Here is a 62,204-nt window from a genome sequence, read left to right on the forward strand (position 1 = left end):
CACAGCATTATTGGGTTGTCTCCATCTTGCACCATTACCATTTGCTTGAAACACTGTTGCATCAGAAGGCTGTCTATGCTCGGGAGGGCTGGGGTTGCTGCAGTCTTCCGGAAATATTCTTCAAAAATCCTCAGAAATAATTCATACTACTACTACTAATAGTGATAATGCAATAGTCTTCAGGGAATATCCTTCAAAGTGCTGATAGTTGGAGCTGTGCAGCGTGCCATTCCTTGGAGGGGATGGGGTAGAACAGGCAAGCCACATCTGATTGAGATGGTTGCACTACTTGCACTACTAGCATGGGCTAGTGAAGTTTCTCAGAAGCACCTGTGCTTGGCAGACAGACTAGACAGGAAAGAATGGAAGAGGCACTTTCTATGCCAAGGTCTGTGGTTCGCTTTATCACCAACTGTGGTATCTTGGAAAAACATAGCCTAACAAAGAGCTGAAGCAAATGGAGTGAACGCAGAGTAGGGCTGCCAGGCCATAGGGAGCACTCAAACTAAAGCAAAGTCACCGTCTATCAAGGGAATTGCCTATCCATAACTTTCCCCCACTTTCCTCATCAACTGGCAAATCTCCTGTCTGACCCTGGTGGCAAATGACTTAATGTTTGCAGAGCTGAAGGGCAAGTTGAGATTGGAAGGTCCTTCCCGTCAGTTGTCACTTTTCATCCCCGGCAGCAGAATCTTTTTGTGACCTCATTATTTGATAGAGAGTTTTGCAGAAATGCTGGTCCTGGCTCAGCCTTTTGGCTGCTTCCTTCAGCTCCTGAATGCCGTCAGCTTCTGCCTGGGAAAAGATGAAGGACTGGGACTGCTTCACTGAAATGAAAGCAGCACAGAAAAGTCAATGCTCTGAAGCAGACGTACGTACTCAAACTCAAGACAGAGTTTTAGAGGACCTAAGCCATGTAACCATCCCATCTGAGGCCTTGGCAAAGGATACACTGACCATTGCCCTTGAGCAGCTTCACCTGACTGTTTTCAGAGGAGGGAACAGCTGGCAGCATGGAAACACATCTTTCCTCTTTATGGATCTGTGGGATGATTTCTTGTAGAGCCTAATCTAACCTTGCAGTCTGCCTGCTTTCAGCACCACATTTGATTACGTAATGTCCAGATGTTCCTTCCAACCAAAATCAATCTAGCTACGATCATCACCAAAATCAATCATGCTACGATTAAGCATTAAAATGAAATAAACTTTTAGCATGTGTTTATGCTGGGACCCAATAGCACCACAACAGTCAATGCATGCCTTTGTACATACATGAAGAGAGAACAACTAGTTCATGTACATACATGAAGAGAGAACACTAAGTGCCTGCTCTCTGGACAGAGAAGAAACAAGACTTTCTTTCTGTGGTTCTGTGGTACTGTTAAGAAATGAAAACATGAACCATTTGGCAAACCTTACTGCTCTTTCAGCCCCATCTGCATTTCTCTGCTCCTGCTGCATATAAAGGAAGAAGCTGCCCAACACCTACAGTCATTCCACGAAGCACTAGCTCTCCGGCGGTGCAGGCGGCAGCTCTTTATGCGTCGCGTGGCGGCCTTATGGATGTACACGGAGTTCTTCATGATCACGGGCATCTTGGCCTCCAGCTCGGCATTGCGGATGCACTCTTCAAAGAACTCTGCAGAGAGGACAGTACTGTGAGTGGTAACAGGGGAGACACTTCAAGCAATAAGCAGTTGCCAGGGCATTGCACTTGCTCATACGACGAGACAGGAAGTGACATTTGACACTTCCCTACAGCTTCTTCACAAACAGCAACCCACAAAACTCCAGAATATCGCCAAGATGATCAAGTAATCTCAGAAATCTTCAGTTCACAACACACAAACGGAGACTGAAATTATGAAAAGAATGGCAGCCACCCATTCTCCCTCAGCCATTCCCACAACTGATTCAGTACACCAAGCCAAGTTACTCTCCTCTGATATTAGGATAAGTACTGTGAAACTTTCTTACGGGTGCATTCTTTCAAAGAACTCTAAATTCAATCAAGTCTGGACTTATGGAAAGCGAGGGTTAGCAGCCCTCCCTGAATATGATTTCTTCATATTCATAGCAAATACATACATAACACACTCCCATTCAAAGCCCCATGCCCAAATTCTGATAAAGATATTCTGTCCTAATCTGCCACAAGGGATCATTTTCCTGTCTCTGGCTTACTTCCATGGTCTGACCAACATATCTTCTGCTTTTCCTGTCTCGCTGTCCTCCCAGATCCCTGCCTGTAGCTTTTTCCTTGTTGTTTAGAGGACTCACACATGTCAGGCAGTATTCAGTGCCAAGAGTTACCTGCTCTAGTTCTGTACAGGTAGCTCACAGCTCCAGCAGAGCATTGAACTCAATGCTATTTTAATTCTATTTCCTTAGCTTGGCTCTAAGCCAGTGTGAAAGAGGTCAGAATCATGTATTTGACCTCAGTTTAGGAATCTGTCATAGAAACCACTGATTAGTTATTATTTTGTGTGTGCGCGTCCATTGGCACTTCAGAACCTCATAGGACTTCAATAAACCTGACTCAAGTCAGATTCTAGGGTAATTTTTATGTTAAAAAAAGCCAGAATTTCAGCAATGTGCTACATGAAGCCTTGGGTTCACGCCTCACCTGCAGGCTGCAGTTGTCTCCCATGGCAATGCAATGGCAGCTGCAGTGATTCAGCTCTGAGTCAGAGTCCAAGTTCCACCCGCTCTGTCTCCTACCAACATGGTAGGTGTGGTTGCTACAGCAACCGCAGTGCTCCTTTAACCACTGATATTCCAGGAATGACGGCTGAGAGAAAAGAGCATCTTGAGGAGAATCAGAGGATTCTCACAGCTCAGACCTATTCAGTCATCCCAGCTCTGCCACAGCTTCCCTGTTTGAATTTTTGAAAACCATTTACTCATGTGTGTATCTAGCTTTGTTTTCCATCAAACAAGCAAGGCTAAAATAATACTGACCTTTCTCAAAGGAGTGCAAACCAACAAGTCTCTACATAGCATGTTTGGACTCCTCGAAGGAAAGATGTGGTAGAGGTCCAAAGTGCTGGAGAGCAGACAGGGTGTCACCAGGACTACACTAGGGCACTTTTTGTATCTGGGACTATGAGTAGAAATGGTTCCTCTCTCAAGACTTTTTTTTTTTTTTAATCAATAGAGAAGAAGAGTGATGGACTTACTTCTCAAGTTACTGACATCTGCTTTCATTTTCTCATCTTTTTCCTGGTTGCGGTCCAGAGAATTCAAGCCTTGCTCCAAGCTTTGCAGGGCTTCCTCAGCTTCTCTCAGTCTCTTCTCCAGATCCATGCGCACTTTTACCTCAGCCTGAGGAAAAGAAAGAACATAAATATTCCTGAAAAACTTGTGCAACACAAACCTCCTTCTTCAGGTGATACTTTCAGAGTAACAAATAAAGAATCTTACTGAACAAGTAAATTAGCCATTATAATGAATTAATAGTACAACATAGGTGTGACACGGTAACCTCATGTGTTATCATGATATGAAATGTAACAGAAGACAGGTGACCACAGGATGAAAATATGAAATGAACTAAAACAAGTCTCTCCCACTTGAGATAGGATGAACTGGAAGGGAAAGAGAAAGGAGTCAGGGCCAATAGCCAGTGATTTGTGGTATATGTGGGTGGTACCTTGAGGTCTCTCTCAGTCTGTTGCTTTTCTGCAGTCAGCTCTGAGAGTGAGTTCTGCAGTGCTTGTGATTGGGAAGAGTAAAACTCCCGCTCCTGCTCCAGGGCTTGGGACCGCTCCTCATTCTCCTTCATCCTAGAGCACAGCAAAAGATCACCATTCCCACCCCAGCACAGCTCACAGGAAGGGGCAGGGGCTGTTCTTAACTACCTGGTTGGCCTCAAGGAGTCACTAAATGGACAGTTTGCTCAGCATCATCAGTGTTTCACATCGGTAATGCAGGCATTGCTGGAGAAAGACTCAGGTGGACAGTTCTTAAAAGGGATATTCTCAGCCCCTAGACCAGGTCCACACGCACCAAATGCTTCCTGTGGACAAGATGATCCTATAAAGGATCTCATCTGTGCTGGTCTCAGGTAAATGGGTGAAAAATTTGGAAGTGAGACTAGTTCTAAGACTGGAAATATCCAGCCATGCCCCTTGCGTTTCATCTGCAAGGGGGGGAAGAAAAATTCTTTTTCCCACCATATGACATCCTGTTTCATATCCCTGACACTACTCTAAGAGCCCCTGCTCTCACTCAACCTCTTCTCTGCCAGAAGTTTCTCCTCCAGAAGTTGCTGCATCTTGTCTTCGATCTGCTGCAGGCTGCAGTGCAGCCCCCAGGTGGGACTTTGCTCTTTGCTGGGGCTGGTTGGAAGTGGGAGCTGGCTCTCATTCTCTTCCAGCATCTCCAGTGTTCGCTGCTTTTCCACAGAGAGCTCCTTAAGAGGGAAAATGAAGACTGTGCATGAGTACCAGCCAGGTCCAACATTTCTGCTCCTGTTCCTGCCTAACCAGCCCCACCATCCTTAAGACTGTATTCTTCAGTCAGATTAAACCTAGCAATAATTAAGTTTAGTTTCCTCTCACTACCTGCCCCTCTGGGAGCAAAGCTCTACCACAGCCTTTGCTTATGCAGGTGAGTGAGTATGAGTTTGGAGGCTTGCTCTTTGGAGCAATCCAGGGAAAGAAAGGGTTTAATACATTGGCACTATACTTCCTTAATTCCCACAAGGTTCCTGATTTTCTGGGAACCACATTCAGTTCTGTGAAAAAAGACTGCCTTTAATTTGCACCAGGGCAGTGGTTAGCAAACTGCAGCTCAAAATTATCAGAGCGTTGACACGGCATCATATCCACGCTGATTGGAAAGGACATCTGGGAGCCTCCAGTCCAGCCTTCTGCTCTGGGAAGGTTCATCAACAAAATAAAGACAAGTCCAGCTGTGGCTTTGTATGGTCAAGTCTTGAAACCATTTAAGGATGAAGGCTCCACAACTGCTCTTACTGTCCCATTAACCTAGCGTATCTGGTGAAAATTTCTTCCTTGACATTTAGCCTAAGTTCCCAAGTTGCAACTTATGGTTTTTACCCCACATAATATCCTCTGGCACCACTGAGAAAAGTTTAGTTCTACTGAACTCCTTGACACCTCTGGCTGTTTTCTGAAGGGATTTTTGCCTTTAATATCTGCTACTGAATGAATCTGTTAACCTGCACAGGATTTAACGCCGACACTAGCAGATGTGAGATTCATTCTATACGACAGCATCTCAGCAAAACTTTCCAAAATGCTGTCACCCAGAGGGGAGATGTGGTCACTGACCTCCAGGGTTTTCTGCAAAGACTCCGTCAGGGTTCGCAACTCTTTCTTTTCTTCCTCCACCCCTTTAAGGGAGTGGGCTGTGAGCTCCAGCTCCCTAAAGAAGCAAAAACAGAGAGAGTTTTTGGAGGTGAACGAGAGCCCCGGACTGCATGGTCTATGCAGGACCTGCAAGCTGTGGTTTGTATGGGCAGCCCTCAAGAGTCAGAAATCTCAGGCAGGAGTGTGCCAGAAAACATTAGGCCATGAGCACAGGGCAAGTGTCCAGGAACTTAACTGTGCTTCCTATTAAATCCATCCCAACTGGTAAAATGTTTCTCTAGCAAGAGCAGGTGGCAACTGAAAGAGTTCAGATAGGGTAGATTTCTGCAAGCAGGTATATTCCTACCAGAACAGTGGTTGATAAATCCCACTATTTTTCTATGATGTTATTTAGGGGGAAAAAAAAAAAAAAAGAGGGAAAAAAAAAAAGAAAAGAAAGAGCAATGTCAGAACATGCCCTTTCAACATTTATGGCGAGAAATTTGTGCCTTTCCCTTTCTAAATACATTTGTTGTTTGTATTTTGGATACAACCTTTGCCTTTAGAAAGGCAAAGGGATTCTCAGTGAGGCAACTTGCATGTTTGCCCAGTGTCATTCAGCTGATTCCCAAGCAATTGTGGAACACCATATTCAGATGCCTGGAGCCCTCATGGCTCGGAGCCAGAGGAGGAAGGAAGCTGCCCCTCTTTAAGGATTCCCTTCTTCCACACCTGATTGCTGCCATATTGCCCTGACAATTCTGGGGTCTGCTCACGTCCCAGTCCCCTCAAAAGGGAGATTGCTGGAGCCTTAAATACAAAGTGAAACTAAGCTCTGTTCTATTGGCCACACAATTGATTGCAAATGCAAGTAAACAGTTCTCAGCCGCTTCTGTTTTCACCAGTATTGCATTTATCGCTTCCCTGCTACACAAAACGTGTGTTTTACCCACTCTTGTTCACGACCACAGCACCATTCAGTGTGGGAGCTCCTGTCCTCTTCCAGCCCAGCCCCATTTCCTCCCTTACCGTCTGATTTGCTCCTGTTCCAGCCGCAGCTCCCGCACCACCTCTTCAAACTGGTGCTTCTCGGCTTCCAGTACCTGGTTTAGACGCTCAAGTTCCTGGAGACAAGGAGGAGAGGAGCATACCCTGCCCATGTGTTTAAAATCAGAGTGACTTCCTGCTTGGTAATGCTCATTACTTAATTTGTACTACGAAGTCCACCGTGTCCAATTTCTCCATACTTTTGTCCAGGGGCTATTAAAAGGACTTTTGTCCAGGGACCATTAAAAGGAATCCCAGACATGATCTCTGCACAGGTCATCTGTGCAGCACATGTACCAAATGCCAAAAGTCTCCAGGAAAGCTGGACTCAAGGTGCACATATCTCAGACATCCACATGTGCAGACACAGAAAGCCTGGACAGATGTGTGACAGCCCCACATGCTGCTCCTGAATGGCAGCAGCTTTACTAGTCCATCTCCCTTCTCATCCCACACCAATCTTCTTTCTCTCATCCATAGGGAGCCCATGGAGTGGCTGACAACTCTACCTGTGCTCCCCAAGCTCCTTGCTCTGAATCCCAGTTTGCCCTCAAACTACCAGCTCGTAAATCCCAGGCCTGCCGCTTGGAAGTTGAAGGGAATCGACATATTTACTCACCTCTTTTTGCTCCCTCTGCAGACACAGCTCTTCTGTTTCTTCCATCAGCTTATCTGCAAACAGACACACGCAGGCAAAATGCAAAAAAAAAAGCAATTTATCCTGGGGATGTTTATGATCATGAAGCACTGACTGTTTGGACCTTGAAGATGCAGCAATCCCTATGGCTCTGTGTTTATCTGTCTGGGAGGCTGCAAGGGCTAAAGTGACACTAATGGGATATTCTGTGATCACTCTCCTGTAAAATAACTGAATTACTGAATTGTAAAACAATTGTAGTTCTGTGTACTCTGCCCAAGGTTTCCTCTCAAGGTATTTCAAATGCATTAACAAAGTAACTTTGTCTTACTGCTGAGTTAGGAAAACATCCTTATCCGTGCTTCACACGTGAGGAAGCAAAGGCACAGGAAGGGTAAGTGGGTGCACAAGGCTGCACACTGCTTGGCGTCCAGTCAGCTGTTTCTCACAGAGCTCATTCCCCTGACCTTCCCTCCCAGCACACTCATGCTCTCCTCCAGCCCTGGGACATCACTGCCAGCTCCCCGGTGTGACATTAAGATATTCCAGACTCCTCAGCCCTCACTACCCTTAGTGATCCCATGTAATCATTCAAGGAGCACTTGATTTTTTCCACAACTGTCATTAGTTCTCTCACTGTTAGGAAAGTTAGCTCTTCTGATTTCTTTCTGGAGGCAATGGAGGCCTCCAAAGCACCTCCAAAACACACTGCAAAAAACTCTGCGAAACATGTGGGGAGCAGTTGTCCCTAAGGGTAGAGATCTCACTTTACTAAAACTCGCTAGATTTATTAGATCTTTACTAAACTGAAATCAGTAAGAGAAGAGCTTTGCCTGTAAGACAAAGGCTGGTATGGCCCTTGACGAACCATATGAAGTAGAATGACGCTTGAGTGATTTATATTTGCTAAGGGAGCTATTTGGGATTTTTATCAAGTTGTATGATAAAAGGCTTTGCAATCTATTAGAAGGAGTATGTTTTGAACCAACAGGAAAAAAAGTAGTTTTGACAAGACTAAGAGCTAAGGTGCCTTAACCACATACTGTGCAGTATTAAGTGAACACAAAATTATATTTCTGTTGTTACCACAATATAAATGTAAGGGGAGTTCTTCTAAGTCATTAGAAGACAGTACTGTCAGTTTATTATGGGGCCACAGATCCTATGAATGAACAATTACGTTATATGGTTTGGAGATTTAAAAAAGGTGTTAAATAGTAGCTCTTAGGAGCTCTTCTCCACAGTGGAATCTTGAAGGTTGTTGCTCCTGTTGTTTCCATTACACTGGTGTTATGAGTAGAGCTTGCTTATTAAAATTGACTTTGATTTTAGTGATAAAGGTGGAGAAGTTTTTTTTTTTTTCTTTTTTTTTTTTTTTTTTTTAAACTGTGCAAACACAAGTTCCTATAATAGCTTTGTGCATGGCTACAGGGGAGCACGGACCTAATATATTTAAACAAAACTGACTACAAATAGATTAGATATAGCTACAGAGCCTGAAGAAATCAACCCCCTAACCTTGCTGTCTAACTTTTAGCTGAAGTCAAGAACCGTCACCGTCAATTGCTCCTTTCCATGGGAGACAGGCCCACCGGCAGCTCCACTTAAGTGCTTACCCTGTACTCTTCCTCTGTGCTGCATACTGACTTTAAACAGTTTAAGGTCAAAAAACTCCAAACTCGTGGTGCCTACCACCAGTGTCTGAGACTGGGACAAGTTTCTCACAGTTTAGCCTGGGTTTTGGCGCTCGGCTCTGCCATCCACCCGCCAAGCAAGCACGGACAGACAGGTCACCGCAGCCCCTTACGACTCAGCCTTGCCCACGTTAGACGGGGAGGATGCTGACCTCAAAACTAACTATGGAAGGGACACAGATCACTGAATGCGAAGCTAATAATAAGACAGAAGCCTCAGTAGCTATAAAGGAATAATAGGCAATAGCTTTCCTATCAAAGGAAAGTAGTCAACTGTGACAATTCACCAGCTGTGAATATTCTTATCATGGACCAAGAACACAGTGAAATATATGTAATATATATAGCTCCTATTTGCCACAGAAGGTGCATTCCTCTATTTTTCTATCAGCTTGAATTTATCAGACAGAAGCCCTGAGCTCTGCAGTCTGTTGTCAGTTGCATAAGAAACATTTTGACAAAAGTTTCCTGTTTTTAATCTTCTCACCTATCTCTCCTGGCCCTCTACTCAACACTTGTTGTCTCCATGTAAACTCCAGAACATTCCTCCCCACCTCAAATGTGAGCCAGCACATCAGCTCACATGTACAAACACCACTGAGATGGTTAACCTAACTTAATCATGACTACTGATAAAAATGACACTGAGATCACTCTTGATCAGAGGTTGCTTTCCCTTGGCTCTTGCAATAGGCAGTGTGAGGAGAGACAGCGGGAGCTCCCAAGGCAGTCAGACTACCCAAGGTCTATCCAGAGGCTGGCTCTCACATAGACAGTTGGACTAGAAGACCTCCTGAGGTTTCTTCCAAACTATTCTACAATCATCTGGGGCAACTGTTCCTTCCCCACTGACCACAGAAAAAGTAGAGGGAAGTTAGCCAACTGCATCAGACACTTCAAATGAGACAGTATAAATGCTCCTACTTTCAATATAGTGGGCAAATGCAAAGCCCAAGCAAAGTAAGACGAAAAATCCCCCTAGGGGAGAAAAACCCGTGTATATATAGCTGTGATCAGCCTAAGAAATACCAGTCCTGGGCGATTCACAGTCACACGGGTACCAGCTGTTTGTCTGTCAGGAAGCTTCCTGGGAACTAAAAGCTGAAATATCCATATGCAAACTGCCCAAAGGCAGCAGATACACAGTTCATCCATCAGGAGGTACAGGATTATAAGCACACCAGCTGAAAAACATACTTCCTTTCATACTACACATGACATACATCCAAATCCTACCCTGTAACATTTAGCTGTGTTTTGACGCCCTTTAAGACCTGATTTTCAAATGTTGGATTTTCAAATAAATAAATGAAGGGTTTTTTTTGGCTTGACCACACTGGCAATTCCAGAAATGTAAATGGACATTTGAGTTTTGCACAGTTTGGAAATAAGATGGTTTCTTACCTAAATACTCCTGTTTCTCCTTGGCCAGCTGCAGTCCTTGGGCTTCCAGGCTCTCGATCATTGCCTCTCCCAGCTGGGCGTTCTTCCAGGTCCTAGGGAGAGCAGACACAAAGCAGACAGAGAGAGCTAAAACCCCTCAGAAAGGGAGGTGTGGGGACTCAGCCTAGAAATCTACCAAATAACTCAAACACAGACTCTCTATGGAGCCAGCGAGTCCCTAAATTCCCCCCTCCAAAACTTGTAGAAATTTGCCTGACTCAGGAAAGAGATTCCCCAGGAGTTGTACATTAACACACTACAGCCATTCAAATGTTTTTCCAGTGTTTTGGAGATTGATATACTGAGTCTTATAGTTCTGCAGGCCAACCCAGCACTTGTGCAGCCACCAGCAGCAACAGGATGTTCCTGGAATCCGTTAAATGGATCCTGACAGACTGTTAAGACCCAGATTTTAGTTTTTAACTTGGCTCCCTTGCCAGGATGCTTCACGGCTGCCAGCAGCATCTTCTTCTCCAGCCTTTCCAGTATTTTACTCCATTAAAGTCACTGTTCTCCATTAAACTTTAACCCTTTGTTGACTTGTCTCAAGATCTTGTATCTTCAGTCTTCTGATATTCATTATCCATCTACCCAACCAGAAGCAACTAGGAATCACTTCCCTGCTCAACTAGAAAGGCACTATGTTTTGGTGTCTTGCCTTCACTGTGTGACAAACACATCCCCTGCCTAAACAATGACAAAACATAGATAAAAGCCAAATGTGATGCTCGCAAGTAAGGAGAGTAAAGGGAAATGGTCATGTTAAAAGAGTATCTTGATGGTTGTAGCACCATCAGCCAATAAGGTCTCCAAGTCCCTTGCAGATATTATGAAACTAAGCTGCAGAAGAGTTCTTTGCTGCAGATGCCCATTACTGATCAAGTTGGTGGACAGGGCAAGCTTTAATATGAGATTAAATAACCAAGGACAAGGACGTACAGATCAAAAACAGAACCATAAATGAAGTTTGCTGCTCACCTCAATTCTTGATCCATTAGAAAACAGTCTCTACACTCATAAAATGCATAAAGTGCATCCCAGTCTACTTATACAAACGAATGTACAGGAACAGCAATCGCTGCCCAGAATTTTGCCACCTTTGTTAAATGATACAGACCCTAAGGGAGCTTACAAATAGTAAATGCATGTAAACCTTCCTGTAACAGGAAGATACCTCTTTGTGAGCCTCCAAGATGTAGTTTTTCAGAAAGAATAGTTTAAACCATAAGCTGGCAGCCTCCTATAATTCAAGACAGTCTGCACTTTGTCTCTTAAAAATACAGCCAAATATTAGCACAAATTACCCCAAGGACCAGACAGCTCCGAATTGCAGCAGACAAAGTGCTGCTTTGTGTTTTTTTTGCAAGCAGATGGATTTCTTTTCAGCTCACGAGGGTCTAGGATGTTTCTAAAATGCAGAGGAAATTAGAAGTAATTTAAAAGGTGATGTTTTGCCTGCAGGTAGACATCTTCAACCTGAGTGAGAGCGCGTGGGTGTGAGTGTGTACTTTTCCTGTGAAGTGCTCTGACACAGGATGAATCTGAGAAGCCAACAGTAAACACCGCAAGTGAGTGTTTTGAACATCAGCGCTGGAAATTCGGAGCAAGGTCAGTTAACCTAGGGCTTGGCTGGGCTGGTTCCCCATGCCCATGGTCCTGTTCTCAGGCTCCCATGCCAGCCCTTCATTTCTCCGTTGGCCAACCTTGCACCTAGCTGTGAGAAAAACTCATTGCCAGCCACGGTTTATCCTCACGCTCCTGCTGCAGCTGGTGCAGGCTGAGCTGACCACAGGCACAACATACCCAACCTGCCAGACAGAAAAACAGGGCTGGTGGGATCTTCTTCCCACTTGGCCAAGTTCAGGATGTGAGAGGCCAGTGAGGGAGGCAGAGAAGCCCCTGACATGGGGCTATGTGACAAAGGACCCACCATAGCACTGTATTCCCCATTAATTATAAATGAATATTTCCAGCTTCAGCTGGAGTTAATTGAGATACCTCCTTTAGCACATATACATGTCTGCCCATGATGGTGATACAAGCTAAAATTGTGGGAAGGGGTAACTTGTCTTTTCCACAGTTACAAGAGACCACATACATTGCAATGCAGCTGGGAAGAACAGGCCCAATTGCTTATTGAGTCTTACAGCTCAAGCCCTAAGGGCTCCTGGAGTTTCTACCAAGCTTGGGAAAGTCAAATTCCTTTTCCTCCTCTTACCTCTGCCTGTATCTAGAGGCTTAGTAAAAGCAGCTCCAGCTTTGCAGCTCAGCTGCTATTTTCACTGCCAGGCTCTTGAGCACTGAGAGACTGCAGGGCTGGTGACCTATGAACCTCAAACCGCTCTGATATTCCCAGCAGACGGTAATATCCAATATCCACACACACATGCACCAAGCCAGCTCTTTCACCCCTTGTCAGAAGGCTGCAAATGCTGCGCTACCAGCCCTTCCATGGAGACCCAGCCTACCTCCTCATTCCAGGATCAAAATATCTCGGGAGGCCAAATACTGCTGCTCACACACGGTCTGAAGGCCCCAGGACCTGCAGAGAAGCAGGCGCATCCCATGGGCACACAGCAACCCAGCATTTATGGACCACAGCCAGGAGTCATTAGCGGTGTGATGAAAAGTCACCCAGAGAGGACACTCTGCCAGATCTGTGATGTCCACGTTAAGTGGAAGGTCAGATCCAGGGACACAGAAGGGTCTCGGGAAGCCTATCTGCTTCCCCACAAGTCATCTTGGCATCCTCTATCTAAACATCTATACATCTAAAGAAGATATCAAAGGGAATTAAAAAAAAAAAAAAAAAAAAAAAGGCACTTACACTTTTCCTGACTCCTGTAGCATCTCCAGCCACTGAGCCTGCTCAAACTCCGATTCGGCTGCTAGAACAATGTTACCCTGAGGATGGGGAACAAAAAAAACACAGGAGATGAGAGGCTGGTGCCTGTTGATGCCTCCGAGCACGCAGGATGCAAACTGGACACAGCTGCCAAGAGAAGGAGATTCACAGAGAAGGGACCATGGCAGGTATTCCCTCCTTATTGTTTTATGAGTCCTGGCCTGCAGAGAGAGTAGAGGGGAGCTCCCAGACATCCCTCTGCCAGTCTGCAAATATCCTACGTCCTGCTGTCAGAAAGAGCTACTTTCCTTGCTGGCAGTCAAAGCAGGATCCTTGAGGGCACCTGGGATACTAACTTACCCTTTCTCTGGGTGGTTTGCCCAGAAAAGCTTGGCACATATTGGTGCGGTGGGAAAGAACTGCCAATGCAGCCCTGCTCATCAGAGATCAATACCTGCCCTCCCCCCTCTTTGTTTATTTTATTTTGAGAAGAAGAGTCTACCCACATGGAAGTCTTCATGGGAGATCTTTATGGCATAAGGCATGCTGGGTTCCTCTTTGGGTTCCACGATGCAGCCTCCCAAAGGTATGACACCCTGGGGACGAAGCAGAGCACTTTGATCAGTCAGCAAAACTTTCCCAGTGTAACCAGCAATGCCTGGTGAGGTATTACTGAGCTGTCACCCTCAGATAGTTCTGGGCTCCTGCCCTGCCACGGATGTCCTGGGAAGGCTGGGAATCGTACACGGCTCCCGCAGAGCAGAGGGGCAGTGCCCGAAGGATGCTGCTCGGTGTGCGTGGGTAAGTGGGCAGTGGCCGCACTTGCTTCTGAACTTGAGTAAGGGGTAAGGACAACTAGCAATGGTCAAAGCCGCCAGCATTGCCACTGGCTTTGCCACCAGCTGCTCTTGTAGCCACAACATTGTCCAGTTAGGCAAGCCAGGGGATGAACTGACCATCAAGTAGAAAACATGCAATAGATCCATGTGCCTGATGGGGCAGAAAGGAGCCTGGAAGAGGTACTGGCCCGATCCCACCCTTTTGGCCCTGGACATGCAAGGAGTGAGACTTACCTTTTCTTCGCTTGATAGGCCTGTGGAAAAACAGCTAGAAACAGAATAGCCCTCCCCTGCTCACCTTGGGGTGGATATTGAAGTATTTATTGCTTTCAAAACTCTTTTTCTCACTCTCAGCATAGTAGAGCAGGAAGCTTTCCTTAATGATGAAAAACCTTTAAGGAGAAAAGTAAAATCCAGCTAGGACAGAGTTCTTGGTTCATCATGGCACAAGAAAATCTCCATCTAACTAGAAAATCTCCACCTAACAACAGCTGCTTTCTGAGCAGAAGGGTTTGTTATTCCCATTTGCACCTAAGGAGAGATGCTTCACCTAGGTTCAAAGTGCCAAGTGCACTGCTTACAAGTTCACACACTTCAGGCTTCCAGTTTACCCCAGCACACATGCAGCAGTGTTGGAGATGAACCGTAGTACCATTTACTCACAGGGGAATTGCACAATGATCTGTGCCTGGGACAGGATCACAGCCCGAGCGCTTGGGCATCTTGACCTGTGGGGTGCTCTATCTGGGCTACGTGTTGAATTCAGCCTATTGGAGGAGAGCTGCCCCCTTTCTGAAGGATCTTTTTCGCACGGGCTAAAATGAGCTAAAAAATATTTCTGCAATCCACTCTCTTTCCCCTCACTCCTTGCCAGCAAGCAGTCAGAATCCGAGTGTTCCCTCTGTACTGATTCATACACAAAGAGGGTCACGGGATAGCAACTCCAAGAGACTCTCGAGGCAAAAGATTTGGCATGATAGCACTCAGGAACAGAAATAAATTTCAGAGATATTTTTAAGCTGAGCTCCTGGCAAAGTTTCCTCTCATTGACCCCTGAAAATACAAAGGAAATTGAATTCTTTTTTTGATATGCATCACATTAACAATGTACCTTGTTCTGCTCAGTTAACCCTAGATATACTCTGATGTACACTGTGTAGCAGCCACTGAATATCATAACTGCTGTAAACCAAACCTCTAACTTGCTGGAGCATATCCTTAAAATTGTGAATAATGTAGTGCATTTGGGATGTTCAAAAACGCTTGGGGGAGTCCCTTTTTTCTCAGAAAATTAAGATTGTATGTTTGCCCTGCAGTGAGACAGGGGAGAGATCTGACAACTGAAATTAGGTCTAAATATCAGCAGCACTGAATATTCTAAAGAGTAGCTGAAAGATGAGGACTACTTTAGTAGGAAGGTTTTAAAAGAATGAATGACAGAAAATAGTTTTGCACATCTTCTCTGACATGATACATATGTGCATGTCCTGGGGACGTGGGCCATGCCAGCATTGCAGGGGGATGGAAGGACACAGGACTGGGAGAGAGCTAAAGCTTCTCCAAGTGCATGTAGCAAGCTCGGGCTCTGGAGCAGCTGTGCATTCGCTGCAAAATCTTTAAGCCCTTAAACACCCGCATTTTCACACGAGGAAATACTTCAGAATGTAAAAAAAGCCAGAACTTTCACCATGTGAATTACTGCTTTCTTCTCTTGGCCCCATCACCTGTACCCATCCCTGCTGACTGCAGAGGTGGGGAGGAGAAGAGAGAAGAGGTGGGCAAGCTGGAACGAACTGGCCAGCTTCCTCCACATCATCCATTTGGTCTAGAAATATCACCGAGACACAGCAATTTTTACGTTCTTCCATTGACAGGATGCTCAATTAGGACTGAAGTTAAAAGTCTTCACTGTCTTTACCACATGAAGGCTGTGGTATGCTGTAGCATCAGGTAGGTTGGTCCTCCGTGCCATAGCCATTCTGAAGAAACCACTAAAACCACACTGGAGGGAAGTAGACTAAGGACGAACAACAACATTGACACAGACATCAAGGCAGGGATGGGATCTGCCAGGGTTAGACACAGCAGCTCCATATCAGACAAGAGGAGATACCTGCTCTCTGGGGACAGAGATATCACAGATGGCTAATGAGATTAATTAGCTAATCTTTCTGAAACTTTCTGAAGCAACCATGGCCCAGGTTAAGTATTGACACTGTAAAACCGCAATATTCACCCTCGTCCTCCGATGTATCAGTGTTTTACTGGGCACCGGTCCAGGAGCACACTCAGCAAACCTCGGTGGTTAGATCAGCGCAGCTCCCTCGCCCTAGGAACAGCTCAGGGAAAAGGAGCTTCATCAGCAGGTCTGCCCAGCGACTGTAGCACCTGCCATTTGCTCTTCCTCTGATGCCAGCACCAGGCTTCCCTGCCCGCCTCCCATCCTGGGGCCTTGCAGCTGGAGATGCGCCTAGCAAGGCCAGGACGAGGAAGAGATGTCCCTGTGCTTCTTAGGGCAGAGAACAGCCCTAAATTATTATCCATCCTACCTGTCTTGTGATAGGTTGGGGGGCTGTTGTTGGCAGCCATTCCACTGCAAAGCGAGGTTACCTACGTACCTGTGTGTTTCATCCCTAGTTTCATCCCAGTCCAATGCCATTGCTGTTGCAACATGCGCAGAAGAAAGAGGCTAAGCTGCTTGCTGTACTGGGAGGCAGAGTGGAATGTAGCTTTGGGGTGAGGACGATGGCTGGGGACAGAGAATACAACTTCCCAAAGCTGCTTCTGCAGTAACCCAGGCTCAGCCTGCCCTCGTCAGATGCACCAGCAAGCCTGGAAGATGGTTGCTTCTCTCTTTAAAGGATAATACTTTACATGAAAAGGAAAATACATTAACCAAGGAAGAGAACTTCTCTTGGAGGGAGAGAGGGTGCTGCTAATGGTTTTTCAAAACAAGGCTCCAAGCATATTCAGACATTAGCCCCGAGAAACGCGGCCACCTCGGTCCAGTGCCAGAAACATCCACCGTGCTCTGGGTCAGCATCCAGGGCAGCCCACAACAGCATGGGCGCAGGACAGATCATTTTATGGGCAAAGAGAAGGACAGAAAATGCTCTAAACACCACTGCTCGTGTCACGTTTTGTGGTCCTCACAGGTGCCGTCACCCTGGCCTGATTAAACCAAGGCTCTTCCTTTAACAACCTCTTTTCCTCCCTGGGGTCTCCAGCCACACTGTGACCGCAGCCGGTTAAACAGGACCAGGCCAGTAAGCAGGATGTGTCTCTAACGACCACAAAGACACGTCCACATGACCCGTGGCCTGGCATGACCAGTGCTCTGGTGGCTCCCGGAGCTCGGGCAGGCTTTCCTCAGGGCACGGGGTGCTTTTCTATTTCTAAGTTCTTCCTCATTCAAGATGCCACTCCTAAACACTAAACATACAAAAAGTAGTCCAAGATTTCAGGACAAAATCATAGAATCATTATGGTTGGAAAAGACCTTCAAGATCGAGTCCAACTGTAAGATCAAGTCCAATCGTTGAGAGATCAGATCCTCACCTGTAACTCACAGTAGTCATTTTTTTCCCTTAATTTGTCTGAAGAAGGAAATATATTTAACTACATTTTATTTTCATAAAACAATGCATTTAACCAGCTGTGTCATCCTGGGCATGGGAGTGGGGTTGCAGGCAAAGGATGGATTTCTCCTTGTCCTTCCCAGTAAAGCAGCACCCCGTGGTCTGCATGGATGCGCACACACAGCCACAGACCAGCAAGTCCTAAAGGTCACCATGTCTACCAGCCCATTGGCTTCTAAGAGCCCAGAGAGCTCTTTCCTATTTCGAAAACTTTTTTTTTTTTTTTTTTTTTTACTTTTTTTTTTCCCCCATTTCTCCTCCTGGGCCCTCCTTTGCTTTGGTTGCAGCCCATGTTCAGCTCTACCCCACGGCTGCCTCCCCCATCCCTTTCCACCTGCATCACTAAAATATTTACAACTCGCTGAAGACAGGGGTGACTTCTAGGAAAAGAGCAGCACTAAATAAATAATGACATAGAGAGCACAGGGCTGGGCCATTTGTCTGCCAGAAATTTTGAATAGGAAGAAGAGAACCTTTTAAGAACGCAATCTGCCCTCTGCTATCTGTCCACTTCTCCTCAGTAACAGTCATACTGGTTTCCAGTTTCCTCCATACTTCATGTGCAGAGACTGAACTAACACCAGAAGCAATGAGGTTCAGTGAACCTCGTACAGAAATTACACTGACTTGGAGCCCTGAGGTAGCCCCTTACTCCAGTCTTACAGAGCGTACTTCTGCCCTTGATAACGTGGTAGCAAATGCTCTCCACCCCCAGGCTGCCTGACTGCCATTACACAACACGTTGGCAGCCTGCAACCTCCTGGCACCATGTGGGAGCCAATTCAGAGCCACCTTTGGCTGTGCCTTTGCTGGTCACAGTCTGACCAGAGCTGTCACTGGTGTGCACTCTGCTCTGCCCCATATGTACACATACATACATACACATATATATGTATACACACACACACACACTCCCCTGTGCACAGAGCCAGTGCAGCCTGACCATTTCACCACCAAAAACCTCAAAGTACTTTAGCAAGCGTTAATGGGCAAAGTCAAGCAGCTTGGGAGCAAAACACAGGAGCTGCTGCTCCTTGTTGCACGCAGCAGACGCAGGGTGATCATGGAGGGGAGGCAGCTCGTCATTGCCCAGGGCACAGTGCTGGCACTAGGTGGGCATGGAAGCAATACCCTGGGGTGCAGCGTGCACAAGGCAGGCGGAGATGAGCAGGGAGGCTGTGGCCAGAGTTCCCCCCACGCCTCTGCCTGGCTGGCAGCACTGGGGGAGAGCCTGGCCGCTCAGCTCGCCCACCCCAGCACGGCTGGGCTCTGCGTTTCCCCCGGGCATCCCTCATCGACTGCGACTTACCGCCTGGACCACTTGGCCGACTGCCTCCCAAAGGGTCTCTTCCAGAGCACGCCGTACAGCTGCACTTTGGTGCTAATGTCCAGAGCATCCGAATCTGCCTGTTCCATGGACGGAGAAGGAGAGACGGAGTTGGATTTTGAAGCGAACATTGCCGTTGGATTCGGTCCTAACTCTGCCCCTCTCCCTGGTGGCTCAGGGAATCCGATGAAATGCAGTGAACCAGAAGGATGCGAGCAGCCGCTCCGAGCGGCAGACAGGGAGACGGGGCTATGGTTTGAATCAATAACTTGACTGCTCAGCACTCGGTCAATAATTCTCTCCCCAATGCACAGACGAGAGTTTCCTCATTGTGTATTGCTTCCTGATGCTCTGAAGACAAGACACATCCCAGCCCAAGGAAAGAGGGCAGAGGAGAGCCAGAGATCAGGAATGCAGAAGGACAGAGGCAGCTCTCAGCAATACAGCAAGCCAAAGCACCTCCGCACCAGAGCCAGCTTGGAACGGTGCTTCACTCAACATTGCAGCATCCCAAAGAGAAGTAAGTGCAAGATGGGCTTTTTGTTGTCAAGCATTTCATACCACAGCACACCCCCTCGAAACCTTGTGCTTGGAGATGGGTTCTTCTCAGTGATCCCAAAGGGAGCAAAGCGTGTGGGAGCCAGTGAATCCCATCAGACTGCCTCTGCCGTGGGCAGGATTCTTCTATGCCAACCTGGCACTGCCCACCTCGGCTGGGGTTCACGTGGCTGCTGGGTTTGCGCTGGGCAGCGTCCACGCCATACGCCTTGCTCATCCTTAAAGGGCTACTGCTGATCACAGAGCTAGATAATGATAATCCTGCCTGCCTGCGTGCATTTCTGCAGCCCCGCGCTGCCTCTGAGGTGCCAGCGGCTTCCTGGCCACAAAAGATGGACATAGGAACGCAACGTGACTCAGGTGAGCCTCCATCCAGCTCTGCTCCATCCATCTCAAGCAATGAGCTTTCTGCTCCAGTTTCCTAAGTCTCCGTCCCTCTCCTGAAACCCTCCCTCCCTTCAGATATAAGCTCCTCCAAAACACCTCCTGTCTTTTGTAACATCCACAGGAAAGTGTATTACCATCGCAACATGCTTCCTGCCTTCCCTGTAGCTGCCTCCAACACTATAATTTGTGGAAGAACTGCCTGGTTTGTACCAGGCATAGCACCAGGGGCTTTGGGGCATCTTATATAAACGCAGGGACATACATGCTGTGAGCATCTGCTCCCATTCGGGCCCGGGCCATCCTATTTATAGTCACATAGATGCTGTAATTGCCACATATGTCGGCTTTTCCCATGGAAATCATTCAGGAGAGACACACTTCAGATGAGCAGCCATGTATCATTCCCAAGGTTAAAGCCTGAGATGTGCCAGAGGATATTGCATATTCTTATCTGAAGATGACTAAAGGAAAAAAGATCTCAGGCTTAGAGCAGTGGAAAGCCAGGTACGGTCTTTTTTGGGGATCAGGACAAGGAGGGGAAAGGGAAACACAGTAAGTACTTTACTTTTTTTTTTTTTTTTTTTTGCTTAAAGATAAGCATACTAGATAATTAAAACCAATGAAGATGTCTGCATTTTTTACAAGTGAGAAATTACTCTTTTATATTCTAACCTCTTAACAGTGCATTGCACTGACAAAAAACTTATCCTTGGGCTTGAACGAGGAAATTGAGATTTGGATCAGAGCTGTTGCAATGTTGGGAAGGATTTGGGTCTGGTCTGTCAATATGGATTTCCTTTCCTCTTACAGCTTCCAGCAGGTTCCATTGATGTTTTCATCCAGAGAACCGTTAGCAATTATGGGATGTATCAGCAGGTCCTTGGAACAACCTGAGTAGTAGTGAAAAACAGCCTAGCTCAATTTCATTTATAATATATAATTCCTGCAAAGATAAAGTGTCACATCGATCAAAACGATGCTTCAGCTTTCTAGATATAGTTGAGTGCAGAGGCTATTCTGAACAGAGCAAAAGCAGCCACCATTTAACCACGTCTTTAATATGATGCATTGATTTTGTTTCTTCTGCAGGATTAAATTTTTTATGTCTGAGTGGAAGGGAAGAATCTCAGAGCTGTCCTGCAGAGCTCAAAGAAATAAGTTATTCAGCAAACGGCCATTAAAATAAAGAGACTTCTGTAGATTTATAATGCCCTTTGGCACCATCCTTTGGCCAGCATCACATGCTCTCAGCAGCACAGTCCACACAAAGCCCTCCACAAATCCCTCCCATCCAAACCGATGCAGATCCATCCTCGCCAGCCCACTAGGCAAGTTAATTCAGCTGTTAGGTACTTCTGTGCTACAGGTAGAGCTCCATTTCAGGAGACTTGCAAGAAGTCAGGCAGATATCGGTTAACTGTTTGCTCAAGTAAAGGGATTTGACAGAAAGCAGCCAGAGAAGACTGCACAGAGAGGACGTCCAGCTCGGCCTTTGGAGGTGGCTTCCTCAGGGTCAGTGGTCATTTCCCTCAGCCTCTTAGAGGTTACTCTTTTTTGGATCCTAGTAAAAGACTTTTTCTGGAGATGACTCTGGGAAATACTAGGGAGGAAAAGAAAAAAAAAACACAAAATGACAACAAAAAAGTATTTCACACTGCACTTATTTTTTAAGGGACTTGGTAACACAAACTATATGTGAAACAGTTGTCTCCATAAGATACCCCACAGCACTCCTGCAATACCCCAGATTTTTCCCGTTGAGCCTAAACACCACGAATTTATCATATGGTCTTTATGAACAGAGAAGACTTGGCACTAGAGGAGCCCGTGCACGGTGGTTCCACGCAGCACCTTGCTCAGCAGCAATACACAAACACAGCTTGTTCTTCGTCTTTCGTTGCACCCTTGCTCGCACGCGGTCCCTGTCCCTCCTGCGCGGCAAGGACGGCGCCACACGATGCAGGAGGTGGCCTCTACACAACTGCGCATTTCTAAGGCTGGGCGAGCGCCGCGCAACCTGCGCGCTCCTCCCCGCGGCCGACGGGCGAACCACAACGCACAGAAACAGGAACCAGCGACCCTTCCTCATCGCGTCTTTTAAACTGTGCTCGAGGCAGGCAGATGTTGAGTCACTACACATCACCACACAGAGGCAACTGGAGCACCATCCATACTACCAAGCGCTGACAAAACGGCCCGGGAAGCCGTTGGACACATTAAACGAGATTCTGAGCTGAGCCCCGCTCCGCACAAGTGTCCTCAGCCTTTCAACATGATCCCACAGATCAGAGCCCTCCCTCCAAGTTTCTAAAGCAGGTCTGGCTGCAGGGCTCCTTCACACAAGGCATTTCTCCACTGGAAAATTTGAGACATTGACTGCAAGCCACTAGTTTTCACACGAGGTACCCTCTAGTCTCGCTTCGCACAAAGGGAAAGAAGTGATAGGCTTAATTTTTATATATAATAAAAGTCTAGAAAACTAGATTGACTAAAGTATGTTTTTATTTAATCTAAATGCCACAGAAATGGCCAACACAGCTGAAAAACCCACAATTGCTCTTACACATGCATTCACCATTCACTTACCTGCACCATTGTTACAGCCACTGAAGCCAAGGCCTTAAAAAGCCAGCGATGCCACAAATTAGGACTTCATCCAGAGAGGGAAACGTCGGGGATCAACACACGTATGTCCTTCCTACCCTCCATTAACACATTCTGTTGTACCCTCAGGCCTAACATGCAGCAGCCTCCGCTGTTTTGCTCATCTGCAACGCGCTCTCCCTCCCGGCGTTCTCCGCAGCTGCTCCCCGCTACGCGCCGTGCACGCACGGAGCACAACAAAGGTCACACTTCCTGCCATCCCACCTGTCTACTTTCTCCAGGAGGGCTATCGGTAGGAGATGTGACAAGTCCATCACAAACCAAGTCTAAAATACCACGTCTTAAAGTCTAAAATACTTGGCAATGAGGGACACCGAAAACACTCCCCTCCACAACATGCCAGAGGGCTCAGTTTTCCTCAACATCAGCTGTTCCTCAGTTTTTCTGTTGAAAAGCAAGGACAGAACGTGGGAAACCTGCTTTAGCCCTGCACTGGGGCTCTATTTATAGCCCAAGCTCACCTAAGAGGTGCTGCAGCAAAGGTCACTCGCACTAGCCCAAGAGCTTGTTGTGGTTGCAGGGCTTTCGGCAGCTCCTCAGTGCGGCCACGGAGCCAGCACCCCCCATGACAGGGAGCTTCTCCCTCAAGACAGCAGAAACACGAACTGCCACAGACGCCGACACGAGCTACCCTCACGTACTATGGTCATACTTTGAGGTGCCAAACGGGCATACAGAGACAGCAAGTACAGAATGAGCATTTTCTCCCTTTTAGTAGTTTCTGCTTTTAAATTTCCCAAATGCTGCGTGGGTTTGGGGTCAGTAATCATAATACAGATTAAATAGCTCTCCATATTTTCTGAGGCGTTTTTCTTACCCATCCAATGGCAATGGCTAGCCAACCTCCACACATGTTAGAAAACAGAGGGGAAAACACTATGGTAAAAAAGGGCAGAATGTTCTGCAGCTCTGCCTGGGAGGATCCAGCGATAAGCCAGGAGACAGATCTGTAAAAGAACAGTCTAATTTGTGAACAGGAGCGGTAGGTAACAGCTCCTCTTATTCTTGCTGCTGTCCTCATCCCTAATGATAAAGATGCCCTTTTTCCCCTCTTTTCCTCTTTCCTTTCCTTACTGAACGCAGGCACGCTGCCCACCTGTCCGCTCAGGACACTTGCAACCTCACACTTGCTTAACATTTAAGCTGTCAAGGACAACTCCTGTAAAAAGCCACCCGAGCCCTTCCTCCCTCCTCACGTCTCTGCAAACACTTACACCAGACTGCAGTGGCTTTCTCCAATTACTCAGACAACTATTTTATTAAAACACACCAAGAGTATATTAGAACTGCATAACACTTCACCATAAATCTTTAAAAGTAGAACTTTAATTGCCAAAAAAAAAAAAAAACCCAAAAAACAGGAGCTTATCTGGCAAAGGACTAGCTTCTCATTTCTATTGCTTTATATTTGTTTTCCACTAGTTACAATAGCAACATTTTGCCATGTGTTTTGATTCTACCACAGACTTGCCTACATTAATCAGAGTCTCCTGTGCCAGCATAAAGTCATGGCACCTTTTCCCTAACCACATAAACCTCATGAGGCACCAAAAATATTAGCAACCATGAATTAGGCGAGAAACTGTTTACTGCTTGACAGAAACAATTAACATACTAACTGTTAAAAGTTATAGCATCTTAAATAGCTCTACATGTAGCAGCTGGAGGAGAAAAATCCTTTTGCTGTTGGGTTACTTGAAAATGGTGTCCATTGAACGTCTCTCTTAGAAGGGGGCAGTAGGAACAACAACTGTCCTGTAAGCTTTTGTTGCAAGGCAAGAGAACAGAACCCATTTCCAAAGTTTTACCCAAATCCCCTGCCCGAGAGCCTCTTTGACAAAGACCACTTATAAAGTAAATAAAAATATTTGTTGAATGTATTTGCACCTATGCTTTGCAGCTCAAAATGACACCAGAAGCAAGTAAAACCCGTCAATAATAACATAAAAATATCAGGAGAGCAAGAAGGCCATTTCTTTCTTCACAGGAAAACACAACCTGCTCTCAGTTATGACAGCCAATGCTACTAGCATTTAAAGGGGAAACTTGTGTAGTTACAGACCAACAAAGGTTTTAACTTCATTGAACCGCTGCTTTCGAGGAATGAAATGTGTGGTAGCAAAGGTCAGGAGCAGCACTGGAGAGCTGTGAACACCTGAACAGGAGGACCATGTGGCGGTCACAAGGAAAACAGAGCTGTGCCAAGCTGTCTCCAAAGCACAGAAACTCACATCTTGATGTTTAGTTATTTTCATATGTGCACATCTGCACAAAGGGCTGCTTCATTACAAAGGCTGCAAATAATGAACTTAGTATTTGCATGTTGCTTTTGGGCAAAGGATCAAGGATTTAGCTGGAGGCAGGCAAGGCTGCTTTGTCTCCACCTCTCCCCATCTCCCCTCCAGCAGTGGCCTGGAGCAGCCTTGAGCCACACAGCTCCTAATGGCTCTCAAAAAGAGGTCTCCACCCTGTAGGCAAAGGTTAGATTTCCATTTACCCAGAAAGCCTTTCCCAAGGCAATGCCAGCTCTTCAATATTGTAAAGAACTGCCAAATACCTCCCATGCAGAACTGCCAAGCCCCTTTTCATACCTCTAAATCACTCATTCTTAAATCCAGATCTGCATTCCCAACAGCTTCATTGTTTCATTTCCAAAGGGTACTGAGACACTAGGAGAGAAGCAGCACAAACACCTATGGAAAAAATTAAGATGCACTGCTTGCAATAACTACATCCCATTTAAAATTGTCACTTCTTTTGACAGGAGCTGCCAAAACCCCAGCAGTAAATGAGAAGCCAACTCTGAAGCACTGCACCTAGTAAAAATTTAATATAATAAAACAAATCAAAAACTGCAACATTATTTTAACCATTCACAATTAAAGTGGAAAAATTATAAGGCAGCCATTCATGGAATGATTTTGTGTACAAATGGTTTGGAAAACAAGATACTAAAATTACAGTTCCATACATGGAGTTAAGTAAACAGCAAAGACCATGTAACGTTTTCCCTGGAAAGCCAAGGATGCTGAGATGTAATAAAAAGAAACAAGATTTTTTTTTTAAATAAGAAGTTTGCGGTGAACAGGAATCCGAAATTCATCGTGGGCTCTCCCAACCCACCGCAAGGGCTCTGCCTGCCCCGGGAAGAACATGCTTCATCCTCTCCTCCACAGGTCCCTGTGCAGAGCAGGGAGAAGGGAGCAGCAGCAATGCTGATCCCACAGCATCTCCCTTTCGCTCTGAGCAAAGCTGATCACAGACACATCAGCTGCTGCCAAGACCTCCTTGAAGGCACCAGCAGGCTCTGAGCAAGCCTCTGAATAGACATGGTGGCCTTCCTGGGCATTTTGAACAACGCTACCCTTGTACACAGTCCACCCAGGAACAGTTCTCTGAAATGCAGCAGCCAACCAGGAGATTCTGTGCCTACCACTCGGCCACCTGACATGACAAGGAACAGTTATCAAAAACACCCGTCTTGCTTCAACAGCTCTGCCTTCCTCATCCAAGTGATTTTAGATCAGCTTCTGCATATGTCATAGGTGCTGAAAAAGAAGTATTTCCCTTTTCTATACAAAGAACAGTAGGGAAGTTAGAGAGGTAAGTAAAGTAGCCGAACACACTGGAATTGAGAGAAACAGCCTTAGCCCAATTCCTACTGCCCACTAAGAACTGAAGAACTTAAAAAAAAAAAAAAAAAAAAAAAAAAAAAAAAAAAAAAACAGCTGAGGCAATTATAGATTTCCTACTGGAGGGATTTACAAAAGAGAGGGAGAAAAACGCCTGGCACTTGCTGTGCTGCCTGCTAGACCTGCTGCCACTAACTCACAGCAGAGAGCACAGGCAGAGGTGGCTACTACAAACAGGGAGAGCAAGAAGAATTTGTCTGCACCAAGGTCCCCTGAGGAGTAGAAAATGACACCAGATGGCCCTGGCTACATGAAGAGCTTGGATTTACTGTGACAGATGGGGATAGATAAAAAGGGAATATAATAAAATATTTTAACTCTTTAAAATTCCATGCTTGAAGAAAATAATCCTCCACGTAGAACTAACAATTGGGAAGGGTTTGGTCACTGGAAATTTTGTACTATTATCAGATAGTCAAAGGCTTCCTTGGCTAAATACTAGCAAATATTGCCACTACCTCTACAGGGACAGGAAAAGAAGCCCACAGAACCTGTGTGCCAAAATGAAAACTACAGCTCACTGGAATTTTTTAGTGCCAACTTTAAGCTATCAATGTTTTCATTTTAAAACCTCTGACTGCTATTGCAACTTGGTCTCTCAAGCTCATAAATCATTAAATCGAGTACTAGCAGTTCTGGTGGCTGTCCCAAAAGTTGGAAACATGATCTGAGGGGTGGGACAAACAAGAGATAAGACCTCTCAAAGGAACCTGTTACGATTAACATGCCAGCAGTTCAGTGGGCAGCAAGTTTAAGTGCTGGCTTAACTGGGGAAGCGTCAGAGGGAGGTGCATGTGCAAAGGATGAATGATGGTTAGAATATCATTCTGATAAGAGAGGTGGGGGGAAAAAAAAGCGAAGGGAGCATAGTCTCCTATAGAAAAACTAAGGTTAAAGCAGATACTTTACAAGCTGCTGCAAGTCAGCATTATCATCTTTGGCTTGTTTTTCAAGAAAAAACAAACAAACAAAAACAAAAAAACCCTGCAATAAAAACTGTCTCAGGTATAGTGGGAAGAAAAATGACTTGACTTGGATACTGGAGCAGATAATGCACTTAAAAAAAAAAAAAGTAACTGTTCCATGGGCGGTGAGCATCTCCTCGGAACAGACACGCCTCTACAGCAGACCTAGCAATTCCTGTGAACAAGACAGTGAGATCATGAAGGACATAATCAGGGCGAAGAGGGGGAGCCCTGGGAGCTCTGTAACTGGCAGCACTCACCTTTCTAACAGGGGACTCGTGAGCTGCACACATAGGGCAAAAAAGCAACTGCAACGGGCCGGAGGGGATCTCCTCTCCGGCAGTATTCCTGCAGGGGCTTTCCGGGACAAAATTATTTCTGGAAGGCTACTGTCAAAAGCAGCTTGTTTAGACCTTGTACACTAATTTTATTTGAAAATATTATCTTGGGGGAGAATATATATTATAACCATTTCCGTTAATCTTAAAATTCACCTATTTCAAAGCAAAAACACAGAAACAAGCAAGCAATTCTAGGGATTATTACCAAGTTCAATCTTGTGGTACATCTGTGTTGTTACAAAGCAAACAGAGCGCTCGCTAGCCCAGAAGTCAAGCCAATACCTCTTGCTGAACTAATGGACGAAGAGAACAGTGACAGAAATGTAAAAGTAAGAGGCACCATGGCCTGTGTAGGATAAGTAATAAATGGCATTAGGAAAAAGAAAAAAAAAAAAAAAAGATGACACATTCAAGTGGCAACAATAAGCGCTTCAGGAAACCAACTATTCAAGCTTGGAAGCTTCATTTCAAATAATAAAAATTAAGAACAGAAAAATATTTGGCAACATTACTTTAAAAAGTGCAGATAGAATATAGCTTAGCATGGGCACAGAATTAAAAGGTTCACCCCCCCCCCCACTCCCTTCCCCCAAAAAAGAATTGTGTCTTGAATCTTTGCATGTCAAGCATCACTGGGTTTTTAATGCATCACAGTTTAGAGCATAATGTTTTGAACGAGAGAAAAAGATGCCTGACAAGAGAAGGCTGTGCCTGGAAAGGATGTTTTATCACCCATCTACAGTGAAAGGCATCAGCAGTTTGCAGTAAATCCTCAAGATTAATCAAAACTAGTGATCACTAATCAGAGGTGAATGTAGGATTCCCAAAGGAAAATTGAAATTCCTAATGTGTCCCCTGAAAAACCCAACAGTTTGTTTTGTTTAGAACTGCTTTAGATTCACTTCGTACCCTATCTGCAACATAAATATTTAACCAAAGATCTTGTTTTGTTAGCCTTAATACTTTTTATTTAGATTAAAAAAAAAAAAAAAACACACATACCCTGCTGATTTCTGTGGTTCAAAGATGAGCTAGTAAAGTTCCCTGGTCCCTCAACAGCTGTTTCCATCAGATTTCTACTCCTTAGAGCACAGAACCGCTTGATTTCAAAAGACATTGTGGATTTCTTTCTCAAGCATAGCAGCAGTGTAATCACGGTACCAAACACTTAAATTCTGCTAACTTTTTTAGTGCCTACACTTTATTGACTCAGTGAAAGATCATCTTCCAAGATGTTCTGCCTTTTTCAAGGTTACTAATAACTGCACAAACAATCAAAATAACATTCTTTTCACTTCTATCCCTTGTCCTTGTATGGAATACACTGCAGAACTTGTTTGTACTTAACCAAGCTGAATTCTCATTTCCTATATTAACAGTACACTTTTTCCAGCACTTATTTCCTACCAGTGATACTTCTGCCACAACGGCAGCGTTGTCCAAAGTGCAAGCCACCTCTGCAATACTGCTTGTGACAAACATGACAAAAACAATCGCATTGCCAGGACAATATAAAACCAATGGGGAGAGCCCCTACTTCACTAGTAAGAAGACTTCTGACCTCCTAAAAGGCAGCCATCCTTTGCTTTTTCTTTTTTTTTTTTTTTTGTTTAATCATCTGTAAAAACTGAATTGCAGGATACTTTGGTAATTGCAATTTCATGATGAGCCACTAAGTTCTTCCCCACTCACCTTAAACTCCAAATTCCATCTTCCCTGAGAATAGGGCCAGAATAACAATTAAAATATCAATGTCTTCAAAAAAAAAAAAAAAAGTTACACAGTATTAATGTCCGGCTGCCAGAGCACATTTTGCTACACTAAAAACTTTCCCAGTATTCCTCATTTTGCAATCAAGCTTCCCTCTGAACTCCATAAAAGTAGATGGGATGGATGATGGTAAGACAGACAATGACAAAGGGAGCAGTCAACATTTACTGCTCAGGTCAGATGAAGAAGATCAAGGAGAACGGTGAATTCCAAGTGTTTAGTGATGGTGTCCAATGGACAAAACTAGAGGAATAAGGCATCCTAGGACTAGGGCTGCCACCTCCAGACGGCTGAGTCCTTTTCCTCCAGTTGATTCAGGTTTGTGGCTGTGAGCAATGCCTCCCACTTCTGGGAGGACATGAACTGTTGCAACATAAAGAAAAGTCCCAGCAGAAAAGAGCATTGCAACTCCGGTGGCATTGACTTCTGAAAGGGCTTCTTTGCTGCTCTGAGAATGGAGAAAAAAAAAAAAAAAAAAAAAGAAAGAACAAGAATGAGGCTATGCAGAACTTCTTCAAGCAATAATGAGAATTCTGTGAAGACACAGGCAGGAGGATTTCCATCAACTCATTCTCTTGCAATGACAAGAATGTAAACTGCTGTTTAAAGTTTAGCACCTTTCAAGTAGAAACTGACACTGCTGACTGGGGGCGCATAAATAAGGATACCTCTCTTCATACTTAGTTCATTTCACACCTCCAGGAATCCATATCCGAGTTTATGTAGAAACAACAGATAAGCCAAAAGCCATTTTTAAAAGCATGAAAGTCAGATTAGAAAGCTACAAAACTTATACAGGACTCATTATAAAGAACACTTGGGGCTGACTTTTCCCCTTTTCAAACAATAACAGTTTAAATAAGGTGTTAGCCTTTAAAGATCTAGTGCCCTGGAAGCTGATGCAAGTTTTGATAAACCTAAGCCCCAAACAATCACACTTTTACATTTCATTTGTTTATATAAGCAAACTCCACATACTTTCCAATATTTCCTTACAAGCTTTTTTAAAAATATAGGATCTTCCAAATCAAAAATTTGAGCACCTCTTTCACACTAGGATTAAGATCACCCTATCATTAAGTGTAATGAAATGCAACACTGTTCATATCAGTTTCAAAAAGCTTCTTAATCTCCCACTCAGTGTGAATTTACTTCAGTGGGATAGCTCTTCAGTTACATTTCCAGAGATTAATATCCTCTACCTAGAGCTATACGACCACTGTGGCAGCCTTTATGTCTTACCATTTCTGTTCTTTCTGAAGTACAAAACAAACTCTCCGCCAGCCTGCATTAAGCAAGTGCTCAAACACCAATCTGATTTCTACTTACAAACCCAACCAACCCTTTCTATCACATCATACACTGCAGTACCAGATATAAACTCCTTTACAGAAAGTAAGGGAATTATCATAGATACTTTACTTGATCTGCCTCTTCCTGCATTAAGTTTAATGATACACTTTAGATTCCTTATACAGAACTTCACAGTGTGGTCACCAGCAAAACCTACAGCAGTTATATGGAAGTGGCCTAGAAAATGCAACAAGAGGAAGAAACTCTGGATGAATGATAAACACATGTCATTGCTCATTCCACAGGCTACTGTATACAGACAAGTTAAAACTATGATGTAGGAGGAGCATGGGAGGCAAAAAGGCTGTTCTACAGCCTCTACAGCACAGACGATTTAACCTTTAACACAAGGTAAAAGAACCTTTGAAGACAAGACAACCCATTCTGGGATGGTGAAGAAAATTGGTTCTAATGGAAGGCAAGGGCTATTTTTCTGTTTTGTACACACATATTGCTACCATTTTTATCTATTTTTAATATAAAAAATAAAATTAAAAACCTAGTTCCATTCTGCTGATTTTTTAAAACAGTTTGGCATACTTGTTTCTTCAAACTCTACTGCTAAGCTGCATTTTGAGCAAAACTAAGTCACAGACCTACCTTGCTTAGCCCTAAGTATGTCACCATGGACATAACAGGTGCTGCCAACGCAAAGACCAGCAAGTGTTTTCTGATTCGATTCCGTTCCAGCCCAGCATGCATCAGGAAGGAAACAAGGCCAAAGGCAGCTGGTGCCTGTAAAAAAAAAAAAAAAAAAAAAAAAAATCACTGAAAAAACAACTATAAGATCTAGTAAGATCTTGATTTCCTAACATTATGGACATGCAATTAGGTAAAAAATATTTTAGAGGAATGTGTGATAAACTACTTTAATAGGTGCATGTGCTGCCATATAGCCACTCATGAAATATTTAGGAACTAAGCTAACATACATACATGTAGGAATGTTTTAAGAAAACAACAAACAACAACAACAAACACAAAACCCCAGAGAACAACCTTCTAACTTCAAAAGTCAGTGCTTGCTTGTTATCACCAGAAAAATGTTTTAAAAGCTTTTCTATATTTCTGATATTATGAGACTTTAAAGAACGAACCCTGTAAACAATAAAATGCCTATCTTCCCCATATTCTTGGGAATGTCACACAAAGGCAAGAATTGCCATCAACAGGGCAAAGCTGCTTTTTTTCCTTGGAACAAATACACTAGGATATGCCTCTGTGGTTCACCCTGCAGAACTCCTTCAAATACATCTCCTGGAACAGAAAGAATCATCTGATTCTTTTTTGTTTGACTACCTTCAGAAAAACCTAGCACAAAGGTGCTGCTCTTCTTAATAAACCACTCTTCCAAGATGGGCAGTAAGAACATTTCTCCTCCTCACCTCATTCAGAGTTTACATCCTCCATTTGATATGCAGCTGTATATTATCCCAGTGTACCCATATCCTGCACATGGTACAACTACTCTGTTCTTTTCAATGATATAAAACACTTCCATATTGCATCACTAGGAACTTAGATCTTTATGAACTTCTATATCCTTTAAGAGGCCTTTAAATAACAGACATTTGGATCATGACTTACCTTGTGCAACATAATCGCAACGAACACTATTAGCTGGACACTAGTCTGGGAAGTAGAAGCTGCTGCACCCAATGCAACACCATCAGCTGAAAGAGGAGGGCAAGTTCACGCATTATTCATCCAGGTAACTTCCAGATTTCTTTCAATGGCTAACAGCACCAAGCATGCTGACTCAAAAAGGTCCTCTTACCCAAAAAGCCATTAATACCACCAGCCCAATATATCATTCACTCCCCTTTGCTTCTTAAGCCATGACCACCTCAAAATTTCAGACAGCCTTCAGCAGAAGCTGTCTCATTTTCTGTAAGAATCTACTTAGTATTGACACATCCTGAGAAGGCAGAATCAGGTAATAAGTTTAGTAATTTTAGTCTTCTTTGTAGAAGTTGTTTCCTTTCTAAATTCTCTATATTAAAGGGGCTTGAGCTACTACCTTTTTCAAATGAATATCTAAAATATTTTATACCATTTAACAAGGATATTATACCCACGAAATAGGAAATGGATTCTATTAGTCTTGTACACATAAATACTTTTAAATTTCCCCTGTTGTAAGTTATGATGTAGGACCTAAGATTTTGATCAAAATATGTTATTTCAATTATAAAGCATTATACTTATAAATATATAAAATGAAGAATTACAAAATGAATTTGTGTTGACTGTAATATGTGCAAGGGTTGAGAGCTGCAAAAGTTAATATAAACCAAGACAACCACCCTCTGCAGCTCAACTGACATCACAGACCCAAAGGGGCTTCACAATACATATCAAACGTGTATTTGCACATACTAGAAAGTAACAGCTAAAGCAGCCAGCAGAGGAACAGGAGAGGGAGATAGTGAGCATCACACAGCAAGTTTTCAAAGGAGAAATAGAGGAAAACATTGTACTAGTATAAAATCAGCATGGAAAGTTCTGAGTACTGGAGTATGTTTTCCCATAAAGTCCTGGGGAAAAAAAAATAGCTTTCCCTCACTTCCTCTTTTGCTTTGTTATAAAAGCAAAAGCTGACAGCCTTCAAAACCACCTCTGCATAACCCTTAATTGAACAGTTAAACCATAGAGGGGCCCTTCTAGGCTCTGGAAGCTGTTTAAAACTGCATCGATACTATTAAAGAGTTAATTGAAGCTTAATAAAGATGTACAATGTAGTATATTTTAACATCAACCACACCTCATGGCTCTCTTTACATGTTAATGATAATACAATTCAAAAATGCATATATTTCCATAAGCTAAAGTCAAGTCGCACAGCTCAGAAGTCCTTCCCAAATTCTAGTAGCAGGCCCCGCATTACCTGCAGCATGGACTACTAATCCCAATGTTGTGGTGATTTTGGAATTGCCTGATCTTGCAGCTTCTGGATCTGAAATGGTCATTAGGAAATTAAGGATTAAGGAGAGCAAATACACAAACTAAAGTGAAACAAAATTTATACCATATCATTGCATGGATTCTCTAGGTGTGATAAGAAGCTTACTCAGATAAGAATTCCAAACCAATTCATCTTCTGCATTTCTGCACTAGATTTACTATAAAATAGCTCAATACTTAACACTACCAAATCACCTTAAGTTCCTTCAGCAAAAAGATGCAGGATCACAGACTAGTCTTTGCAGTTTACAGGGTCATTGCCATAGGCAGCTACAGTTCTTGTTCTTAATTTCCTAAAACCCAGTTCTGGGCAGTTCTTGTTCTTAATTTCCTAAAACACAGTTCTGGGCTACCAAGGGCAGAAAACGCAAGTTTTCCATAACCAGCATCCAGAGCTACTTGCAAAGTCCTGGATTATTTTGCCCATATAGCCTAACTTCGGTCTTTTCCTTCACAGGATAACCTTGGGCAGCCTCCATTACCCTGGTTCTACCGCAATTCCTTAGCAGGCTTTAAATTCTATTTGTTGTCATGAGTTGCAAAGATTTCCCTTCAACTTTATACACCCCAGAAAGAAATACAGCCAGAGTTGTTTTAGATCAAGTGACTTGTCTGCAATTGTTTGATAACTATTCTGACCACATGAATGAGACAAGCAAATCTCGCATGAGATCAGAAACACTTTAATTCCAAACAGTTGAACAGTTATTATTTACAGTGTAGGATAGTAATATTATATGTGTTCAAAAAGCTGACTGCAAGCATACTGACAAACCTGTACTGCTGCCAGAAAGTCCTGCTCCTTTCCTGATGTCCAACCCTGTCCTCTGGTTGCCCTCTTCCCATCACCAGGTACCCATAAAACTACCAGGCATTGGTCCAAATGAGGAAAGGAAATTTCTTAAACCTTCCTGATAAAAACTGCTAAAACACCACCGCGTTTCCTGTGTCAAGAGATGCAGGCCAGATAAAACTGTACTTAGTACCCTATTTTATACCACGTACCTCTAACAGTCCAACAAAAACAGTCAATTTTATTCTGTATTGTAAATAGTCGCAATCGGCACACAGTTGATTGTTGATAATTCACGTGCCCTGCCACCTCTATGTGCCGAGCTTTTCTTTGAAAAGCTGTGAAAATGAGCTAGCCAGTACCTTCCCCAGCACCTCGAGCAGAAACAGCCCTTGCACTGGCCTCTCATCCTTCCCACCACTCTGACCCCATACAGGCATAGGCACATCTGCACAGCGAACTGCCACAGAGCTGACTAAAACACATATACCTCCCTTTATTGTTTTATTTCTTCATCTACACCAGTTACCTAGTTTTGGAGGCCAGATGGCATCAGAGAAGATCACATAGGAGAGAACAAGCAGTCAGAGGCAATAACTAGCTCTTGGCGATAGTGCCTCTTAAATCATGTCAACCTACAGTCTGACATCGAAGCCACAAGTAAAGGCATGAAAAAAAGGTCAACTGTAGCCATTTCAAGAAACTTGCAATGAAGTTAAGACACCTGTGCACTTTGCATGACGTGGTGAGCCTGTTGCCTGGTGTGAGACCTAGCTGGGCAGGTACAACAAATGAAAGTTTACATTTAGCTATCGATTCAATGCTTCCAGTCTTTAAGACAACTTTCTGTTCTTTGCAATTTTTATCTCAACGTTTGACAATTAAGTAGGGGGAAAAACCAAAACACAAAGGAAGATAAGACTAATGTGAAGGTTTTTTGGAAAGCCAAGGAAATCCCCTATGGGTGACACTGTAAAACAGAAAACAAGTGTCAAGTCACTCTCCATCCCCACACTGTATGCGCTCTGCAGTTACTTCGTATTAGCAAGGCAAACTTTCAAATTTGTCTGGATTCCAGGACAGATATTGCAGCACAAGCACTTCGCACACACCCTGCATTACACTTGTACACCAGCGACTGAAAATCAGCTCCTCTCTTGAAAGAGACCAAAAATATGACTGGTCACATTAAATCCCCAGCAGCATTTGGAAAAAACTGCATCTTCTTAATAAAGAATACTTGTTAGCAAGTATAATTAAAGTGAATCTTTACTTACCATCTGCAGAGTGCACATGGGAGCTGCCTATCTGGTCCACCAGGAGCATGAAGACAAAGCCAAGGACAAGGGAAACGCCAATGTAGGCGTGCAGCCTGGAATGATCATGGCCATATTCATGCACAACTGGGATTTTTGCTACCTTCTCCGACTCCATCACATGCTGCACCTCACTTGCCGGGTGATGCTTCCCTGTGGCAAACAAGCAAGCACACAGATTAGGAAATGGCCTGTATGTGTCATTCTTGCTTCTTTTCCTCCTTTCTCCTCACTCAGCCTTGGGCAATATGCAAAAGTCAATGTGAAAAGTCTTTATTAGTCCAGTTTCTTAGGCAGCATGCATTTGCTTGGTTGACCCCCTTTTGTTTGCCCTTCCCATACATCTTCAGCAAACAATTTTTTTTATCAAATATTTCATAGGTTAGTAATACTGACAAATGTCTCTAGCTACAATGACTCTTAGAAAATAGAGATATAATGCAGTTTTACTAACTTTAACAGGTTGTCATTTGCTTTAGTTTGATCTTTATACTTTTAGTCATGAGCCATCAGAAGCCCACTAATGACCGTACAGCTGAACTTATATGTGTTTGAAGAGAAAGGCTTTACTGGAACGCATATTTATCATTCCCAGTAGTCTTTTACCTAATGGCCCCCAAGCAACATCCCCAAAACCTCCATGCTGGCTCGTGCCAGTTGGGAACCTGCTCCTCTTGCAATCCAGTCTGACACACAGCGCAACAACATCTACAAGGACACAGCCTTTTTTAGAATTGATGAAAGACTGGGGAGAGCTGCCTTAGTATATTCACATGAAAGAGATTTTAAAAACAGCCAAGTTGCAGTAATTTCCACCCAATACAAGCACAGAATCAAATCTAAGTTTTCCTTCTCTTAACAAGACACAGAAACATATCCTTGGAAGGCCTTTTTTACTATACACTACATTCAGGCTTAAGCCTCAGTGTCTCCTTGGATAATTGTCCAGATTTAATTTACATGAATGGGTGAAGTTGCAAACATCTCAAAAACTATGAAGTTCTGAGCATTAAGCTTAACCTTGAATACTTTACTTCTGTAAGAAAAACATTTAAATAATTTTGTAGTTAAATCTGCAATAGCTGCAAATTTTATCTCGCTGAAATAAGAGATGTCTCTCCTTCAAGTAGAACATCAGAAAATAGAATTACCCAAAAAAGATCATTCTCAATGTTAACTTAAACCTTTATTTACAGACGGAATGGTTTTAGTGAGGAGATTCAGTTAGGAAATCAAACATCTGAAGTTCCCTTAGAACAAAGTAGGTTTACACAGATACCTATATCTGACTTTACTACTACACTAATGAGAAGTACCTTTTCTCTTCAAATATAAATGCTATATAACTTATTTAATAGTTTTTAAGCTGGATGTAGATGTAAAACATGAACTGCATACCACATTTAATGAAAAAATATACAGTTCTCAGTAACTGCATTTACTGATAACCGTATCATTAGAAGAAGAAGAATGCAGTCTACTTAGAATTAAAATGGAATGAAGATCAAACCCACAACTACAGCTCATTAGAGATCTTCCTAGAGAATGCACAAATTACAATAATGTAAAAAAAAAAAAATCAGAGGTTCTTTCACACTTCTAATTATGGATGATTTTATTTATTATCTTCTGATTACTTTAAATGTAACCAGAACAACATAAAACCAGTGGATATTAAAGGTGGCTAAAATAAAGCCTACATTAGAAAAAACTATATTTTTATAAATAAATATATATACGTTGAAAATATGTAGAAACAAAAAAAATGGCAAAACTACTTTGAAGATTATGTCTTTCTATCAAGATTACAAACAATGACACATTTGCAAAGTTCTCTACAGCCTCAATTTTACTAGTCTTTCCCCTTCAAGATCAGTAAGTGGTTGATGTTTACTTTCATGATTTTAACCATATTGAAAAATGTTTCCTGTGCAATGGTAATGTAATAGCACTAACACTCCAGATTTAATTATTACACTAATAATTTTACTAATTAAAGTGCACTCTAACAGAGATAATGAGCCAAGACTATTAAAAATAAGTAGGTTTACCAAGACTTTTAGGTACGTGTCCCATGCTGATGCTCCTGCAGGACATGTTACCTCCATTATCTTTAAACTATTCATTAGTGGAAAACTATCTGAAAAGCTGGTGGTAGCAGATGAGAACTGAGTAGGGGAAGTTGGTACCTCATGCCCATACAAGACTGACCTACAGTGGACGCTGCCACTCCAAACAGGAATGCCTTCCAGTCTGTGAATTCTAGTCCTATATGGCCACAGAAAGCAACAGCACATAACCCACAAGATGACCTTCTCCCAAAGGTATCTCCATGCGCCTTGTCTGAAATTCCAGTGAGAGTTAAATTTTAACTTTACAGAGCAGTATACATGACGTGGCATAAAAGGCCACCAACACCGGACCTGCAAGTGACTGGATCACTTGGGAGTAGCTATTCCACAGCATGACCATGTTTATTTGTCAAATCACCATTAATGTACAGTATTGTGCTTATGAAAGTTTTGCAATTTTACACTGGCTTTGCATCATGCTGCTGTGGCCCCTTGCTCGCTCACCCCATCCTAAATGGGCTAGAAACAGGCACAGGTGCATCATCACACCACAACCTAAGTTATCTTGAACAAAAGCATCCACAGACATAGCTTTAGTTCTTACCCTCCAAAATGTCTTCATAAAGTGCATGTACTCCTTCTGGCACAATGACAGCCAGGGCAGTTCCACACAGCAGCCCAGCACCCAAAACAGTGACCAACTTTAACCTCTCCTGCAAGCAAGCATAAAATAAGTATCATCTTCAAGAATTACAAAAAATCCTCCTCTACTTTCCCCCACTGCTAAACCTTAAATGAAGAGGAGGAGAGTACAGGGACAAGGAGGGGCTGTAATCCACAATACCCCCACATAATTTTTATTCAAAAGCTCCAGTTTCAGTTCTTTATTTTTAATTATTAGATTTCTAATGAGAACATGTCCATAACTTCTGGCGCAAATGATCAAAGTAGAAAGTGAAGATTAAACAGGACTTGATTGTTATCATCAGGCAAGAAATGATATATGACACATGCGAAAAAAAGCCAGGATTGTTATAGTTGCCATTAATTTGGGGCTAATTCATCCTGTAGTGCTCCAATTGCAAGGCCTACACAGGTAAAGAAAGATTGAGTGTGCTTGAATCTGGGATAATGTTTTTAATTCTACTTTTTATTTTCCTTTTGGGTTTGTGATCAAATACACTCTTCCTACTAGAAATTATATTTAAAAAAAAAAAAAAAAGCCAGTTTCTCAAAGCTTCTGCTAGGTATGGCATCACACAAGACAAACTGCCTGCTCCCCCCAAATTCCCATCTATATAATCAGAGTATATGCAAGAAAGCTAAATGAATGAAAATACTGAAAGACAAGAGAACTGATAATAAAAATGTACCTATAATACATTGGCCGAGTATGAGCATGAACTGCTAAGTCAGCTATATCATAGAGAAAGACTAAGAAAGAAGTTTTAGGACTACAGGAGCAAAGGAAAGATTCCATAGGGGAAAAAATAATAGTAAGGATTACCTTTCTGAAAAAGCACTACATTTGGGACAAAAAGCCTAGAGAAACATAACTATCCCCCCGATTGCAGAACTTCTTGACTAAATTCTACTTTTCCTTATACGAGAAGAATTCATTATTAGCTTTTGTTTGCTTGTGATTACAACACTGACAGGCTAAGGTCAAAGTCATGCATTGAAAATGCAATTACGCAAACATCTAATGGTACCTAAAGTACAGCAACTTGCTTCATATGGCAAGCTTCCTCCCCTCCAGAGGATACCTTCTGCAACAGCCCATATCGTATCACCTAGTACCTCTTGAAGTTCTTGATAACAACTGTGTATCACCTACTTCGGGGCAGAATCATCATCATCTCAAATGTGCAATGAGATGTGGGCGCTACCCAGAGCGCAGCATTAACTACTGAGGACCTCAGGGACAGTGTCCGAGTAAAAGGAAATCACTCACAGCAAACCACCTTATTATGTCCTCTGCTTTCCTTCATGCACTCTAACAATTCAAGCTGAAGAAATCTCACTGAAGTAGATAATTCTATACTGCAACACTATAATCTCTTATTCTATACAATACGTATTTTACATACAATACATATAATACACACACAAACTGCCAAAACCAAAATGTCACAAGTAACACTCTTTTACTATGACTGCAAATGTTGCTTGCTTTAATTTGGACATCTGTGATTTCTTTACTTTTTAAGCATGAAAATGACACACTAACAAATTACTATTTCAACAAGAGTCAGCCTGCTTAGAGATGATGAATATAGCAATCTAATAATGGCAGTCTACCCAGATGGGTGAAAGTCATTTAGCCTGGTCCAGGAAATTGAATATTTTACAAAAAAAACACTTAGTTGCCAAAACACTGGCGTGTCTCATGAAAAACACATCAACAGAATAAATAGTGTGGAAAATCTTATAAGAAAACATCTTAAATTTCTATTCCAAAAGAAAATCCATCCTTTCAAACTGCCAAGATGTTCCATAGCTCAGTGTTTTGTCAGAATCTTGCCTTAGAATTGCAGAGCATCAAAACTCTGACACCCACCAGCAGGGAATTTCACCTACTTTCAGTAGCCAACAGTCCCACTTAAGCCAACATCACAGGTGTTTGTTAGACACTCAAAGAATCCAAACTTCTAGACCTTTTAATTTTTGGCTTTTCAGCTGCAGCTTAACAGAGAGCTGCAAAAACTGGCACAGCCTGGTTCCTGGCCCTAGGCTAGCCTAGAAGGGTATTGCAAGTCAGGACTAAGGGGAATGGATCTGTATCTGCATGAATGAAGTGAAACTCTGCTTAGTCTGTGTCTTTTTGGTACAAATACTTGGCTATATTGGAGCTTCATATTTTTAAGAATATTCAATCTAATTAAAAGGGGAAAGAAAAAAAAAAAGACAAAAATCAAAAGACAAACAACAGCTTCCACAGGGCGAGGGGGGCTAAAAAAAAGAAGAAATGCTTTAACATTAGTAAATATTTCAATTCCCTTCCTCATTTGTTTTTATTTCCTACTTCAGCCCCTACAAGCAATGCCCTTTCAAGGCATTCTTTTATTCACTATAAGATGTTATAAGGTGTTCAGCAAAGCAGAGAATATGCTGTCCAAACAGTCATTTCAGTTTAAAGTGATCCACACTGCAAATGCTTAGTCAAATTTAAACAAAACAATTGTAACTGCTGATTAGGTATTCTCAAGATTAGATACTATTTGCACAAATATATTTGAACTAAAAAGGTTCAGTTTCTCTTTTTAATCAGAATATATATGTCCTTACAAAATTTACTTTAAGGGAAAAATTGAATCAAGAAATTCAGAGATATTAAAATACTCCAGCAAACTTACTTTACAAACTGTACACAGATTTACAAACATTGCAAATATTGCACATCAATTTGATTACTGCTTATGCAAAGCACTGTATTTTTGGTTCCACAAAGTTTTTTACAATGGATTTAGCTTCCTGAAGCTGTCAGGAGCCACAGGTGATTTAAGAATCCTCTGTCTGACTGTACGGGAACCCATAAACCATATAAACACTTCAACACCATTTCCAAACAACTTGCACTCATGTAAAAGGAAACAGCAAGTAGCTTAAAAAAAAAAAAAACTTTAAAAAAAATCTTTTTTTAAAAAAGGGTGATTTTACAAGACAGTCCTTTCTAGGCATCAGGGCAAGAGTGAGTTATAAAAGGTTAAAGAAGGTAGAGAAAGCTCACAAAATATTATCACGTTTCAATTTGTTCACTTGAACCATGCTGTGACAGAAAGGAACTGCATATCCTTTCATGCTGTTTGCAAATCCCCAGAGCCTCCAAGGCACTAGTTATCACGATACTAACAGACAGGTTCCGGGTGGGATATGATGGGGAACAGGTCACATGTCTTCCCAACAGCTCCCTTTCCAAGAACATTATTGTATCCAGTAGAAATGAGAAACCGGGCTCTTAATACTTCAAAATAATTGAACTTGCCCATCTATTGGGACAGTCAACAGTCTGAAGAAACAAAACAAAACAAAAAAAACAGAATTCTCTAGGCCTCAGAGGACATTCTGAGACTTCATGACACTCTAGCAATGACAATGTCACCTCTTAAAAAACAATTTTGCTCATGAATTCTTGTACCAGCTGGAACCACATTTGATCTCAGCAGTTTTCCTCTCTTTAAACAGTATCTTAGGACTAATCCTAAGTATATTCCAAAAGAATACTTTGATTTGTCAGGGATATTAACATGACTTGAGTTTTTCTCTGTAATTAACAAAGTTATTTTTTATCTAGGAGGTAGCACAGAGTACAAACAAAACATTTAACCAAAACCAATTTTCTGAGATCATTTTCAGAACTGGTTTAGAAGCCCTGACCTAGTCTCCATGATCACATAGTAAAAGTTAACTTCTAACTTCAAAAGTTTCCAACACAAACCACTTAAAAGAATATCCATGTGCAACTACTCTCTCAGTCTTCAGCCACACGCTAAGGCTTTGCCGTACTTGCAGCTAAGAAACTTGAAGAGATTGATACCTTTAAGTGATTTTACATACATTTTGAGCAAACTTTACACTGTGATTCAGTGAGCACTTACTTGTGTTTTCCTTAGAAAACTTTTTTTAAGTTACAAGAGCACCTACAAGAGCACAGCCATAGTTGAAAGGGGACAGCACTGGCACCTCCTGGTTTATTTTGCACTTAATGCCTGCTTTTCTTTCTCAGCAGCCAACTAGCACCCGGTGAAGCTGTCTTACCTCTGAAAAGTTAACTGCCAGCGGGATAATCCCCGCCACATAACAGGCAACCAGCATGGCCAGCGAGAGCAGGCAGATGGAGTGGAAATCGTCCATTTCGCGGCTTTCTGTCCCGTCCCTTGGAGCGAAACCCAAGAGCAGCTTTCGCAGCGCGCCTCAGCCCGTGCAGACACCGAGCTCCCGGGCGCGGCCTGCGGCCATGTCTGCCCTGCGCGCCGCGCCGGCGGCTCCGCACCGGGAAGGGGGCGGCCGGGCCTCACCTGAGGCGCGGGACCGGCGGCGGGGCGGGTAGGGGGGAGCGCGGAGGGGCCTGGGGGCCGGCGGGGGGCGGAGACCGCGTCGTTCCGCAGCCTCCCGCGGCCGCCAGCGCTGCCGTGGACACCAACTGCCACCTCCGCGCAACGACGCGGAGCTTCCTCTTCCGGAGCGCGCCCTGCTCCCGCGTCAGCCCGCACACTTCCCGCCCTCAATATGGCGGCGAGGCCGGGGCGGGAAAGCGCGCCGCTCCCTCACCAAAGATGGCGGCGCGGCTCTCCGCCGCCTCCCCCCGCGCGCCCAGCAGAGCGCGCACGCTCCCGGCATGCCGCGCGCGCTGCCGTGTGGCAGGCGCCCTCCATGGTCGGCCGTTAGCGAGGCGCTTCCGGCCGGCGCGGGGGCTTGTGGGGCACTCGGCGGGCGCCTCGGAGTCGGCGGCGGCGGCGGAGCGGGCGGCGCGATGGTGAGCGGGGAGCGGCCCGCGGCCCTGCCCCGCCGCCCCGCGCCAGCGGCCCGCGGCTGCGGCGGGAGGCCGGCCGGCGGGGCGGCGGCAGCGGCGGCACGTGCTCGCGGCGGGGCGGGCCGGGGCCCGCGCGGCGCGCACAAAGGGCGGGCGGGCGGCGCGGGGCTCCCGCGTGCCCGTAGCGGTTGCTGCGCCTAGGCACGGCGGCGCCTTCCTGGGGTGGGGGGAGCACTTTGGGGGGAAAGAAGGATTTTCTGCGGGTTGTAAAAAACACGAAGCGGCGCGCGCTCGCTGAGCCGGCCTCGCCTCGCGGAACGGGAAGGCGGGAGCTGCTTCCCCCGCGGCCGAGGAGCGCCTGGGGCCCCTGCCCGCGCGCACCGCTCCGCGCAGCTTCCGCGCCCTTCCCTGGTTGCTGTTCTTTATTGCTCCGTAGCAACAAGGGCGAGAGCCGCCGCGGGCCCCATGTGAGCCCCTTCCGGCCCTCCTCTGCCCACCAGCGCTGCCTGCAGCATCTTCATTTTTGTTTTTCTTCTGCTTTTCTTAGAGCTATGCTGTCAATAATGTACTTAAAATACCCATAAAGAGGCTTCAAGAAGTTTAAATTCATATAACTATATCCCAGGGTGAGATCTAGCCTACTTGCGTCACTGAACAGCTACTTACATGATTACACTTAAAAAAAAAAAAAATGTGCAGAACCCTCTGTGTGAGGCAGAGCAATGAGAGCCCTTCTTGGGCTGCTTGCAGTAACCTGCCCCCATTGCACAAGGGTCACTTTATCATCCAGTACCTTTCCCCAACACCAGAGTTTATGGCTGTAGGAAACCCTAATAGTTCTTCATCACACTTGGTTTTGGTCACTGTTGCCTAAGCATGTGGCACCATCAGTTTCAGGAAAAGTCTCCTGAACTTCTAAGTTTGTTGCTCTTTGGCTCTTCCGTAGAGGGGGAGGAGCAATTTCATAAAATCATTTAAAAATTTTTGAAGGTTTTCATTAATATAAAGTGTTTAAGAACTTCCTACTATTCTAAGTATAATACATTTATTCAGTAATAGAGTTGCTTCCAGTGAAATTAATTTTAATTCACTCAAGGCAATCACAGCTCCTAAAAGATTATACAATAGAAACATAAATGACTTGATTTTTTTTTAATTATAATCATTTTCTTCCTGTCCACAATTTTCAGGAGAAGCTGAGATGTTATTAGCTGCTAGAGGGAGAAACAAAAGCCAGCAGTAACAGAATAACAGGATAAAAAAAATTTCTTAATGGATGTACCAGAATTATTGTTAGAACCTTACTAAAACTAGTCTTCAGTATGTCTAGTTATTTTGCGCTTCGAGAAGCTGAAAGATGTGTGTTTTTTGTTTTTTCTTTTAAGAGCGTGAATAACAATTCCTAGGCCAGTATCAAGTACAGATACTGAAAAGTTTAAGTGATGCATAATTTAAAATCAGAGGCCCGAACATTTTACAGTTTTAAAATAACTGGCTTAGGTGTCTGCCTCACTGTTGCATTTTCTTGTTTGCAGTCATTATTGGGATAATGTCAGAACATACACAGTGATCTAACACTTTAAAGAATAGGAGGAATCTTAACCTATTTGTCCAAACCACAAGTCATGAGTTTTTCTCAGCAGTTAACTAACTGAAACCCAATAATAATTTTTAGTATTTATTTTTCCAGGGTGGCTTACTTTGCAGTTGCCTCACAGATACTATATACTGTGTATTCTCCTTATTTAATAGCATTGAAAATATTGGATTCAATTAACACTCAAAAATGGTGTTATCTAATGTCCTTGCAAACCTTCCATGATCTGTAACCTGCGCTATGTTGGATTCTCTCTCTACTCGAGGTATTGAGATCATACCAACAGCTTGCAGACTGAAATAAGTAAATGTGATTAGATAGCTATTATATATTGACTCCTATTGCTTTACTCTTCTGCTTAAATGGAAGATACTATTTCCATGGTGTTTCTTCAAAATCATAGCTACTTTCCTAGTGGTTTTCATTCATTTTAAAAAAAACACTAAGCGTTAAGAGAACCGAGTGGAAACAAAAATTGCTAGCATGGCATGTGTGAAAGTGCTGTTTGGAGGAAAAAAAATCTCAAGTGCTAGATCAGCACTAAAATACAGTGCTTGTTTTTAGAGCTGTGATCACTGTACACGTTTAAAGACTTTGCCACCTGAGTCCTCATTTATCCTTACATGCCAAAGTTGTACAAGATAGGTGTGGTAAAGTAACATGGGGATGGATATGTTTAGTGCAGCCCAGTTTATCTAATGATGTGGAGGCCAAAAACATCTGTAGTTTAATCTTTTCATATTACATTGAAGTGTGTATATTTTTTTGGAAGCAGCTCAGTGCCTTTTTTTTTTCCTCCCCTTCTCTCTCCAGTCTCACACAATTCTACTTGTTCAGCCCACAAAGAGGCCAGAAGGCAGAACCTACGCTGATTATGAATCAGTCAACGAGTGCATGGAAGGTGGGTATCTTGCTTCTCTCATCACCATAATGGATAATTTCTGTTAAAACCTCATTTTTGACATATTCGTAAAGGTTACTTGGTAAGTAAATCTGCTGTTTCCCAGAGAAGTCACAAAAATTGCAAAAATGTCTCATTCTTTCGGTTTACTCATGTTTTTGCAAGCTAAATGTAGTTTTTCTTAGCTTTTCAAAGTTGCTTTCTGTATTAAAAAAATGACTTAAATCAAATCACAGCACTTCCTGAAACTGGGTGATATGTTCCTTGTCATGGTCATGTAGTAGATATGTTTTTCACTGCCAGATCCATCCTAGCTTTCATTATTTTTTCTAGTCATGTAAAGGAAATAATATTGCTGTTGGAAATAATATAAAGTATGTACATAAGTGACACTTTACAATCTAGTGGCTTATGAGACAAATTCTGTGTGGCTAACAGGGATGAACTTGGAAGGTTGATAGAAATATAGCTGCATGATTTAAATGTGGAATTTCACTGAGCATTAAAAATTCTTATTCCAAGAAGTTTTGCAAGGCAAATAGTTTGACCACATAAAACCTCAGTGCTCGCATTAATATTGTGTTCTTCTCAATTCCATCCAACTTAGCATTAAACAAGACAGATCTGAATTCATATACAGGCTTGTGCTGGCAGCATTTGCTTTGAGGTGATCATTTGCCCTGTTTGACTCTCTAAAAAACAATGTCCTCTCTTGAGAGAGGAGTAGCTGTGTTGCTAGCTGTTCTCAGATACTTGTACATTAGGACTATATCTTCCATCTTAAAACAGAAGGAATTTTCATTTTCCATTGCTACTTACTACTTGGAAAGTTATGCCTTTGAAGTGATGGAACTACAACTTTTTTTACTAGATCATGTTCATCCTTCTTCATATGCTTCTTACCTCGTTTGAAAAGGTTTTGTTTGTTTTTCTTTTTTTCCTTCCTCTCTTTGCCAAGTATAGGTAACTAGGACAAAAGTATTTAAAAATTGCAAAATTTGAAGTAGTAATTCATGCCTCTGTTATAATGGCAATCATCTCTACTTTCCTGTCTCCTGTAGTTCAATATCTGAAAGAATTCACAATAAATGAGGTTTCAGTATTGCATTATCAATCTTTTTTTTTTCTGTAGGAGTCTGCAAAATGTACGAAGAGCATCTGAAGAGAATGAATCCCAACAGTCCGTCCATTACATACGATATCAGCCAGTTGTTTGACTTCATTGATGACTTGGCAGACCTCAGCTGTCTGGTGTAAGTTCAGTTTGTGAAATCTACGGGAGGAGAAAAAAAAAAAGATTTTCCTCCCCTTGTGGGAAAACAGTTGTTGCTTCTAGGAGGTGCTCTGCATATTATATAGTAAATGTCATTTCACTGTATTATTTTTCTAGCTTTTTTTTTTTTGCTTCAGGCTTTTACAGAATCCCCACATGAGGTGCCTCAAGCTTTTTAAACTTCAGAGTAGAAAGGATCACTAGTCTTTGTGCTTCTGCTCATCAGAAGCCTTACATATAAACTTTTTTGTTTAGGCATCTCTTGAGAAAGCTTAGAAACTAACAGTTCCACCAGGATTTTAGTCTCATTGAGCCTCCTAACATTTCTGATATTGAAGTGGAACAGTTTATTACACCTACAAGTTTTAGTAAGACTGGCTAGAATATTTAAATCAGTGTTAGGTCTGTCTTTGTAAAGTTGGTCTGGATTTTAAGGGGCCAAAAATACTAACAAGTTTTATGCAGCTGAGGACTATACTAGCAGTATGGTAGAAATCTGTAAAAGTGCATCCCAGCCAGCCGACTGTTTACTTTTATCAATACACAGAAAGATGGAACCTTTTGTAAAACCTAATGAAGCAATTGAGAAAAATATCAAATTTTCAGAGAGCCCTTGCTGATTACTTGCATGCTCTTGTGAATCCAGTATTACGTGTCTTCAATACTTTGCCTGCTGACTGCACTGCAAAAAAATCAAATATTAATTTCTAGTACTTAGCCTATAACTAATCACTTAGTCCAGATCATGACTAGATTCTACAGCATGAACATGTTTTGAGAGGACAGTGGTATGAAGCTTGATAGAAGTCCTGCAGGAAGAAGGATGCAAGCCTGATGTCGAGATAGCAAGCAACATGGTTTGATCTGCTGATTTAATAAAATTCCAGGATCTCTTTTTAAGCCAGTACAGATATTCATGCTGCTCTGTCCAAAATTCCCATGTGCTGACTTACATATAGAATTTGACTATGTCTCTAGTAGTGCCTTGCTACTGAGTCCTTTAACCGAAGTTGTCAGCACTGTAAATAAATCCTCAGTGCAGTTTCTGCAGGCTTACCTTGCTGCTACAAGGTAAGCTTGCTTCTGCTGTGTTTGGTCGTCAGGTGTCATAGGGCTGGTCTGAGACACCTAAGAAACTAAACCAAGGCATCTAACAGACTGAAGCTGCCTCCTTGCTGTAGGAAGTAGCAACTGCTTCCTGCTAGTCTGATCTCTTCTGTAATTAGGCTTATAAACTTAGGGTCATGCCAAATTCTCCTCCAGCTTGCAGTTTCCCACCAGGTGGCATATGAGGCATGTAGTGTGCTACTAAAGGGCTTGTTAGCTGATCTTGCAGCGTAGCATTGTAACTGCATTGAAAATTGTTAACCATGCTGGAAAACTAATGTTTCCTATGCTACAGTGAAACTAGTGAAGTACTGTTAGTAGTGAAACCCTCTCTGCAGCCTTGAACACTTGTTTTTGCTACCTCAGTAGTGTATTATGTTTAGGTTTTTTTTTAAACACCATATGTGAAAACATAAAAATTTAACTCAGCTCCTTACCAATGACCATCACTATTTATATGACTATAAAAATGGATTCCAAGATTTGGAGCCTAGGCAAGATTTCAGTAATCCTTGAAGCACATTCTGAAGCTCTAGTAACATATCCCGCAGGGCAGACTGATTCTACCTTGACTCTTTCCTTTTCTCTAGCTACCGTGCTGACACTCAGACATACCAACCGTACAATAAAGACTGGATAAAGGAGAAGATCTACGTCCTCCTCCGCAGGCAGGCCCAGCAAGCGAGCAAATAATGGCATCATCACCACCACACGGGTCTGGGGGAGGGCTTGGACAACAGGCGTGTACAGAGTGTAGTAGTGAAAGTTTTGTATTATAGTCATCCTGTTGCCATCTTGTTAAACTCTTTAGCCAGGACTGAATGTATTCTTAGAGATGCAAGGGGTCTGTTGGATTTGGAAACTTTTTTTTTTTTCAGTGTAAATGGAGAAGAAGGTGCAACATCTTTGGCAGAGAGTTAACATGTTTTTTTTCCTCTGGTTAGCTGATGGTCCTACCTTATTCAAACCCTGGGGCTGTTTGCATATTACTTCACCACATTCACTGTATGTGCCCTTCTGTGGGGTTTCCAATATTTAGTTATGTCCTTCAGACTGTCTTAATGGGGAATAAAAAAATATCCTTTAGTTAAATTGAGTGTTGTTTTTGTTTTTTTGACAAAGAATAAGTTTAATGTTTCTTGCCTGTTTGCTGAAGAGTGGGGCTTGAGGGGTTATGCACATAGAACAAGTTAACTACTTTAGCCTGGTTTTGGCTACTGTCTTTACTGGGGATTCCTGGGAAACATCCAGCTCTTGTACTGTAAAAGTGATCCTACTGCAAGGCATTTATATTTAGGTAAATGCATCTACTCCCAGAGAAAGATGCTGTCCTTGGGAGTTTGCTTTACTGAAAAAAAAATAGGTTTGGGGAAAGTATTAGAGCAACAAAGGTGGTGAATAGATGAACAAGGTGCTTTGTGCCTCTGCCTTAGCCCAAACCTTTTCTTGTGTAGGTACAGGTCTGAGTCCTAGACTGCATGGGTGCACTTAACCAGAAGCAGTTCTAATAATAAAGAGAGCAAAAAGCCCTCTCCAGCACGTAACGTTTCCTGAAACCCATTAACTGTGTCTGATGGGCCACAGCAAATAAATTGACTTAAAAGAATGCAATATCGGGTTGACAGTGCACATCAAAAGCTTTAATGAAAATAGCTTCACTTAAGTGGTAAGTGCTGCTGAAGACTTAAGAGTCAGATCACTGACAAAAAAATTATATAAGATATCTGATATCTAAAATCAAAACAGTGTTAGATTGGAGTGGCAGGAGTTACCCATCAACATACAGTGCCCTAATCTCACCTCCTAGCAGAGGCAAGCCACTGGGAGTCATAGGAAAAGGGATTAAACTTCTTATCAATGTGAAGACAAATTGGAGATTAGAGGTACAAATTCTACAGTTATGGTGTACAGGAATCAGTTCAATTTATTAACCTCAAAACACGGTAACTTGCTAGACTTTTGTGGTCATCTCACTGATTGAAGTCTTACCAGAAAACACAAGTAAAAATTCCTTCTGGAGGCAAAGTCTGAGAGCTGCTAATAGGAAGATACGGTCTACAGACAGCGTCTAAGAGAAAGGACTTAAGTGTCTTTACTTGCCCTGTTTCCCCCAACTACAGTAGTCTTTCCTTCCCTGAAAATAAGCTGCTCTTTTAAAGCCCAAAGCACACAGTTCTTGAGTGTGTGTTGCCTTTTACTTGATGAACTGTTCATGATACCACGGATTTGTTCCTTAACAGCCCCTGACTGTGAACACACTTTAAAATGTGCTGCAGCATCTTCCTGTTATGTAGCAGGCAAGAAAGAAGGACCTGGTAAGCTGTCTCCAACAAGCCACTGCCTTCAGAACTACAGAACAGACAGTCCTGAGCATTTGGAAACAAAACATCCTAGTGTACATTCTGCTAGTACTCAGGAAATGTAATCTGCTTTCAGAGGCCAACTGAAAAATTAAATCCTGAATTTGTTTCATGACAGAAAAATGGAGGCGTACATTTTGTTAAATGCTTTTCCTCCTTTCTTAAATCTTTTTATTGCATTTCATCTCTACCTGAGCCTTTGGTTCTCAAACAGCCAAAATAAACGCCAGGCTGTACAACACTACACCCAAAAGTCACATTACGCAGGGCTTATCCCATAATCACCAGTACAACTGTGTTGTAACAGTCAGCCAAGCCTTGAGTACTATAATAAAAGAAGTTCCTATGATAAAAGGATGAGCAGCAGGGATTTCTTTTTTGGCCTTGAGCAAAGAACTGAGATCCAGAGACACTGGAAGTCTTGAGGTATTTCTTTATTGGCTCCTTTTCAGCAAAGGGTGATAGTGCATGGAGGGCTTTCTCCAATTGCAGCATGAGAACAGTTTTACCAAGAGAAACCAAATGTTCACATGAGTTCAGCTACTTGAAAAGTAAATCTAGGCAGCAAGGTGCACATATTACCCAACTATAGAAAGTCTATCAGGAAGGGATCCCGTACCTGCCTTGCCCAACAGTAGATTGGCGCTCCTGGCAAAAGGGATAGGTGTAAGTAGCAATGTTGGTCATAGCTGCTACATCATTGGATGAAGTGATAAATTTAATCTGCTTTTTCTACAGGAAAGTGGTGCAATAATGTAAAAAGGGAATAAAGAACACTTTTCAGAAACCTCATATTCTAGATTGTATGAAAAAATATATATTTACATGAAGTTCATTAAGCCCCCCTAGCCTCACTTCAGAAAGATTTATGAATCTTCTTCCAGTGGGAAGACAGGAGCAGTGGAGCAACCAGCTTGCTTGCCTGAAATCAATCAAAGGAAGTTCTGAAGTTGCTGTTAGGATCTCACTACCATAGGGTAAGCAATAAGCTAGTTTGTGATGCACTGAAAACATGGAAACTTAAGAAGACTTGCTCGAAGGAAAGATGGGAATGGTCCAGCTGCTTCGTTTTAGGATATACTATGTGCATTTGCAATCCCCACCAACTCATAGCCCGACTATACTGAAGTCAAGCTATAATCGGAAAGCACACAATCAAAGAACCCATCAAGAAAGCTAATAAGCATTGAAAATCAGGAGTTGGTGGGTTACAGGTGTAAAGTAATCCCAGGATCTTATTTTTCAACTACTATGGAGCTACTGTTTATCTACCAGAACATAATATCATCCCTTCACTGACGCTGCCAAATTAAAAGGAAATTATAAATTCTCAGTCTTTCCATTTTCATAAGGTTTTCTGGGGGGCAGGAGGGAAAGGAGGGGAACATAAGTTCTCAGCCCTTGATGAATATTTGGGTCACTGATTAGGTACCTAATTTGTTTAAAGCTTGCAAGCATTGTCTCAAAATGAAATACTATATAACTTGCACCAATGTGTGTGTATATATAATCTTTACACATAATGTGTGTAGATATATAATACATTAGATGAATCAGAAAATTAATTCAGAGCTCTACTAAAATTATCAATTTTCTGAGATTTTTTTTCCATGGCAAGTGACTTGTTTGCTATCATCCTACTTAAAGTTGGATGAATATTACATACTATGCACTGAAATACCAGATAAATTTATTTACACTTAAATATACTGAAGACTTGAATTTTAAAAAGGCCCCACCTGGGCTTGTCACAGGAGAACACAGGATGCTACCAATTTGTCACCTTCTTCCTGTGGGGTGAACTATGCCAGCCTCAATAGTTTCTGGCTGAGTTTGGGCTCCGATCTATAGGTTTTTCTTCCTCCTCTTTGTGCTTAGCTCATACACAACACAAGCAAGTAAAACAAACCGCATTGCATATACCCACTCAGTGCCTTCACCTGCAGCAGATTAGCAAGTGTTTTGCCAATAATTTTAGGTTTGCTCATGCACTGCTCAATCTTGTGGTGCAACCCCTGCAGCATCTCCATGGGCCTTCCAACTAAACCTGCTATTATGTTCCGCAGGCTTCGCATCAGCAGTCAGGGATAAACCTACGCAGCCTCTGTAACCACACAACCGCTGTTTGTGCCACGTTTCAGCAAAACCTGAAGTAATCCTTGTGCTTAGGACCATTTGGGGGATTCTGCCCACTCGCTAAATAAGATATGCATGACCCAGGTCACTAACATACCCGTGCTTCAGCTGGCATACTTAATTCTTACTCTGCTAACATCTTCCCTCAAGACACGAGCATAGTTTCTGAGGGAGCTGATAGCTCCTGCATGGCGACCCTGGAGCCTGGCACTTGCACAGCTAGTAGGAAGCAAGCCAAGTCTCACTGGGCTTATCTCACAGGATAAGAAGCGCATTTCTCAAATCCAGCCTTGTTTCTGTTGCATCCCACATCCTCTCCAGGAGTTTAGCTCTTACTAACAGCTCTCTGCACCATCTCCTGTTTAAATTCATCTTTGACTGAACATAGTTACTGTCAGCATCTCTAGCTTGGAACAAAGCACACCAATCTTTCGTACTGCAGCAATGATATCTCCCTTGCCTCTACCAAGAATGAATAATTTAACGCCTCCTGGAACACCATGTGTTATTTTCATGTTTGCATCACGCTCAATCATTCAGTGATAACTCAGCACAGTTTCTACCCCTTTCCTCTCTATTGCCAAATTAAAACTGGCATTATTTGTTCACAAAGAAACCTTCAGCTAGAAAGACTGAGAAGGAGCAGTGTGCAAATGACCAAGCAGTTCTGATTGGGACACTCACCTGGGATACATCAGAGGACTCAAGGCCTGTTTGACACAAGCAGAATTGGTCTGGGTGAACTCCCCGGCCGCTGCTTCCTGGGAGAAAGGCACCCAAATTAGGCCAGCCCCCATTCCAAGAAATGCTTCCCCTTTGAGAACCCTAAGAAGAAATAGGCTCCTCCTTCCAGCTCATTAGTGGGCTAATTAGCTCGTTAGCATAGTGCTTAGCCTAAGCAGCCCCCTGCTCAACATGGTGACTTCTGTCAGTCTTATTCCCCAGGCCCAGCTCTCCCTGAGCAGAGGAAGCCTCTGCATCACAGTGGGATCATCTGGTGGGATGGGACCTTGCAGAACTTTATAAAAATAATCCAGGACACCTCAAATAATAAAATATTTTAGGCTGTTTCAGTGGAAACTTCATTACTGCATCTAGGCATGCTGTCATGCAAAGTTAGACATTACTTAAAACTGCTTGCAGAGAAAATGAAAGTCCAGCTTGAAAGGGGTTTGCAATGGAGCTTGGCTTTTAAAATCTACCTGTGCTGACTTGCCTGGGGTCTCTTCTGACTCCTGTGGCAACGTTGCAATTAGAGCTGTAATATCTAGTGTCTTTCTCCATCGCATATTTTCCTTATTGTTTCCACTAGTTTGGCTTTGCAGGCACAGTGGCATGAGGATGGGAAAGCTGGAGATGATATAACTTGTTGCTGTAGCTACAAATTAAGAGTTGTTTGCACGCAGGCTTTATGAAATCTAGAAAGTTTTTCCCTTTGGGCACAAGTAAGGTGAAATGCAAATTGCATAGTATCGAGTGTTTTTTAAACTGACTGTTAGAATGGATTTTCTGTAGACTAACTGCAATTAGTAACAGTGAATTAGCCACATGCATGTTTCTTTGGAGTTTAATATTTCAGTACTCTTGAAATCACTTCCCCAAAAGAGTTCTGGGTGCCTTGGCAACTGCTTACTTTCTGTGATAGAAAGTCCATGTGAGCCTATTTAATGAACTACATGAATCAAAGCCCTGCAATAAAGCCCAATTAGAAATGGAGAGTACAGAGAACATTGATCTGCTTCTTCAAACCTTTTACAGATGTCCCATCATTCAGAGTCTCCTTGGCCAGTCATTGCTACAGAACCTTTCCTGCCATTTCCCTTTCATTAGACTGCTGGGAGAATGGCCAGGATAGGACATGACTGAATAGTTCAGCTGATGTGAGCCCTGGGGTGTGAGGGAGCCCCCAGAATAACTCTCTTCACATAGGGACATGGTCGTCTGCGACTGGTTTTATTACTGCCATAGACAGAGGAAATTTCCACAGAAGCATTTGCTTCTCCCCTGAGCAACACCAAAATCTTTGGGATTATATATTGCCTTTTGATGGTGACTATGCAGAGTACACGCATGGAAGTGTCCCATGAACTCCACTAGCTCCAGAGCTTCAACCCTGATGCCAGTACAGATGACAGGATGAAGTCCCCCCGCGGTAACGAGGCCTGCATTACTCAAATGAGAGATTTGATTAAGCCTTTTGAGAATTGTGTGCTAGGATATATAGAAGGGATGCATGGCATCCTATCGAAAATGTTGGACTCAGATTCTTTTCCAGGATCTACCACAAATGTATGGAGCTCAGAAGCCCAGATTCAAAGGACATAGGTGGGATTTGAAAGCTTAGATCTCACTGGAATCCACAAAGTCCCTGTTCAACTGTTGTCCAAAGCCTGGTTCACCTAAAAGCCACATATCTCAGTTTTCACCGGTCAGGATCTGTGTTAACACTTGCCTATGAGTGCTTCACTCCCAGTTTATGTATTAAGATCATCTCTGTATATAGGTACTAAGGGAACCCATAAACAAAGTGTTCTCCTATTTCCCTGGATCTGGTAAGCCTTCTCAGGATTAATAATGATATGGCTCAATACAAAATATAAATATGGTCACTCTTTTCTTCTAAAGCACTGCTACATCTGGCAACTAGTTCCCTCCAACCTTATGTGTGCTGTCACCTCGATGGATGTGGTAAAGCAGACTTAATTCCTTTGGGATGGCAAAGGAGTCTCACTTCCTCAGGGAATGCCCTATTTTACCAAGCTATACTCTTAGTTGGGATTGGCAGGAGGATTAGAGGGAAAAACACTGAATATCTCGTTATAAGGCAGCTTGGAAATAGTTTGTATGGAAGTATCTGAATATGCACTGGCCTGGGGGAAATCAACTACATTTGCTAGCAGCAGCTGGAGCATTTGCACGGCAGGAAGGTCCTGCATTGCAGGCACTGATTCAAAGACTGTTTAAGGCTTCAAATTAAACTGTTACAGAACGAAAAATAGAAATAATTTCTGCAGCAATCTTGGGCTCCTTTCTCTAGAGATCGGAAGCTCTTGGAACAAGAAGCTACAATCATCCAGTTTCTCTCCGTCCAAAGTAAGCTGGGTTACCATGTAAGGGATACTGACACTGTCTCTTTTAATGAATTCAAAACAAAGCTGGGAAGGGGGAAAGATGAAGATTTTTGCAGACACTTGAGTCCCTTCTCTCCGAGGATGATGGATTGACTCATGCACAAAGGCTTCCGGAGCGGCTCAGCACTGGTAAACACCTGACAAACTTATGCCAAGAAAGTTTAGAGTAAGTAGAGATGATGTGTGACACCTTAAATGCTGCTAATGAACATCAGGTGTTTTCAAGGAGAAAATGGCTCCTCATCCCATGTATGGTAATTATTTTAAAGAATCTATTTAGCATTTAGATTGCTTAGGGGGAAAAGAGCTTTGAGCAGTTGATTGCCTTGGAAAAAAGCTCCAGTATGAAGTGGGGCTGCCTGAATATTGCTTTCATCCCGTCAGACAGAAAGCAGAGATGGCACTTCAGCTTGGGCTAATTGAAAGGACTTCGACATCTTTTGGTTGTCCTTGTCAACAGCGTTGTAACATGCAGCCTCCAGTTAAAAAACAGGCACACAACAAAATTCACATAATAGCATTTAGGATAGTTTCAGGTATGAAAGAGTAAATATGCTGCAGTGAAGCCTTGAGAGGAACCATGGAAGCAGACTGAACATTCACACTGTGTAATTTATCTCAAAGAATAAAATGCTCCAGTATAGCTTTGTGTGGCTATATTTGTCACATGTTGAATGACCATTCTCATCACTAGATGTGTATAGCTACGATATCATCAGATCTCACAGGCTGAGTAATTTAGGCTGAACAAAACTCTTGGATGCAGGGTCTCCTGTGGAAATCCTGGGAAGGGCAGGAGGGAAGACAGTTTGTTCAGCAAGACACTACAGTGCTGGGGTACCTCAGCCCACAGCTACCCTGCACTGTGCTAACGCGTGCCAGCAAGCTTGGTCTAGGAGATGGTTTAGTTCTGGACCAATCATCCTGCAAATGTAATACACGAAGCCGATCAAACCCAGGAAATGGGAACCAAGCTTCTGCTAAAATCTGATGTTTCTCCTCAAAAATTACAGAAGTGGCCTAGCAAGAAAAACTGCTGCTTCAAAGTGAACACTCCACCAAAGCTGCTGAAATACTGGTTACTGTTTCAGACGTTGGCTGTGTTTCTCTCCTTCCTTGCAGCCATTTCAAAATTTAAAATTTAAAATTTCAATTCAAAAATTCAATGCAGGGAGATCAGCATCGGCAAAGTGCCCCAGCATTCACACAGCATCTCAAACAGCTTCTGTGCCTTAACCTGCACTATGCCAGTACCCTACAAGTTGCTGGGCTAGGATCCTCGGTGAGAGCCTGTGCGTCTCTGCAGTCAGATTCCGAGTCTCTGTTTCGTCCAGCTCGTGTTAAGGAGTCTGAGTGTCCCCAGGCACTGGTCATCTCACCAGCCAGCACCCACTGCTGGTATTGCCAAGCTGAGCTCTGCTGCCAGCAGCAGAAAGCCAAGCTGCCATGCTGGTCTCCATGGGAATGGAAACCAGAGCAGCTGGTTTCCTTGAAAATCGCGTTAGGATATCACTTTGTCCCAAGGGGATTAGTTTGTTAGCTTTTCTTTCATTCTTCTTCTTGGACCACACGGTCTGGCTGAAGCCAGATTTACTTAGCAGCTCACATACATCAAGTATACGTTTCACAGAAATGTCAGGGAGAAGCCACAATTACAGATGGGATGTCCCTGACTCAAAACCAGGCAGGTCTGAACAGCTGCCCGGCACCATCTGCAGTGCACAGAGAAGAAAGCTTTGTGCTGGCCTGTTTGCATTCCTGGCCAGATTTAGGCAGCAGCTCTCAAACAGATGCAGATGAGCCAGAAGAGCAAGAGCTTGTTCATGCCACCAGTTCCCAGCCTCTCATCACCGATGTCCCCAAGAAGAGTTTTTCTCATAGTAATTTCTATTGCTCTGTCTCTATGAGGCAAACACCTTTAAAATTCAGAAATAAACACCTTGTTGCAGGGAGAAGTGAAGGACATGGAAGTGCTTGTGTAGATAAATCCAGGTAAACACAAAAGAAATATTAGTGGACCTAGAATCTGAAATTTGGTCAGCAGCTTTTGGTGTTTAACAATCCTCTTGACTGTGAAAGAAAGGCCTCACTTTACAGAAATGTTGTGAAAATGAGGACGTTTCCAGCTATTTGTCATGAGAAATGTAAATAAGTCAAAAAGACACAAGTTGCAGGAGCGATCAGGTGGAAAATGAACATTATGGAATAATGAACAATAATAATTAACACTGTACGTGGAAGAAGGTCCAGATGGAAGCGTTTGAGTAGTGCAGCCTTGCAGATTTCATGTTGCTGCAGCAGCCTCGTGCACCCTGGTGTCTTCAATGTTTTCTTCCTGCAACTGATCCACAGAACCAGTGCCTTGTGCCAAGATTCTTTCATAATGTAAAGAAGGATTATGGTAGTTAGCTTGTGGTTGGAATGGAAATCCCAAGGCTCCTTACAGATTAAAAATCTACTATGTGGAGGGAACACATTTTCCTTGATTTCTGCATAACCTGCTTTTTTACAGCACTGACAAAGCCACACCAGAGGTATATGTCCACCTCCAAATGCGCTTCTAACAGGCTGACAGCGACACAGGACACCAAGGACACTTGGTTATATTAATGTCACCTACACTTAATTAGCAGAAGACAGCTCATTGGTGCTATAGGCTACAAGGTGCCAAGACTGCATGCAACATGAGTTACAAAAAACAAGGGGAACCTAACACATGCCAGAGCCATCTGCAGACACCATGCCCTGCTCTGAAGTCTTTGATGCCTTGTTATGTAGATAGGGGAGCTTATTCCACCCGTAGGACTCCAGCAAGCTAATTACCAAACCGTAAATCACCTCAACTCCTGATTACACAGATGAACTCAGAGCATTATTGCCAAAACTGCAACTGTATCACTGCTATTATCTGAGCAGGATAAAGTACATCGGGCCCCAGAGATTATCCCCACTGCTTGTGATTTAAATTAGAATTGTTTGGCCTGCTGGGATGCTGCAAATAAGTAGGTTTTGATTTCAGCAGTTTCACTCTGCTTTGCTACACGTTTGATTTCCTCTTGCTTGGCGCACTGATTTCTGGCTGCTTCAGCTGTTCTGAAGGCCTGACCCAAAGTTAACGGGAGCGATAACAACCTTTTCTTTGATATCAGTTAAACAGAGTGCAAGTCCTAGCCCTCTGTCTGTTAACATTGCCATTACCAGTGCTGAAAAACCCTTGTAGCCCCTCTTGCCTAAGCACAGTTTGATGTCACCCTTGGCTGGCCATAGGCAGCAAGGTCCTGGGTTGCATAGCTCAAAAGGACATGTCAGCACGTGATCAGTCACTCATAAAAGAGATTTCAGATGTCTCTGGATCATTCCCAGTGCAAATGCCAGTGTGGCCCTTCACTGGAGATCCTTATAACACCCAAGAGGCTAGTGGAAGGAACACCTGAAATACAGTCTCCTGCTTAAGCAGCGCACAGCTGCTAAGGAGCTCGCAAGAAGTCTAGAGTACTGTCTTTCCTGACCATCGAAGTTTAACATTTCTTCACTTTGTTGATATAACAGAGCTCAGACAGCACCTGGCCAACCTCATCTACATTGAAATATTTGGATAAATCATATCCTTAAGGTTAACCAGAATTCATAAGCTGCACTTAAGCAGGTTCATCATAGTGCTCTGTCATCTGTCATGAAAAACACTGCATTCGGCAAGACAGGTATCCAGGCACCAACGGTTGAAAAATAATGACAACACCAAGAAATCTTTCCCCTATTTAGCAGCACATTTTCATAGGTACTCCCAAGAAGGAAATTAATTCCCATTTTAGTTTCCAAACTGCCACCCTGAGAGATAAAAAATATGTGCTGCACAGCTCTAAGAGTCTCAATCTGCATATTTCAACCCCTCATCCAATTACAAATTATTATTGACACTCTGCTTCCAATTCCAGTCTGGATTTGCTCACTGGAGATCTAAAAAATTAAATTTTTAAAAAAGCTGCAGCAATTTTCATTTTATTTGAATATGCACTGATAGCATTTCCACAGTCAGAAATCCTGTGGGAATTGAATGGACCACTTTGGAGAAAAAAAGAAGCTACAGGATGTAGTACACAATTAGAGAAGAAACAGCAGAAGCCACTGCTCTTCTACATTCAGTGATATTTTAATAAATCAAATGCTGTTAAGGTAAGTCTTCAGACCACTCTATGCATTAATGTAAAACTATTTACTTCATTATTCCTTTATCACAGAAAGGAAAATCACACTAGGGAGAGGAAAGGCAGTACTTTCATACCCTTGCACTTGGGTGTTTTTTCTAATTTTTCAGAGACCTCAGCTTAAGACAGCAAGTCAAATTTGGCTGTCTGGTTGATTATGTTGTCCAATAGCAAATTATCTGCAGGAGACAATGATTCCTCAAAACAGAGAGGGAATGCTGGTCAGGCTGGAGCTTGCTTGGCCATGTGAGATGCTAATTAACGTGTAAACTCCAATCCCATGGCAATCCAGAAATTTTATCCTGATTTTAGGCTAAAACAGGCAAAAGACAAGAAACTTGCTCGATACACTACAGCAAAATAGAGGCAAAGGCAGGTCAGATTTCTTTCTTTTCCTCAACCCTCTCTCTAGTATCAGACCTTTCTGATAAATATTTTTTTCTAAAGGAGTGTACAATACCACTTAGAATAAACTGATTCAGCTATTTCCAGTGTTCTTGCCTAGGCTGGACTTTGGCTCATATGCACTGAGAAAGCAATAGTAGTTTAGCAATCACATCACTTTGAGGAACACAGTCCTGTTGTGACAACATGACAAATCCCAGCTGCCTATTTCAGACAGCCTCCAATGGCAACACAGCATGGAGCAATCCCTCTTTTTAGAGATTATCAGGGATTCAGTGAAGTCATCTGTGTCCTGATCTGGCTGGACACAAGTCATTGGTACTTTTAGCAATAAAAGTATAAGCCATGCCCACCAGTGCATTGTATTTAATGAGCTGTTAGTGTGCTGAGTGGCAGTAACAAAGTATTATCGTTTTTTGGGTCACAGTAAAAACTGTCTGTATAAGTCAATGCATTCTAGTAAATGACAATAAAAAGGAAACATGAAAAAATTATAAAACATCAGGAAGTAAAATGGGAAAAAGAACAGGCTGAAATACTTGTTTCAAATTAGATTTTATTCCAGGCATTAAACGGAGTCTGGCACATGCTTTCTTCAAGAAAAGGGAAAACAAACCTGGGTTCCACATAAATTACATCTGGCAAAGTGCAATTTACAATGGAGTAGGGAAAATAAACCCTTGGAGATTTATTTCTGTACAACAGTAATTTTGGCTCCTCTCAAATAACCCCCCATCAGTCCCCACACAGTACATGAAATTGCATTGGATGTTCTCACACAGTAGCAACTTTCTCAGTAGACATACCCAAGGTGAATGCTCTGTCTTCACAATCTCTGGGTCCATTTAAAGAATGACCGGCTGCTTGTTCTGAATGTTAAAAGCAGCAAGCTTTGGGCCAAGCTCAGGCAGCTTTGAGGGCTCAGGGAGTTTTCTTTCAAGGAGCCATCTGCAGCCTTCTTCCAAAAACATTGGTTTGCCCACACTTGAAAGCAGCCTTTGGTAATGCCTTTTCTTTGCAGTTGCTTTCATCAGTCTTTGTTTATTATTTTTTTTTTCTGCTGGACAGATATGCCAATGCTAATGCTGAAGAGCACCCATCTCTCCTGCCTCTTCTTGTCTAAAGCAGCTGTTACTGCTAAACTGGCATTTCTCCCTCCCTGAGGGGTCTGTCTGCCAGTTCTCACACCCCCACTCCTGAGCACATACAAATATGCATATGAAGAACTGTATCTGTGTTGTTTTTTTTTCCCCTCTTCTCAGCTCTTTGGGTTAATAACAAGTCAGAAGAAAGAATTAAAAACATGATCAAAAGCAGCCAGTTGTTCAGAATCCAGATGGGCGTCCTCTGCCTCTTCTACACCAGATTAAAAGGGACCCAGGGAAGCAGCTGTCTACAGAAGGCGAGGAAACTGCATGGTCCCTCCGCCAGGGTCTTGGGGAGAGGTTTACAAAACTTAGCTCCAATAGGGAAGCTCAACAGATCTGGTAGGAGAAGCTAATGTTGTGGGATTTTTTTTTTTTCTTTTGATCTGGTAAACTTCCCCTGAAGGCAGGTCTAAAACCCAAACTCATTCACAGCTAGCTGGTCCCTGGAGGCAGGAAGGGGCTGGCAGCTAGACATGCCAGTGAGCACCATGAGCAGAGCAGCCCTGGGCTTCTGAGTCTCCTGCCTCAGGAAGGGGAAGCAGCTAAGCAGAAGGATCAGGAGGCTGATCACACTTGTCAGGCATGGAGTCAGTGAGAGGGACGTGCAGAGGGGCTGTCCTCATGCTCCTTCCTCAGGCCAGTGCCTCTCTCCCCTTGGCAGCCCCAGGCACAGCGGCCCTGCCGGCAGACCCTGCCGGAGCAGCTCTCTGCCTCGCCGTGAGGCCGGCCAGGCCCGGCAGCACCGCCGGAGCGCGGCCCTGCGCCCGGGCCTTAGGCACTCGTCTCCAGACCGTCAGGCCGGGCG

The 62,204-nt window shown here is 43.2% G+C and overlaps 3 protein-coding genes across 4 annotated transcripts; 1 reads left to right on the top strand and 2 right to left on the bottom strand.

Moving 5' to 3' along the window:
- Positions 1–295: 295 nt before the first annotated feature.
- On the bottom strand, positions 296–19,007 carry PLEKHD1 (pleckstrin homology and coiled-coil domain containing D1). Its single transcript, XM_088536591.1, has 13 exons — positions 18,771–19,007; positions 14,122–14,215; positions 13,491–13,580; positions 12,967–13,043; positions 10,101–10,192; positions 6,985–7,037; positions 6,348–6,442; positions 5,301–5,394; positions 4,239–4,417; positions 3,656–3,788; positions 3,183–3,327; positions 1,493–1,642; positions 296–827 (listed from the first exon to the last, which is right to left on the bottom strand). Exons 1-13 carry the CDS (start codon positions 18,917–18,919, stop codon positions 667–669), a joined length of 1,512 nt encoding a protein of 503 aa, XP_088392717.1. The 5' UTR covers positions 18,920–19,007; the 3' UTR covers positions 296–666.
- A 10,243-nt stretch (positions 19,008–29,250) lies between these two features.
- On the bottom strand, positions 29,251–42,610 carry SLC39A9 (solute carrier family 39 member 9). Of its 2 annotated transcripts, XM_010224416.2 has the most exons (7): positions 42,422–42,610; positions 38,268–38,376; positions 35,553–35,744; positions 33,406–33,474; positions 32,106–32,191; positions 31,119–31,253; positions 29,251–29,613 (listed from the first exon to the last, which is right to left on the bottom strand). In XM_010224416.2, the coding sequence occupies exons 1-7, from the start codon at positions 42,515–42,517 to the stop codon at positions 29,383–29,385; spliced, it is 918 nt and encodes a 305-aa protein (XP_010222718.1). In that variant the 5' UTR covers positions 42,518–42,610; the 3' UTR covers positions 29,251–29,382. The 2 variants fall into 2 exon arrangements, with proteins under 2 accessions (XP_010222718.1, XP_088392664.1); XM_088536538.1 differs by lacking the exon at positions 38,268–38,376 and having other exon boundaries at positions 42,422–42,474.
- A 390-nt stretch (positions 42,611–43,000) lies between these two features.
- On the top strand, positions 43,001–49,106 carry ERH (ERH mRNA splicing and mitosis factor). Its single transcript, XM_088536565.1, has 4 exons — positions 43,001–43,139; positions 45,547–45,634; positions 46,767–46,887; positions 48,605–49,106. Exons 1-4 carry the CDS (start codon positions 43,002–43,004, stop codon positions 48,705–48,707), a joined length of 450 nt encoding a protein of 149 aa, XP_088392691.1. The 5' UTR covers position 43,001; the 3' UTR covers positions 48,708–49,106.
- The last annotated feature ends 13,098 nt before the right edge of the window (positions 49,107–62,204 follow it).

This window comes from Tinamus guttatus, unplaced genomic scaffold (genome assembly GCF_059628265.1).
Source record: "Tinamus guttatus ecotype Peru unplaced genomic scaffold, ASM5962826v1 Tinamus_guttatus_pri_ptg000676l, whole genome shotgun sequence".
Classification (NCBI taxonomy): Eukaryota; Metazoa; Chordata; class Aves; order Tinamiformes; family Tinamidae; genus Tinamus; species Tinamus guttatus.

Coding starts and splice junctions, on each gene's coding strand:
- SLC39A9 (XM_010224416.2), bottom strand. CDS start 42,517: ATGGACGATTTCCACTCCATCTGCCTGCTCTCGCTGGCCATGCTGGTT. Junction 33,475..35,552: donor CCATGTGCACTCTGCAGATG/GTAAGTAAAGAT, acceptor TGACCATTTCAG/ATCCAGAAGCTGCAAGATCA. Junction 32,192..33,405: donor ATTAGTAGTCCATGCTGCAG/GTAATGCGGGGC, acceptor CTCCTCTTTCAG/CTGATGGTGTTGCATTGGGT.
- ERH (XM_088536565.1), top strand. CDS start 43,002: ATGCCGCGCGCGCTGCCGTGTGGCAGGCGCCCTCCATGGTCGGCCGTT. Junction 43,140..45,546: donor GCGGAGCGGGCGGCGCGATG/GTGAGCGGGGAG, acceptor TTCTCTCTCCAG/TCTCACACAATTCTACTTGT. Junction 46,888..48,604: donor GCAGACCTCAGCTGTCTGGT/GTAAGTTCAGTT, acceptor CCTTTTCTCTAG/CTACCGTGCTGACACTCAGA.
- PLEKHD1 (XM_088536591.1), bottom strand. CDS start 18,919: ATGTTCGCTTCAAAATCCAACTCCGTCTCTCCTTCTCCGTCCATGGAA. Junction 14,216..18,770: donor TCGGCCAAGTGGTCCAGGCG/GTAAGTCGCAGT, acceptor TTCTCCTTAAAG/GTTTTTCATCATTAAGGAAA. Junction 10,193..12,966: donor CTACAGGAGTCAGGAAAAGT/GTAAGTGCCTTT, acceptor TGCTCTCCCTAG/GACCTGGAAGAACGCCCAGC.